General features: G+C 42.4%; 1 protein-coding gene across 1 annotated transcript; it reads left to right on the top strand.

The window, feature by feature from the left end:
• Positions 1 to 54,193: 54,193 nt before the first annotated feature.
• Positions 54,194 to 65,363, top strand: DCK (deoxycytidine kinase). Its single transcript, XM_044068931.1, has 7 exons — positions 54,194 to 54,418; positions 56,066 to 56,181; positions 59,028 to 59,221; positions 61,313 to 61,460; positions 62,662 to 62,777; positions 63,981 to 64,080; positions 64,722 to 65,363. Exons 1-7 carry the CDS (start codon positions 54,325 to 54,327, stop codon positions 64,746 to 64,748), a joined length of 795 nt encoding a protein of 264 aa, XP_043924866.1. The 5' UTR covers positions 54,194 to 54,324; the 3' UTR covers positions 64,749 to 65,363.
• The last annotated feature ends 6,726 nt before the right edge of the window (positions 65,364 to 72,089 follow it).

Below are 72,089 nucleotides of genomic sequence, written 5' to 3'. Positions count from 1 at the left end.
AACCACATGTATCCCTAAGCACCTTCATTCAACCATCTTTACTATGTTCATAGGTAGGTACTAGGCTATCGGCCCTAAGGCCTATACAAGCCTAGCCAAAAAGGTACCCTGGCTTTCGCTACCCAAGAAAATTATTTTCCTGTGCCCCTGTCAAGCAGAACCACAGAAGTGATCCCCGGGGTGAATTTCCTATTACCCATCCAATCATCAAGATTTTTCTTGAAGAGTGCTAATAATAATAATAATGTTATGCTTCTTAATTTTCTAAGGAAGTAGCAGGGCCTCTATCTTCCTCTGGGACAAGCAAAATAACTTCCTGGTAATCTCTTTTAGCCTGTAACTGCCTAGTAGACAATAATCTAAACTACTTCTGCAAATAAAACTCCTTAGACAATGGGAAAACCGTACATCAGTACTCTGATTGGAGAATGAGCATTCTCCAGCAGGGTATTAATGTACAAGTAATGCCCGGTGAGAAGAACGAGTCCGCCACTTCACGGCAGCATATAAAGCCGTCATGGAGCTTGAACTGAAAAAAACTGAACGGCCGCCAGTATTTTACACTCACTAAGCAGCGCTTTTGCTGTTTAGTGAGTATAAAATATAAAAAAGAAGACAACTAAAAAAAAAGGTAGGTAGGTGTGTGTGTGTGTGTGTGTGTGTGTGTGTGTGTGTGTGTGTGTGTGTGTGTGTGTGTGTGCACGCATTTATGTCGGTGTTTGAGAGTATGCGTGCATGTCAGTGAAAGTGAGAGTGAGCGAGCCATTATTTTATACTTGCTAAGCAGCGCTTTTGCTGTTTAGCGAGTGTAAAATAAAAAAATAATAAAATAAACAGTGTGTGTGAGACAGTATGCATGTATGATAGAGAGTGATCGAAACAGAAAAGTGTGTTTGTCTGCATGTGTGAGTGAATTTGTGCATGAAAGCAGAGAGAGAGAGCGAGAGAGAGAGTGTGTGTGTGTGGGGGGGGGGGGGGGCGAGAGTGATGTGAGTGAATGTGTGTATGAAAGAAGAGGAGACCTGTGTGTGTATATGTATGTGTGTGAAAGCAGAAGAGACTGTGTCTGTGTATATGGCAGAGAGAATGGCCGTATGTAAAATAGTTGTGTTTCACTTGCTTTTTTTTTTTTTTTAAGAACGATTATTTTTTTATACATGTTTATATAAAATGCTTCCTCCAACACCATTAACGTATACTACAACAAGTATGAAACATTAGGCACAGAAACTATTTTACATCTAATATTTATTGTCTACGTGCCATAATGCCCTCTAGGGTGTGTGTTAATGTGTAATTAATGCTCTTCCAGGGGTGTAGAGGCCCTGCGCCCCTCACAACACCCCTGGCCGGACATTATTTACACAACGCACACCCTGTCAGGCATTACTGCTTGATTACTCTATTAGGTTCATAGGAGGTTACAAGGCTAATGTCCCTAGGGGGTAGCCATGTTACAAAAATTTTTAAAAATCTTCTATTTGACCATAGTTAGACTGTTGTTGTTAGCACAGCAATTCTATGATCAGCACCGACTACCCCTGTCCATGACGGACATAGGTGCCACCCCTGGGGTGAATTTACAGTCACCCATCCAATATTCAAGGCTGAGCTTAAATAGGGTCATTGACGAGCTCTGCTTCATATGAAGTGGTAGCTTACTTCAGAGGAGCAGCAATCTCTGGGTGATATATCTGTCTCTCTAGAATGTCCTGTTAATGTCACAGGCTAGCTTAAGATCCCTGGAGTGAATTACTCTTAACCCATTTGATTTGCGAATATGTAGCAGTTTCATTAGGGCAGGGTCAGAGACTGCTCTGTAGGCCAGGAACAGGTCAACTCCTAGTAGCCTGTATGATACAGAGTACTATGACAGGGTTTTCAGTCTTTTCATATAAGTCGCATTTTGGAGGCCCTGGATTCTCTTGGTTAAAAACCTTTATAGTCTCTCCAGTTGCTGCAGATGTCTAGTGAGGCATATACAGAAGGAAACATTGTACTCAATTAATGGTCTGATAAGTGTTGAGTACAATGGAGTTATAACCTCCCCAGTTTTGGATATGATGCTCTTATTTATGAGATATGCAGTGTAGAATGCTTTCCTTACTACTATGGATACATGCTGATTGAAGTTTAGATTGCTATTAACCTGTGTTCCCAAGTCTTGCACCACTGAGTTTGAGCTAAGATGGGTGCTATCATAATTATCAGGGGCTACTTCTTTGCCAAAGGGGACAATGAGGCATTTTTGCGTTATGTTTTAGCCCATGACTTTGGCACCTATCATTTATCAGCATTCAGCCCTTTCTATAATATGTTTACATCATTGGGGGACTCAAAGACTGCACTCAGTTTGGAGTCCTCTGCAAACTTGGTAAGCCACAGGTCATCTGTTTTCATCTGGACCTCAGTGAATTAGATTCCAAACAGTAGAGGGTCCAGCACAGATCCTTTGTTTACCCCACTGGTAACTGGTCTACTGATGGAGGTGGACTCTCGACTTTCACAGTGTGTGTTCTGGCAGTGAGCCAGGTGGCTATTGTCTAGCCTATTTTTTAACTTCTCCAAGTCTTTTGTGTTTCTAATACCATGACGGGAATGGAACCCATTCCTACGTCAAAGAAGTTTATTAAATTAGTATTGTTTCAATTCTTGATGTTAGCCAAAAGTGCTCTTCACAGCTCCTGCAATGTGCCCAGTAATGACTCCTTCTGCAATTCATATGTAGTTACATGTATTGATAACATATCCAAGTATGATTGTAAATTCTTTATAAGACCTGTTGCCCCTAACTACTACTGGAGCTGTCTGGGTATCCTTCTTCCACACTGCCCTCTTTTCCACCTGCAAATCCTAGTATTTAAGACTTTGTGTCTTTCTGTACCCAAGACACTGTAATCACTGGATGTAGCAATTTCAATAATCAATGCTACTTTTTTCTTCTTTTCATGGAGTACTATATCTGGTTTTCTTGCATCTGTCTTTTGAACTTTTGGTAGTGGGTGATCCAATGTGATATAGACATCATAATTTTCTATGATGCTTTGTGGCTCATGTTTCCAATGCTTTTCAGACATTTCAGTACCATAATGTTTGCACAAGCTCCAATGCAACAATTTTGCCACATTATTATGCCTTTCAGTATACAATCTTTCTGCCATTAGTATATCACAACCAACAGCAAGGTGTGCGACAGTTTCCAATTCTGTTTTACAAAACCTACAATTGTCTGTTTCTCCCACATGTTCAATGGACTTGGTGAACCAATGTGTACGTAGCCCACTATCTTGGGACACCCATATCCCCAGCTGAGAGAGTTTCCCAATGATTCCTAGATGAGAGATTGTATCAAAAGCCTTGGCTAAATCAAGATAGGTGGTGTGTACTGCTTTGCCCTCATCCAGGGCTTTGGTGACATTCTCAAAGAAGTCCACCAGGTTTAATAAGCAAGATCTACCTTGACAAAACCAAGCATGTTCTCTTAACGTCACAGGCTAAGTTAAGATGCCTGGAGCCAAAACTGGGTCAGGTCAAGAGCCTGAAGGTTGCCTGTGCCGTCATTGATAGGGTCCATTATGATTCTTTCCATGGCCTTGCAGACAAGGCTGGTTAAGCTTATGGGTCGATAGTTTCCTGGGTTGCTGTTCTCCACTCTGCCAGAACAAAGCCACTGCTCAGGCTATGGTTAGAGAGAGTGCCAAGTGGTTCTGCTAGGTTTTGTTTTAGATTGTTTAGTAAGCAACCTGGGATGTTATCTGGTCCCACAGAGGCCATGTTTTTAGCCTTGGAGAGCACTTGTATAACCTGTTCTTTGGAGATACTCAGTAGAGGATTGGTGTCAGGAATGCTTTGGGTATGGCTGGTGGGCACTGGGGGGGGGGGGGGTGGCCATTATTACCAAATCTATAAGCTAGCAGGTTAGCAATTTCCTTAGGTTCAGTATGAGTGGTACCATCCACTATAGGTTCGTCACACAGTTGGGCATTCCCTTTTAGGTTTCGGACACAGCTAAAGAATGCCTTATGATTGTCTTTCTAAATCTCATAACTAGCCTTAAAAAAACATTACAAGATTTCTGATTTACTTGTTCAAGCTGTGGAGAGTATTCTTCTGCCTAGTAAGTTCCCTCCCTCCCACTTCCTTGCACAACCAGCTTTCACTCAAGTCTCCTGAATTGTTTTTCTTCCTTTTATTACCATTATCAAACTACCACATTATCTATACCGTTATCAAACTACCACATTATCTATACCGTTATCAAACTACCACATTATCTATACCACTTCACACCCCATTGATGCAATCTTACCGCACCAAACCCAGCTTTTTCTTCCCCTAACTATATTCTACTACCTCCTTGACAGTGGTCGGAGGTTATCTCTATCCCCTTTCCATCCCTTGCATAACCAGGAGCTCCACCTCCATCTGTCAAGCCCTATCATCCCCTACCACTTGAGCTTCACAAGCCCTAAAGTCACCAAACTATACCTTAATTAGTACTATCCACTTGGTCCACATCTGTCATGTTTACCAAAAATTATTCACCAGTTTTCATTGCTAATAAAAACTTTCACATTACCTACTACACCCTCCATATAACAACCAATCCATTTCTTTCTCTTCCAAATCCACCCTTTTAAAGGCAAACTCCTTTGAGACAGAACTGAACCAGTGACTTCAGGATGACTTTGGAAATCACTACAGTCCTCCACTCTACAAGTTGAACTATCGAAAGACCCTTCCATTTTTGTTTTATCGTGGACCATGTTTGCCCTGTTTTTGAGCATGTTATCTTAAGTCCTTGCTTTATTGCTGCTCCCTGCAGTATTTAGTTGTCAGCATTGCAGATTACTTCATGACTTCCTTTGATGTAATGAATGGAGAGGCTCATTGATACCCCCCACCTTTCCTCCAGCAACCTTGCATACTTAGTAATGAGTCATTTAAACATGTCACTTATGACCACAATCCCTTCATGGACAGATATACATACTGTGACATCAGTTAAGGTTTGCCTCATTTCAAATGGGTCCCCATCATAAGTAAAGCCAAAGCACTGAGCTTTACACCAGTCATTTGCAGAACTCCATGATGTGAAGTACCCATCTTCACACATTCCCCAACAGGCAAATCTTCCAGAAATGTTACAATGTGTGCTAGTGGTCAAGGGCTCACCTCAGTTCCTTACTTTCCTGCTTTCTGCAATCTGTTTGCCCCCAGATCATTGCTTTCTATGTGGAGAATGGCACACAGTCCATGTTGCTATTCAATGATACCCGGCTTATGACTCTTACTCCAGTGGGTGAAGACACTAGACATGCACCTCACTTCCCTGTCTCACTACTCTAGTCATCCCTCAAGTATGCTCTTCTTCTGTAAGTAGAACCCCCAGTTATAGTTTCCTTCCCTATCCTGTGGAACCAAAGGCGCCTTCTTATTCTCACTGTGAAGAATCCTGCTAAGCTTCTTCAAAGAGGCACTTATCTGAGCCAGGATTTCAAAAGAATTGTGCAGAGGTACATTCTGATGGGTATACATCTGAGCCACCACCTTCAAACACCCATTGTGGTCTCTCTCTTCATCACCTTATGCAACCTGTGAATTAATGGATTCCGCAAAGCTACGTAAGCTGACTGATATGGAACAGCAATACTCTAGATGCAGGAGGGAGTGTGCCCATGCAGCATAGGATTTTATAATGAATTCTGTAAACCAATGACAAGCAGTACAAGTTACACAATGCAGGATTATATACACAGTAGGATTTATACCAACAAGAACAGGACAGGTAGCAGTATTCACTGCCTGCAGGCACCCCAAGTAACCTGTGACAAGAAAAAGATAAAGGGCACTACAGTACCCCAAGCACAGAGACCAATGCATGCACACTCTTCCCAAGGTCATCAGGTGTGATCATGTGTTTTACCTGTGTGATAGTCCTGAGATGATAAAAGGGCGACTTAATATCCAATAGCTGTTCCATATGTAACACCCAGTCCATAAGTGTCAGACAATCATTCTTCTGAGAATACATTAAACTAAATTAACGGCCCACCTGCCTCAACTGATGGTAGCTCTGGTGGATGTGAACAATCCCATGTCACATACCAAAAAGGACAGTGGACAAATCACCGTTATTCATATAAATACCATCTTGGGTCTCCCCTGAAAATCAGACTATGCCTACTGCCACTAACCTCGTCAAAAGAAATATATACATAACGGCCAAAGTACACACCAGAAGCACACATTTCAACTTATTAATCCAAAAAGTAAGTCAAAAACTGCTACCCAAATGTGAAAACTCCTGCATAAAAATACGAAGACAATAATACAAAAAAAACAGGAGTACAAGGCGACAGAACAATATCCTCATAGACTGATCTCCATACTGAACCAAAATGCTCAGCAAGCAGTATACACTTCACCAGGCTGAGCCAAAGCACAGAATAGGCAGTTTTCACTTCACCTATTAACAAATACAGTCTCATATAAATAGGCACAAGGCAATCCTCATACGATGCAAAAAATGTAGATTTGTTCAATAGATGAATAAAATGGCAAGCGCTTTCACCCGACTGGGCTTCTTCAAGCCACTATAAAACAACACTTTTAAAACAAACTATTTATACTGTAAAAAGTTGACATCATTTCCTATTCCCAAACAATTAGTCAACAATTAAAAATTAAAGAGCAAGTAGTTCCTTTTCATTGCATACTCATTATTAAACATCATAGACTTTATAAAACTAATCCAATGTCTCTAAAAATATATTTAAAAACATAACTAAACTAAAAATGCATAACAATATTATAGATAATGCAAACCTGCCATAAACAAAATAAATAACATATTATATACTAAGACTAAATCCTAATTCGCCTGCCTTTTAGCATAGGTCTAACAGGTACTCTGTCGTTCAAACCTGGCTCCTTATCTGCCCTCAACCTAACAGTCTATTTAGCCTCACACTGTTCAGTAAAATTGATCACATCACCCCTTCTTAGTGAGGGTGGATTCACTTATATAACAAGAAACTTAAAGACATGCTGTTCAGATGTCTCTATAACATGCTTAGCAAGGGCATTCTTATCAGATTTAATACGAATATTATATACATGCTCTCTAACCCGGTTTCGAAGCCTTCTATCTGTCTTGCTGACATAAAAAGCTGGGCAAGTCGTACAGCGAGCTAAATAAACTATTATTAATCCAAAAACACGAGGAAAGACAAAGCAGCAGAGGACCTATAGGTGACATAAATAGTCAGAGCTTCGTCTTACTTGAATTAAACATTAACTGGCTATTTATTATTGACCCCATGTGTGAAAATGAGAAAAAAGGGGAGTGTGGATGAAATAAATGGTTATTTCATCAACAGTTAAGAATAGAATCCAGTCTGTCTTCTAGGAATGGCGGGGCCAATGTATGTTTCTAAAGGACATTTATTTATTTTATTTTATTTTACATTTGTTAACCGGGGGTGTCTGACTGAGCCGAAAAGGCCCTTTTTCAGCAGAGGCCCGGGGAGAAAAGCTCCACAAAGAAAAATTACAGATACATTTAGATATTTAGACATGATCAGTATACACACAAATTACAAAAGACATGTTTTTACAGTGGTATGCGGCACATCAACAGTTACAGTGGAGAGAACAAACAAAAAAATATTAATTTAAAAATAAAGGTAATTAATAGATTTGTGGTGTACAGCTGAAATTTGGAACATAGGTAGAATACATACATAGTACACAGGTATACATTGTATACAGTATACATTGTAGATTAGCCAGTGTTTGTGAGTAAGATTGAAAACTATTATCAAGTGCTCTAGATTTAGTATGTATATGTTATCCGCTTTCACTAGCCTGGGGAGCAATCATGGCACTGCCAACTTTGCTTGAAATGTTGCCTGATTAGGTCTTTAAAGGAGGCTTTGGACAATGTCACTGCCACTGAACTGCTATATAGTGCATCTCCAAAGCTACTGTAGTTGTTGGTGACTTCTAGTAGTAGTTTGCTTGATGATCTAAGAGGCCTTTTGGCTGAGTGATGTTGTACTAGGTTTTTGAGGGCAGGACACTTATAGGGGAGCTAATAGATAGAATGACAGAGACAGAGCTAATTGTAGGTTAGGAGGTTGGGCAGTTCAAGCCAGTGGAGCTGTCTCAAAGCAGTACAGTGATGAGTTCTATATATGCAATTTGGAGCAAAGCGGACAATTCTGTTATAGCAGGCTTCCATTTTGAGATTAGTCAGAATGGGAGATGCATAGAGTAGGCATAGAGTAGGTTGGATAGAAGTTGGGAGTGAGCAATGGCTGATCTTGTGTTGTTGATAAGAAATGGTTTGATATGGTAGAGTGATCCCAGTTTGGCATGTACTTTTTTAATAGTTAAGTTGAGATGACTATCAAATTTTAGATGGGAGTCTATGGTTATTCCCAGTAGCTTAGCCTGTGCCACTGGAGCGATTGGAGTAGCATTTGTGGAGTAGACAGTGAATTGACTGTTATCAGTGTTTTTGTTAGAACTGGTTATAATCATAAGCCGAGTTTTCTTTGGATTGAGGATAAATTGGGCTTTGGTAAGGTAGTTTTCAATGTCAGAGAATGCTAGTTGAGTTGTTTGCAGGAGGGTGGGAATGTTTTGTGCAGCACAGATTAAGGTAGTGTCATCTGCATACTGAATGATAGATGCATGCTGTGTGGAGGTATGGAGGTCATTTGTGAAGACTGTAAATAGTAGTGGTCCTAAGATAGAACCCTGTGGGACTCTTATAGTTATGGGCAACTGAGGAGAGAGAGAATTTTCCCATTTCAAGCTTGGTACCTGTCATAGGTTCATAGTTTGATACTAGGCTATCTGCCCTAGGGCATTTATAAGCCTAACCAGAGTGTGTTTGGCTTTCGCCACCCTTTTAGATTAGTCGACTGTGCCTGTGTATAGTAGGTCACAGACGATAGCCCTTTTAAGGTTAGTTTACTGTGCCTCTGTCTAGTAGGGACACAGAAGAGATCCAAGGGGTAAACCTACGATCTCCCATCCACTCGTCAAGATTTCTCTTGAAGAGGGTCATTGAGGGGCTCTGCCTAACATGGATTGGGATTTTGTTCCAGAGTGAGGGGAGCCTCTGGGATATGAATCTGTCCCTCCAGCATGTCCTACTTATTTCTGTGCTGAGGTTTAAGTCCCTGGAGCATGTAGCTCTAAGGGATTTGGATTTCCTGAGGTGAAGCATGTCCATTAATTCTGGTTTGGACATGGCTTTATACGTCAGACACAGATCGCCTCTGAGTAGGCGGTACGCAACTGAGTAGAGCTGGAGTTTCTTTAGCCGAACTGCGTAGGGCATCTGTTTGAGTCCCTTGATCCTCTTGGTGAGGTACTTTTGGGGTCTTTCCAGTTGCTGCAGGTGTCGGGTAAGGTACATCCCAAATGGGCACTGTATTCAATTATAGGCCTGATGAGTGATGGGTAGAGGGGCACAATGACCTCTCTTGATCTAAATGTGAACCCTTTTGTGATAAGGTGGGCTATATAGAAGGTCTTTCTAACCACATTGGCAACGTAATTGTCAAAGGAGAGATTGCTATCTACTTGGGTCCCCAAATCCCTAATTACTTCTTCCGTACTTAATGGATTACCACCTATGTGGTAATTTGTGGGCACTTTGTTTTTCCCAAAGGGGATGACTATGCACTTTTTGGCATTTAGCTTTAGGCCATGGCACTGGCACCAGTTATCCGTCTCTGTGAGACCCTTTTGGAGAATGCTTGTGTCAGTCGGCGAGTCGATTATGGCACCCAGTTTGCAGTCATCTGCGAACTTGGTCAACCATAGTCCTCCCATGTTAGCCTGTACTTCAAAGAAATATATACCGAATAAGAGAGGCCCCAGGACTGAGCCTTCTGGGATGCCACTTGTAACTGGTTTAGAGTCTGACATGGCACCTGCAATTCTGACAATGTGGGTTCTATCCCTGAGCCAGTTTGCAACCCATCTTGTGACACAGGGGTTGATATTTAAGCTGGTGAGCTTATTTATGATGCCCGAGTGGGGTATTGTGTAGAAGGCTTTTGCGAGGTCCAGGTAGGCTGTGTGGACTACCTTCCCTTCATCTAGGGCCTTGGTGACTGTTTCAAAGAAGTTGACCAGGTTCAAGAGACACGATCTGCCCTTAACAAAGCCAAATTGGGTAGGATTTAGTGTTTGGAGGTTCCCAATGTAGAGTTCCATGATGATACGCTCCATAGCTTTGCAGACCAGGCTAGTCAGGCTTATAGGGCGATAGTTTCCGGGGTCCGTTGTGGCACCACCTTTGTGGAGTGGGACCACTGTTGCTGTACGCCATTCCTTGGGTACATATCCTGTAGTAAGGCTGAGATTGAACAGTGACTTTATGTGAGGGTTCAGTTCTTCTTGGAGCTCGTGTAAGATGCAGCCCGGGACACCATCGGTCCCATTGATGCTGTGTTTTTTGCTTTGGAAAGGGCAGCTCTCACCTGTGCATCTGTGATGTCAGGGAGGCTACACTCTGTTGGGATAGACATTTGCTCTTTTAGGGGGGAGAGGTTTGCTCTGAACCTGTCTGCCAGGATGTTGGCAATGTCTGTGGGTTCAGTGTATTTTTTGTCATTTTGCACTAACTCAGAGCATATCTGGGAGTTGCCACCCAGGTTCCTGACATAACTAAAGAAGGCCTTGTGATTATCTTTAGCGTCTTGTGCAATTTTTCTTTTGAAGCTGGCCTTAGATGATTTTATGAGGGATCGTAGTTTCTTGCTAGTACTGATCAGAGATGCCTTCCCTTTTTGGGATTTTGCTCTATCATGTAGTAGCTTCCTCCTTCTGTTGTATAGCTTATTTATGGCTGGGGTTCACCAGACAGGACTCCTGCCTTTGGGTGAGTGAGTCTTGGTTTTATTTGGGATAGCACGATCCATGCATTCCTGTAGGTGTCCATAGAATGCGTTTGTAAAAGATTCTGCGGTTTGGGCCGTATTTTCCACTGGCCCGGGGGCTTTGAAGGATTCCACCTCAGTTTTGAGAAGTGTGAAGTTTGCTTTTGAGAAGTTCTTCACCGTGGTTTCCTTGGCTGGGGGTGGGGACGGGATATGGATGTCCAGTGAGATTAATTTATGGTCATATCTTACCAATGAGGGGTATACCTCTGGTATGGAACATAGAGTCCCCATGTTGGTGATGATCAGGTCCAATATGTTTTCCCCTCTTGTGGGAGTGGTGACCAGTTGTTCCACAGCATTTGAGTTTATAAATTCTAGGAACCGTTGGGTGAGGGTGTTGGGGCTTGAGTAGTGCTCCCAGTCTATGTTTGGGTAGTTCAAGTCACCCAATATAATGGTGTTTGGAGTGACCTTCATATTCTCCAGTGTTCTCAGGAAAGCCGAGTGGGGTTCCTGGGTTTGGGAGGGTGGTCTGTAGCAGGATACAAACTGAAAGGCAGTTTTGCCCACTGTTAGTTGCACATGGATGGTCTCCGATGCTTCGTGCGGTGCCACTAACCTGGAGGTGTGGGTATCGTTGATTAATATGGATACTCCCCCTCCTTTTATGTTTCGGTCTGAAAAACATGGTATGAGGTATAACCTGGTAGTGCTGGGGTGCTCTCGGGAGCCTTGAACCAGGTTTCTGTTACTATACAGATATCGATATTCTTCATACTGAGGAGAGCCTCGAGTGCATGCATCTTGAGGTTTACACTTCTGGCGGTGAGCAACATTACCCTTAGTTTCTTTTTCCTTGTATTGTCTATGGAGGTGGGTTTGTCTTTTGAGCTTTGCCTAAAAAAGGCACTATGGAGGTGGCAAGAGCCTTCGCCAGTACTCGAAAGCCCAGGGGTGACAGGTGCAAGCCGTCCCTAGCGAAGCAACATGGCTTGTCGAGCATGTCATCCCAGGCTGACAGACACTGGATCCCCTTTGAATGACACCAATACTTTAGCCAATTGTTAAAATTGATCATTTTGTCTTTATACTGTGGCATCATTCTTGGTGAGGGTAAGATGCTACTCAAGGTCAGGGTCATACCGGCCTGGGCTACATGATCAGAGAGCTCCTCTATATCTCTTTTCATGTAGTCCAGGGAGGTACGTCTCAGGTCATTCACAACAGCATGGACAATGACGGAATCATATTTGTACTTGCTTTGGAACCAGGTAAGGGTGGAATTTGATAGGTGATATTAGTTTAGTTTGTTTAGCATGATTTGGTGTGAGATTGTGTCAAATGCTTTGGACATATCCAAAAAAAGAGTTGACACCTGTAGGCCTTCATTTTTTAGACGGTTTACTGTGTCTATGAAGCAAAGGAGGGCTGTAATGGTACTATGGGCAGGTCTGAAACCATGCTGAGTAGGTGACAGGATGTTGCAGTCTAGGAGATAGTTTAGCATCTGGGTATGGATGCATTAGTAAAGCAATGGGTCTGTAGTTATTAAGTTCAGTGGAGGTCCCGCATTTATGTATGGGTGTAACATAGGATATTTTCCAGAGTTTGGGCACATAGTTTTCAACAATTGATCTGTTTATGAGAGTGGAGACTGGGATAGCAATAGCATCTGCTGTGAGTTTCAAGAAATAGCTGGGGAGTAGGTCAGCTGCTGTTGATGAGGTTTTAGTTTGGAGAGCATGCTTTTGATTGAAGTGGTGGAAACTGTTTTGAGGGTAAAGCTTGTATTAGTGTTATTTGTGTTGGGGGGGTAGTGAGGAAGGAACTGTCCTGTGATACTAAGGATAGAACTGAGTTCACAAAGTGGGAGTTGAATTGTGTTTCAATGGGAACTTTAGTGTCAGGGGTGGTTGGTTTGGGGGTAGCCTTTTGGGTGGATTTTAGTAGCTGGTTTACATTTTTCCAAAATTTTTGGGGGTTGTGTTGGTATTTAGTTTGTAATGTTGTGTAGTAGGATTTTTAATCCTGCCTAATGCATTTTTTTGCACGGTTGCACAGTTCTTGGTACTTACTTGGGCTTTGTGTTTCTTTGTTTTTTTTTTTTTTTTGATAGTAAAGCCAGGCAGTGTCTCTGGACTTGAGGATTTGTTTGGTTTCTTTACTGAGCCAAGGGTTTGTAGAGGTTCTAACCTTGATTTTGTGCAATGGAGCGACAGTGTCTAGGTGTTGTAGAAATGTTTTGTTGAAATATTCTACAGCCTGGTCAAGTGGGAGGGTTTTTAGGGGGGGTCCAGTCACAGTTACAGAGTAAAGTGTTGAGAAGCTCAAGAGAGAATTTTGTTTGTGTTTCTAGTGGATATATAGTTAGCAGTTTTGCATATGATTGTTCTACTATGTATAATGTATATTATGTTGTGGTTACTTAAGGTGTCTGGGAGACTGCCTGTGTGATGGTACAAGGTGGGGCTGTTAGTTAGGACCCAGTCGAGGATGGATTCCCTTTTAGTTTTTTTTTATCACATCTAGTTGGAATTTGGACTAGCTGCTGGTAGCCATGGAGATTTATTAGATTACTTGGTGGTTCTGATATACAGGTGAACCAATAAGGGTTTCTTGTGAGTATGTGGAAGAACACCAGGATAAGAAGTCTTCAAGGCTAGCAGGTGTATTACCAGGTGGAATATAGATCACAATTGTGGTGATGACCTTTAGAGGGTGAAGTTGAAGTTGTGAGATAAGTATGTCCCAATTATTGGGGGAGGGGTAGGAGTTTGGTAATTGACAGACAGTTAAGTTGGACTTGTACAGTAAGGCAGTTTCACCCCCTTTACGAAGTGGTCTGTCTTGTCTAATGATATTGTAGCCGGTAGGGAGAACTTCCGAGTTAGCTATGTTTTTATTTAGCCAGGTTTCTGTTAAAGCAACTATGTGTGGGGAGTATTGTGCTATTGTGTCCTGGAGTTCAGGTATTTTATTTCTGATACTTCTAATATTAATATTTAACATTAAAAGATGGTTGGTTTTGCTGCTGTTGTTGATTTGCCCAGGGATGAAGAAAGTGGGGTGTTATGTTCTGACATTTGTGTTGGAGCAGTTTGTGTTGGTCAGGATGGATTTGGGCCTGGGTTGGGGTGGATATCCCCACTTATGGTGAGCCTGGTGTTAAAACCGTGATACAGATGTTGGAGTTTGGTGAGGAGTGTGAGAAAGTATTGTGTTTTTTTTGGAGTAGGAATGAGAGCATATGTGTTTAGTTCTGAATTGGTCCGTTATGTAGTTCTTGAACAATTGTGGGCAGATATTATTAGAATGTGTGATGTCTGTATATGAGAGTGCATAATGTAGTGTTGTGCTACTAAGTTTATGGATATTGCTAGAGTGATAACCTGTGGTGTTGTAAAGAATTATGAGAAGACAGACTAGACTTAGTTGTGTGATAGTCATGGTTATAAAGTTTAGGTGGGGGGTCTGAATAGGAATTACAGGGTTGCACTGTATGTGGATGGGGAAGTAGTGTGGATGATGCAAATAATGCATAGTGAGAATGAGAGTGGTTGGGAGTATTTTGTGGTGGAACAAGTTGGTGTGGTGTAACGTGATCTGACTTGAGGAGCTGTGATTGGTGGAGGTGATGTGAGGGTGAGCTGTGGGTGTGGCTGTGATTACTATAAATGTAGAGGTAGTGGGAGCGGGAGGGAATAGGGGGCAGGGAAGGGGAGTGAAGAGCCCGGCGTAGGGCAACGGAGCGGGGCAGAGCCCACCAAGACAAGAAAAAAAAGTAAGTATAGAAATAAATGTGAGTATCAGCTGTGTAGCAGTAACAAAGTGAACTCTTCCATCATTATTTACTTATTTATTTTACATTTCTTGACTAGGAGTAGTCTGAATGAACTACAAAATAGCCCTTTTTCAGAAGAGGCCCAGGGAGAAAAGCTCCCTAAAAATTATACAATACAAGTAAAAACAATTACAGAGGCAATTGCAATTTTTTCTGGTATTTGCAGCATTATACAAGTTATTAATTATTTATAAGTAATCATCAATGTTTGTCTTTTCGGTTTTTCCCGGTTAGGGGTCACCACAGCGAAACTTCGGTCCGCTAATGATTAGCAGCAGATTTTTCTGGTGCCGAGTTGCCAACCCAACGCCCAACCTTCAATGAAGGCACGCCCATTCACGCATGTCTTTTGAACGCCACTCAACCACGGGGAGGACATGTAGGCTCCACACAAAAGGCCCTCCAGCCGAGAATCGAACAGGAGAATCATCAATAATGTAGGTAATGGGAGAAAACAGACATATTCATACAGCCATAGAGTATTAGTTCAATATGAATATTAGTTACTTACAGGAAGAAGAACAGGGAACGTATTGTAGGAATTAAGCTGAATTACTTCAACAGATGGAAGCATACACACGCACCAAACTATAAAGGAATGAGAATGCAACCCCGAAGAGCTGTACACCGCAAAGGAGAGCTTGAAAACAAATTAATTTCACAGATTGTCCTGTATGTGGGTCCCAAAAGGTAAAATGTAAAGTAAACCGGTCAAGAAAAACTACTGTGCATCCTTACAGGCTTCAAAAGAATATGTTGTTAATTGTATTAAAAGCTGCTGATACAGAACGAGAGAGAAACTACTGTGCATCCTTACAGGGTTCAAAAAAATACGTTGTTAATTGTATTAAAAGCTGCCGATACAGAAAGGAGATTTAATGTTGAACAGAAATGCTGATCTCGCACACAGAAGTCATTTACAACTGAAATCAGACAGAAAAGATCCAAGGACATCAGGAGAGACCAAATGTGATTCAAGGCACAACCACCTTGTAAATAGCCTTGCCACTAAAAGGAAAAAATAAAGTTACAGATGAGTCACAGGTTGATGGATACATGCTTGAATTTTAAAATATCTTCTTCTTCTTTCGGCTTTTTCCCGGTTAGGGGTCGCCACAGCGGATCACCTGTCCGCTCATGATTGGCAGTGGAGTTTTACAGTGTCAAGTTGCCAGCCCAGCGCCCAACCTTCCACAGAAGGCACACACTCACACCTAGGGCCAATTTAGAGTGTCCAATCCACCTACAGCATGTCTTTGGGATGTGGAAGAAAACCGGAGTACCCGGAGGAAACCCACGCAACCACAGGGAGGACATGCAGACTCCGCACAGAAGGCACCCCAGCCGAGAATCGAACCAGAGAACCTTTTGCTGTGAGGCAGCAATGCTAAATGCTGCACCACCGTGGCCTCCCTTGAATTTTGCATTACTAAATTTACACCAAAAAATGCCACAGAAAGTCACAGAAGATCTCTACTTAGAAGGGTTGGGAGGGTGGCCTAATGGTTAAGGTGTTTGCCTTACAAACACAAGTTGCAGGGTTCGAGTCTCACAAGGGATAATTGGCTAAGCTTAAAATGGCTCGCAAGGGCAGTTAGCTTAGTACTAACCTATGAACCTATAAGGAAAGTCTGATGGGTTTCCTACCTCCATTCTGTCTGAAACATAAAATAGTGAGTATTTTTCTTTTATCCAAAAGCATAACACTTCCTATTAATCAATCAATACCTTCCTGTTAATTAGAAAGGATATACAAAATATCTGTCAAATGGGGCAGTGTAGTGGTTAACATTGTCACCTCACAGCAAGAGGTTATCTGGTTCGATTCTTGTCTGGGGTGCCTTCTGTGTAGTCTGTATGTCTTCCATGCATTTGTGTGGGTTTCCTCACACATTCCAAAAGACATGCGTCTGGAGCTCTTCTCTCCGGGCCTCTGCTGAAAATGAGCTCTGTCTCGGTCAGACTTTCATGGTAAACAAATGTTAAATATATAAATAATACTGAAGACCAGAGTCAGAGTCAATCACTTTGATGTGACATCTCCCAGAAAAACAGCAGTCCCTTGTTATGACAGATTTCTGCATGACATAGCAGTTAACACTCTTCTCACCTGAACTTGTCCTGCCAAAAGCAGCAGTACTTTCATCAGTGCTACATCCTGTACCTGTTACACGTCATGGATTCATGTTTATGGTCATATCATGGCTCACAGGTCCTGGGTGACACTAGAAGATGACAGACTCTGGGACAAAGTGATCGATTAAGTGTCTCAGTGATGGCCTCACTTTAGGTTTCCATTAATTCATCAGGCTTGCTCACAAAACATCCTTCCAAGAGTTGATCTAGTAAAGAGGTTACGTCATCTGTGAGGTTGTGTAAATTGCAAAATCAGACCTATTCACAATTAAGTGTAATGGGCTCCTTAGTAAACTATCAAGACTGGTGATAGTCAGCCGTGAAGTGTCTCCAACCCCCCCCCCCCAAAAAAAAAGACCAAAAACACAGGAGAACAGTGAATACAGAAATCACTTTTCTCCTTTAAAGGAGTTTCACCCCCCCCCCCAATGTGGTGGGACAAGCTGCCCTCACAACCCAGACTTAAACATGCCAACTCCAAGATTGCCATACATCAGAGAAAAGGAATTATTCCAAGAACAGCAATCTCAGACTTAGTATATGTGCATATATAACTCCACATTTTCAGTCTTCCGTCTTTGTATTCCAGGACTGGTAAGCAACAAATCTTGACATTTCAAATGCTTACAGATTTAATGAGAAGAGCTACATGAGAAAGTGGACCGAGGACTATGTAGTGATCAAGCTGGAATTGTTCTACCACCAAGACTGAGGTCATCACACCCAGCTAAAATATCAGGTGGACACAATGACCATTATTATAAGTAGAGGTGATACCAACCACAGCAAGCCCTAGATCCATCATAACCAAATATAGTCCCCTCTAAGAGCTTCAAACTTGTCAATGACCCAAATGTTGAACTCACCAAAAATTAGCTAACATGGGTGTTTCAACACTGAGTAAATTGGTGCTCTTCTGCAAAATAAGGGCTTCATGTCACCAGGTGATCAGTATATAGGAGGATAGATCTGCTGCAGCTTACTGTGCATGGGGCATATTCAAAGTAAATGGTAGCTGTACCAGAAAAACAGCCCAAAAAATGTGTGCGTCTGAAACAAAGTTACTCTGTCACCTTATGCCTGGGGCACTGAATCATAGCTAAACCCAATGTAATAACCATTAACTGAGGCTCACAACCAGATTTCAGTCACATCTCCATTACAAATCCAAGGTCAGCTTCATACAGCAGATCAAATATTTTTGCAGATACACCTTTGCATTCACATACAGTATTCTATACAGAATTTCTCTCTATGGTCTTCTGAACGGAAATAGGTTCCCTAGGTATCTGATGGAGTCAAGGAGCATCCCATAGATTATTAGATTTCACCCTACATAGGATGGCACTAAAAAAATAAGAATTATCCCATCAGCTCACAGGCTATAGCCAAAGAAAAGTAATAGACAATCCCTGCAATATGTCTCTGCAAGATGCCTAACCTCTGACAGATATTAAATGCAGTACTCAGATTAGGGGTTGAACAAAAATAAATAAATAAATAAAGATACTGTAACAGGCCACTATTATAATGCATGCTCATAATTTTTAATACTCCACTGTTGACATTTGTTTTATATTACACCACACATTACACTATAATTCCATCGCCCATTTCTACCTCACAGTCTATTTTCCTGAATGTTTGAGTCTTAAATCCATCCAAATGGATCAGTATTCCATCCCATCAACAATTTAAACAAACAGTAAGCCAAATTTAAAATGCTGTGTACAAAATAATGTTAAATCTAGAACAACAATGAGAGTGTTACACTTTAAAACCACAAGTTCTACAATTTTAGAATGATAACTGCAAAGATATTAGTTCAGACACGAAAAAACGTAGTCTTGAAGCCTAGCATACTTGAACATTTCAAGAGGATGCCATGGCTATAGAAAAAGGTATAATAGTGACAGTAACTTTACCACTCCTTATCTTAATGGAGTCCCAGTCTAGATTAGAGGATCTTGCTGTGACAAAGGGATTAACAAATGCCATTAACCAAAGTAGCTTGCAAAGAAAGTGTAACATGAATAATTCCCATTTACCTTATCTGATCTGTAAATTGCTCTACATCAATACATGAAAAGATCTTTGGTGTGAAAGAAATCAAATATTCAGATACTGAATGGGCTTGGGTCAGAATAAACACCACTAATGCCATAGCATTAGAATTGCAAAGGCTGATGATTTCAGCAGTAAAGTGAAGGTGTAAATATAAATGCATAATACATTACTCATGGTCTGCAATACAAAAGGAGTGCAACATGTGTTAAAGTCAGTGTTTATGTGAAAATTGACATCAATCCATTATATTTAAAAAAACATTTGCCTGCCTACCCCTGCAAAATCCACACTCCACTCTGACCTACAAAATCCTACTTGCACACTCCTGTCCATCTCTGAAATGTAAACCGTAAAAAAAAAAAAAAAAAAAAAAAGCAATCACCCTACTCACTACGTAGTCACAGTAATGACACTCTTATCCTAGTTAGACCCCTTATGAATCCTGCTCTTGGAGAAAGAAGTTTCAGTAAAATTGTAGCTTCACATTGGAACCATATACCACAAGACATTATGCAAATCACAAGTATTTAAATAACAGTTGTATGAGCAATTAGGAGAGCCTTAAAAATACTCGTGTAACATAGAAATCCTTCAGGCCTACCCAGTAGTAGATCAACACCACCATAGGTTCATAGGTAGGTACTAGGCTATCGGCCCAAGGGCCTACGTAAGCCTAGCCAACAAGGTTCCCTGGCTTACGCCACCCAAGAAAGTTATTTTCCTGTGCCACTGTCGAGCAGAGACACAGAAATGATCTCCGGGGTGTATTTTCTATTTCCCATCCACTCATCATGATTTTTCTTGAAGAGTGCTAATGAAGAACTTTGCTTGACATAGATGGGTAGCCTTTTCCAAAGTATGGGAAGTCTCTGGGACGGGAATCTATCCCTCCAGCATGTCTTGTTTATTGTGGTGACAAGGTTTAGGTCCCTAGAGCGTGTAGCTCAGAGGGATTGGGATTTCTTTAGGTATAGCATGTCCAACAGCTCTGGGTTTGACATATGTTAGGCAGAGATCACCTCGGAGTAGGCAATATTCTACGGAGTAAAGCTGGAGTTTTTTGAGGCGGTCAGTGTAGGGCATTTGTTTGAGGCCAGTAATCCTCTTTGTGAGGTACTTCTGTGGCCTTTGCAGCTGCTGCAGATATCTTGTGAGGTACATTCCAAAAGGGGCGTTGTACTCTATAATGGGTCTAAGGAGTGTCGAGTAGAGGGGAACAATGACCTCTTTTTTCCTGGATGAGAACCCTTTTATGATGGGGTGTGTCACGTAGAAGGGCTTCCTGACTACTGTGGCGATGTGACTATCAAAGGAGAGACTACTGTCCACCTGGGTCCCGAGGTCTCTTATCACACATTCGGTGTTAAGTAGATTGCTGCCTATGTGGTAGTTCATGGGTACAGAGTTTTTACCAAAGGGGATGACACTGCACTTTTTGGCATTGAACTTGAGGCCATGGCTCTGACACCAGGCATCTGTCTCAGCGAGGCCCTTCTGTAGGATGTCCACATCATTTGGGGACTTGACTATGGCTCCTAGTTTGCAGTCATCTGTGAACTTCATTAGCCAGAGGCCTTCTATGTTAGCCTGTACTTCAGAGAAGTAGATCCCAAACAGGAGATGTCCCAGGACGGAACCCTGTGGTACTCCACTTGTCACTGCTTTGAGGTCAGATTTGGAGTCTGCAACATTTACAGTGTGGGTTTTGTCAGTGAGCCAGTTGGCAACCCATCTTGTGACATAGGGATTTATACCTAGTTTAGTGAGTTTAGCTATAATTACAGAATGGGGGATGGTGTTGAAAGCCTTGACGAGGTCAACATAGGCTGTGTGAACCACCTTATCCTCATCTACGGCTTTGGTAACTGCCTCAAAGAAGTCGATCAGGTTCAGGAGGCATGATCTGCCTTTCACAAACCCGAACTGGGTGGGATCCAGAGTTTGGAGGTTACCAATGTCTTTGTTTATGAGTTCCATGATGATAAGTTCCATGGCCTTGTAGACCAGGCTCGTCAGGCTAATAGGTCGATAGTTCCCGGGATCAGTGGTGGCTCCCCCTTTGTGGAGTGGGATAACTGTTGCTGTGCGCCATTCAGTGGGCACAAAGCCTGATGCGAGGCTATTACTGAACATGGTGCTTAAGTGGGGGGCCAGTTCATTCTGAAGTGTGTGTAAAACACAGCCTGGGACGTTGTCCGGTCCCATGGATGCTATGTTTTTGGCTTTAGAGTGCAGCTTTTACCTGCATAGTTGTGATTACAGGGACTCTGCATTCTTCCTGTATAGATATGGGCCCTTTAGCGGGTGGGGGGGTAAAGTTAGCACTGAACCTATCTGCTAGGATGTTTGCAATATCAGTTGGTTCTGTAATTTTTGTGCCATTGTGCTGTAACTCAGAGCAGATCTGGGTGTTGCCATCGATATTCTTGACAAAGCTATAGAATGCTTTATGGTTGTCCTTGGAATTAGTGGTTATTTTGTTTTCATAGCTAGCTTTGGAGGATCTTACTGTTACTGAGGCTGACCAGGGAGCTCATCCACTCATGGGATTTTACTCTCTTTTGCAACAGTTTCTTCCTTCTGTTGTAGTTTGTTTATGCCAGGGGATCACCAGATTGGCTTCCTTTTTTTGGAGGATTGTGTCTTGGTTCTGTTTGGGATAGCATGATCCATGCACTCGTGTAAGTGCTTAGAGTGCATTTGTGTACGATTCAGCAGTTGTAACTGTATGGTCCATCCGCATGGGTGCCATGAAGCTCACCACTTCTGTCTTAAGAAGCATGAAGTTGGCTTTGGAGAAATTTTTTACCGTGGTTTCCTTAATGGGAGGTGGGAGTGGGATGTGGATATCAAGGGTGATTAGCTTATGGTCGGATCTCATGTAGTCGAATGCCACAAACCATTTTTAGTTTCCACCTTTGTTCTTTGTTGCTGTCTCGATATCCTAATGCTATATTTTACATTTAATATTTTACAAAGTTGTTTATTCAACTCAGTGCGATTAGTTTGCCCCTTCAATTTCTTCTACTATGTTTATTGTTTCCTTAATAATTAGTATAAAGACTATAATGTGCTTACAACATATGATCTATTATGTTGTGTTTATTGTATTGTCAAATGTACGGCCAGTTGTGGACTGTTTATATGGGGATTAAAAACTTTGCTTTCCTGCATCTAGATGTTTCAGCTTCTGGTACAACATAAAATTATTTAAGTATTGCCCTGTTCCAATATTTTACTATATTTTCAAGTTTATTGCTAATTCGTTTTCCCTTTCTAACCACCCTTAGTGGCCAGGTTTCCTTACCGCTGTTTTCTTCAGTTTTCAATCTCCTTCTCAAATCCGTAGATCTTTACATACATTTTAGAAACCTCAAGCATCAGAGATCTAGTCTTGGAATGCACTGGTCATACGTCCATCTGCCTTTGGCTCAAGCATAAAGTAATTAATTCTTCGGGCTCATTAGTTGCTCCAAGATCAACACATTAGCTTCATGGTGGCTTTCCAAAAACTTGTATAAGCAGTCACATCATAGCAGAAGCACATCTCAGAACAAAGATTCTAAAGCAGACAGAGAACATGGCCCAACTATTGTTTTATTTATTTAATAAGGTGGAAGTCTTCCATATCTATCAGATTATTCCCCAGCAAATGACGTGAAGTTGAAGATTACTTAAGGAACTGTACAAGAAGTCACTGTGAAGGACTCAACCTCTCAAGGAGTCTGTTCTAGTCACCTGACACCCTTTCTGCAAAATAATATATTCTTCTATCTCCTCTAAGCCACCTGGACTGTATCCTCATGGTGGTCTGTATAGTTTGTCCCAAAGCACCACAGCTTACACCTTACAGCTGCGGCTCCCAGTTTTTCAGTAAAAGATTCATAGGTGAGTACAAGGCTATCTGCCCTTATAAAACATTTTAAGCCCACCCATTTATCCAAATTGGTATTAAAATTACCAGGTCCTTTCCCCAAGAACTATATTTATACACCACACATAAGACTTCTAGTCTTGTGTCATAGAAAATTAATGGGGATTCTTCTGTGGGATAGATCATTTAGGTGCTGCCTCCATCCATTAGTGGCACAGGGGACAGCCCTGGGGTAAGTTTCCTATTTCCCATCCACAGATCCAAGTTGCACTTGAACAGGGACACTGAAGAGCTATGTTTTTCATGGAGGGGGAGTCTGTTCCAGAATAGAGGCATCTTCTGAGAAATGTACTTGTCCATCCAAAATGTTGATGTTGCAGAAAAAATGTAGGTCCCTGGATTGAGTATTGCTGGTACCATGTGACTTGAAGTTCTGGTGTAGATCCATCAGTATTCAATCAGAGGACAATAAAAAAGAACTTCCAGAAGTCTTCCCAGAGCACACTTTATTTGGTTAAGTAGTTTGGCACTTTCATCCCTTTTTTCAAAACTAGTATCCAACCATAATACAATGCTTTTAAAGATAAACTGTTTGCCTTATGACAACAGTCAACCAATGAAAACAAAACAAAAATAAAATGTATTAAAACCTAAAAATTAGAAACAATAATACTTTTCAATAAAATTAATCTTCCTCGTACACAATTTGACTTGATTCTTAAAACTGGTAGCTTTCAACAATGTGTGGTTGATGCCTGGAAATTCTGATGCATTTAACTTAACTCGCCAAGCTAATTCTTTACAATTAAGTTTGTCTTTCCAGGGACCACTCCTTTCTGTTACATGAATTTTGAACAGCACAAAAGAGACAAACTTTTTAAAATTAGAACAAATAAGTGAGTGTTTATATAAGGTGTTGATAGAATTTCTCTTTCTAACTTCGAAACAATACTCTTACATTCTTTTCCTAAGAGAATGCTCAGTGTTCTGACATAAAATGCTTCACAGGAGATGCATTATACTAGGGAAACTACTGTGTTAAAATTGAAAAATAAATTTCATCAGACATTTAAGCACTCTGTTATAGTTCACATCCAGAATGAATCAGCACTGACTGCACCTACAACACTTAAAACAAACAGTTTCCCTTGTTGGACAATGGAATCATCTATTTTAATTTGGCATTTGATTACCAGAAAAGTCCGCCTGGACCATAATTACCCATTTGCAGTGGAGGCCCAGGAAGAAAAACTCCAAATGCACTAAAATATACAGTTTGCATTTGTATTAACAATTTATACAATATTCTACATGGTAAAACAAGGGTGAGCATTCACGTGACACTCATTCTAAAATTTTCTATATTAGCTCTTCTCCTAAAAGCAAAATTATGAGTGTTTCTTAACAATACTGCAAACAGAGCAACTATAACTTTCTGACAATTATGTATGATAATTCCACAAATGTCTTACCTGTCCACATTATCTGTAGTAATAAAAGCATTCCAATTTTTCATATGACAAGTGCAGTGTTGTGCCAGATGAAAATCAGCATCCTCCAGAATAGGCTTGTACAACAACTTTCTGCCATTCATAACCGTATTTGACATCTGGTCTAAGAAATCAACACTGTAACCTCTGTTAGACATGTACTTAAGAAAAATCAATTCTTCAAAAACAGTACCAACTGAAATAATTATTGACAGGCATATCATTTCACTGTTAACTACTTCCTGCTTCTAATGTGATGGATTTAATCTAAATAAATGTAAGTATGTGTTTAAAAAAGCAGGTTTACGAAAGATTGCAGATTAATAATACCCTTTGCAGTATTTCCACTCTTTCACATCCAAATAGCTGATCTCAAAATTAGACACAGAATGTGTGAAATTCACAGGTAAGTACTAGGCTAGCTGCTCTTGTAGGCTATTTTAAGCCCATCCAGTTTCCTCAAAGGTGAGAATCAAACCCTGTACTTTGTGAGGTAAACACCTTAACCATCATGTCAACTACCAACCAATTCAAAATGTCAGTAGTAGTACCAAGAAAATAAAAAAAATTGGTAGAAATGCGTTTGAGACTCTTTCCAAAGCATGAAAATGTCGTCTTGATATCGCAAATAAAGTACAGTTAGTGTGCGACCCTATTACTAAAAACACATTTACCACCCTACTGGATGAGAACTAAGGTAAAGCAGACTGGTACAGCAGCTGTCCCTATTACTACCTCAGCGCAACAGCAGCTGTTGCTATTATTATGTCTATGTACTGTCTACAGTACTCACCTTCAAAGTACATAAAGTTATTACACAAAACAAGATCCGTAGGACATTCATTAAGTCTAAGATCATTACCAGAAATACTACCACAGTTAATAAACAATTGCATAAACCAGTTCATTCCCTTATCATGCAGGATGTCTTTATACAGACTCTTAATATCTGCTGCAACAACTAAAGCTGAATCTATTCTGTTTTGGCTAATACATTTACAAAATGCCGCAAGTCTTTCAACAACTATGAATAGAAAAAAAGTAACATTTTTTTCAACTTGCAGTCGGCATACAAAGATTAGTTTTGTAATTGAACCTCTTGCTGAAACAATGGGCCGAAGAGGAGGCTGTAAAATGGCTGAATGAATTTTAGGAATTCCAAAAATGACTGGCACTGCTGGGTGGGGACATTCAAAACACAAACTTGTTCTGGAGAAATAAATGGCTGTTTCAACAAATCTTGTAAAACCAATTTGAAACTTGGAATAACCACCTATGTTACCCTCTGGATTGCCAACTGACTCATAGAGAGGATGCAGGAAATTGTATTGTATAACTGTTGCAGTCCTCCTCTCTCTCGGCTTGTACAGATGTAGGCTTGTACAGACATATGACTGTTGCAGTCTTCCTCCATCTTGGCTTGTACAGACATATGACTGTTGCAGTCTTCCTCCATCTTGGCTTGTACAGACATATGACTGTTGCAGTCTTCCTCCATCTTGGCTTGTACAGACATATGACTGTTGCAGTCCTCCTCTCTCTTGGATTATACAGACATATGACTGTTGCAGTCCTCCTCTCTCTCAGCTTGTACAGATGTAGGCTTGTACAGACATATGACTGTTGCAGTCCTCTTCTCTCTTGGCTTGTACAGACATATGACTGCTGCAGTCCTCTTCTCTCTTGGCTTGTACAGACATATGACTGTTGCAGTCTTCCTCCATCTTGGCTTGTACAGACATATGACTGTTGCAGCCCTCCTCTTTCTTGGCTTGTACAGACATATGACTGTTGCAGCCCTCCTCTCTCTTGGCTTGTACAGACATATGACTGTTGCAGCCCTCCTCTCTCTTGGCTTGTACAGACATATGACTGTTGCAGCCCTCCTCTCGTTCGGCTTGTACAGACATATGGCTATTGCAGTCCTCCTATCTCTTGGCTTGTACAGACATATGACTGTTGCAGTCTTCCTCTCGCTTGGCTTGTACAGAAGTATGACTGCTGCAGTCCTCTCTCTCTCGGCTTGTACAGACGTATGACTGTTGCAGTCCTCCTCTCTCTCAGCTTGTACAGACATATGACAGTTGCAGTCCTCCTCTCTCTCGGCTTTTACAGACATAGGCTTGTACAGACATACGACTGTTGCAGTCATCCTCTCTCTCGGCTTGTACAGACATATGACTGTTGCAGTCCTCCTCTCTCTTGGCACACAGCCTGTGCAGCGGCTCAGCTTGAACAGTATTGTTAGGGGCACAGACAGAGCATGCTCCATGCTACTGTGATTCAAAATCCAAATGGGGATATTGTCAGGCCCCACAGATGCAGTATTTTTGCCTTAGACAGAGATTCAGGACTTGGTCTTGCATAATAGATGGGGTATATCAGTTTCCGGTATTTCTTGTAAGATAATAGGTGGTGACAGAAGAGTGAAGTTGGAGTTGAATTTATCATCCTGCAGGTTAGCTATACCTTCCACTTCAGGGTGCGTGGTGTCGCTCACAATCAGTTCAGTGCATTGTTATGCAGAGCTATTGAGATTGCGAATGTAGCTAAAAAAAGACCCCAAGACTGTCCTTTGCTTAGGTGGCTATTTTTGCCTCAAACTCTACTTTAGTTGTTGTAATTAAGCTCTTGAGGTGCTTATTTACTTTAATGACAGGGGTTCTACTATGCTGGATGTTACTCTAATTATTTTCTGCCACAGTTCTCTTGCCTTTGTTGTAAACCTAGTTTATGATGTGCTTCTACCAGGGCAGTTTGTCATTTGCTGGTTTCTACAAGTTACTGCTGCTTCAGTGCAGTTGCTGACATGCTGGTATACGATAGCAGCGTACTCAGCAAACCGTTCTGAGTTTAGGAGGATATGAAATGCTCCAAGGTGTCACTTAAAAGTAGAACATTTGCCCTGGAGAATTTTCTAAAGATGCTAGGGACAGCTGCAGTCTCAATTTTATTTTGATGGATACAGCTTTATGGTCTGACCTGACAGATGACCATGATGATATGTAGGGGAAGGAACAGGATTATCTTGTACTAGTAAAGATGAGCTCCAGGCGGTTTTCCCTAGTGGGTACTCTGACTAGCTGTTCCGGAGCATTTGTATTAACAAAATCCAGGAATCTTTGGGTTGGTGCACTAGTGATGGCACAAGTTTCTCAGTCTATGGTTGAGTAATTAAAGCTGCCCATGAAAATGATAATTATAGGTTTAATTCTGACTGACTGCAGCTCCTGTAAATTGTTGGTATGGCTGTCTTGGGCCAGAGTTATATAGTTAGCAAGAATGTGCTAAGATACCTTTTTGATGTTGAGTTGAACACAAAGACCTCATGCATCATGTTGCTTGATCAGCCTTGATGAGAGTTTCTTCTGGATGAAGTTTGAGACGCCTCCACCTTTTTTCCTATCCCACACTAGTGGTTGGTCTAAATGTGTGGAGGGCATTGTAGCCATGCTCAGCTGGGGTACTCCATCAGTTTAAATCATGTCTTGGTCACTACAAATATCAAGGTGAAGGGGGCTTGTAAGCAGCAGAGCTTCTTGTTTAGACTCCTAGGATTAATCAGTAATCCCTTCATATTCTCCTTTGCTCTTTTTATAATGTTAATAGGTTTATTTGGTTGGCATTGCCTAAAAAGGCACCATGAGGGTGGACATTTTCTTAGACAATATTCGAAAGCCTAGAGGGGATATGTGCAGACCATTCCTGGTGAAGCAGCGTGGTCTGTTATTCATATCCTCCCAGGCTCACAAATATTATACCCCCTTCGAATAGTCTTGATTTTTTAAGTTCAGCAAAAGAACGATGCTGAATTGATTATTTAGACTTGGAGTTTAGTCTGCTTCAATTTCATTTTAGTGCTTTTCACAGGGTACCATTAAGAATGCAAAAAACACAATATACATTAAATACAGCCAACAGCAAACACAAATGAATTAAAAGTAAATAAAAGCAAAATGTTTCTATAACAAATGCAAAATATACACCTGCTAATACACATATGTTAAATTAAAACGACAGAGTACAAAGGATTAGTCCAGATAAAATCACTTTAGCTAGCAAATCTAGGAGACTCTCGCTCTCTGACACCCTCCCTGTGAGCAGAATAAAGGCACCTTGTTGAAGTATCAATGAGTTTATTCAGTTAAGTATTCCTATCCCCTCTAGGCGTTTGAATAGTGATAACACTCATCCATCTACCTACTTAACTGAATAAAGCACTTGAAACTTCAACAGGGTGTCTTGATTCCTCCCACAGGGGTTGTATTAGAAAGAGAGAGTCTCCTAGCTCTGGTAGCTTAAGTGATTTTTATCTGGACTTTTCCGTTGTACTCTGTTTTTTGTTAGTTCTGTTATCCTCTGAGTCACACGTGAGATAACAAGTCTGACCCGAGCTTTCTGGATTACCTCTGTGATATGTTACATTAAGAAATACAGAGAGAAAATTAGGTGTGGCATGAAACAGGCTAAATACAATACTGCATATTTTGGTTGGCTAGTTTGTTTTGTTTTTAAGATTCACTTGTTTTGCTCTATTCTACCCACTTCGGAAGCCCATTTTATTTGCGCACCACCTGTCAGTAATGCTGACCCCGGTCTTCAACTTCAGCACAGTTCCTGTTCACAGGCCAACTGAGCCATGAGGCTATCTCCACCTTGTTAGTAGCCCCATCTATCTTCAGTGACCCCCAGGCCAGTTATACCAAGGGTGAATTTATAATCAGCCATCCAGATGACCAGCTCCTTTTCAAATGCAGGCAGTGTGTCACACTGCGTAACTAGGGAGTTTGTTCCAGAAAAGAGGCAGGCCCAGACAAATCTATCCCTCCTCCTTGTCTTATTTATTTGTTGGAGTAGATTCAGATCACTGACCCAAATACTAGCTTGAGCATTTGATTTATTGAGGTATTATTGTTCTTGGACTGCTGGATCCCTTACAGCCCTATAAGCAAGGCCAGGTCTCTCCTAAGGACTCTGTATAAAGCTGACTCGAAGGATAAAGACTCCATTTTTTTTTCTTGCAGTTTGGATTTTTTAGGCCCTTGATCTTTTTAGTTATAAGCCTCTGGGGTATTTCTGATTGCTTGGTTTATTTAGGTACATTACAGGGGGGGGGGGTTATTGTACTCAGTGATGGATATAATCAAACTAGAGTACAAGAAGGTGAGGACTTCTTTTGATCTCTACAAAATGCTTTTTGCTATGAGCCAGGCAAGATTAAAAGATTTCCTAACCACTGTTGCAACATGATGGTCAAACGTTAAGACAGCTGTCAACCTCTTCATTTTGAAGTGGTGTGTTATCTATACTACAAGCAGGGGCTAGAGGGTATTTACCGAATGCTACAATGCTGCACTTTTGTCATTGAGTATGAACACATTTTCAGCAGGACATATATTAAGTACAAGCTCATGCTGGAGTGCACGCATGTCAGAAGGGGACTTGACAACTCCCAGCTTACAATCAACTGTGGGCTTTGCTAACCAAAGATTTTAATTTGATAAGTGGAGATCTGAGAAGCAGATGTCAAACAGCTATGGTTCCAGCACTCTTACTGTGAGAGTTTTGTCTATAAGCCAGTTCAATATTCACCTAACCACGTACGGGTCAATTTGGAGTTCCTTCAACTGGATTATTATAGTTGTACGAGATAGGGTATTTATCGTATTGAAGATTATTATAGTTTAAGCGATAGGGTATTTATCATATTGAAGATTATTATAGTTGTACGCGATAGGGTATTTATCATACTAAAGATTATTATAGTTGTACACGATATAAAATTTATCGTATTGAATATTATTATAGTTGTACGCAATAGGGTATTTATCGTATTGAAGATTATTACAGTTGTACTCAATAGGGTATTTATTGTACTGAAGATTATAGTTGTACGCGATAGGGTATTTATCATACTGAAGATTATTATAGTTGTACACGATAGGGTATTTATCATATTGAATGGCTTGGCAAGGTCAAGATGCGCTGTGTAGACAGCTTATCCACATTCTACAGGCTGAATAACCCTCTCAGAGAAGTTTATAAGATTCATTAGACAAGATCTAGTGGCCATGGTCTATGCCCCATCCCCTCTGTTTCATTTTCTAGCTATGGTTCCCAAAAATTATATGCAACATTTCAGTTTATCTGCACGCCAGTGACCCAGAGAATTGTCTCCTCATCTCTGGAATCTATTCTAGAGGAGTTGTAGCCCAATATCTTGCAGGGTTTCATTACTGTATTTCACTTTGCTGTTGGTGGTTACACACAAACCCAAGTCTTTTTTGTGTTCTGCTGGTCTACTCTGCACCTTCTAGCTTGTATACCATGACAGGGTTGTTGGTTCCTAATTGCTGCATTTTACATTTCTCAGAATTGAAACCCAGCTGACATCCATCAGCCCATGTGGTCCAAGACTCAACTGCTCCACCCATTAATACTGACCCTATTTTTTATGACATTCACAATGATTCGGATCCCATTTTTAAACCTTTGCATGATGTTGGTGTTAAGCACAGTGAATAGCATGGGTCACACAACTGACGTTACAACCCACTGCTTTTGTCCTCCTGACACTACCTCTCTTACTACCACCCTCCGTATCCTGCCATCTTGCCACTTTTCTACCCACTTAACTATTTTTCTCTCTTACACCCACCACTTTGGTCTTCCCTGACAGTTGTTATGCAGTACCAAATGTTACTGTACTGCTCTTAGGTCATTTTAAAGCTGTTCTGAGTTTGCCAAAGTTCTCCTGAGTCTGCCAAAATATTTCTAAGTTATGCAAAGTTTTTATGTGTTGTTAACATTTCTCAGGGTTAGTGAACTTATTTCCAATGATTCCTGATACTGCAGGAATTCTTACTTCTGTTCTAAAGCATTTGATACTGCACTTGAGCTCAAAGCCAGTTTGTTTTACATTGGGAGGGTTCTTTTGCACTCTCATGGGAGCAGAGAGCTAAATTCAACCCATCAAAGGTGGAAACTACTGGTTGATAGTTTATTGTGCTTTTATCTGATTGGCCTGAGAGTTTAACTTTATAAAAGTCTTTCTTCCTGCTGGTATAAAAGCCTTACGACTGCACATCATACAAAAGCGGTTCCCCAAACTGGAGGCTGAGCTCTCTCAACATAGGACTGGTAAGACCAGACAGGAGGAGAAGGTAACCTCACACACCACAAACCCAGTCTCACATAGTACTATCACAACTTCAAATCATACACATAAATACACAAAGACATATTCGGAGGCTCTGATCAAAAATCGACCAAAACAGCAGAGGCCACCAAAGCAGACACCCAAACAACTGCCACCTCAGGACACAACACATAGACCACATAGTCAGTGTGCAGTCACAGCCCTTAAGGCCAAACACAATGCCAGACACACTCGTCATTGGTGACTCCATAGTCAGACACACTGACGTCCCGCTCACCAGATTGAACAAGGAAAAGGTCACAGTAAGCTGCCTGTCGGGCGCTAGAATCCGCCACATAACGCAAGCACTCAGGTCTCTCAACAGCAGGTACAAGTATGACTCTGTCATTGTCCACGCTGGTGTGAACGACCTGAGACGTACCTCCTTGGACTACATGAAAAGAGACAGAGGAGCTCTCTGATTATGTAGCCCAGGCAGGTATGACCCTGACCTTGAGCAGTATCCTACCTTCACCAAGAATGATGCCACAATACAGAGACAAGATGATCAGCTTTAATAATTGGCTTAAACTCTGGTGTCATTCAAAGGGGATCCAATGTCTGTCTGCCTGGGATGACATGCTGGACAAGCCACACTGCTACGCAAGGGACAGCTTGCACCTGTCACCCCTGGGCTTCCGGATATTGGCAAAGGCTCTTGCCACCCCCATAGTGCCTTTTTTAGACAAGGCTCAAATTCTAAACTTACCACCCTAGAACACAAAAAAGGAAGAAAACTAAGGGTAATGCTGCTCAATGCCAGAAGTCTCAACCTCAAGATGCACGCACTCGAGGCCCTTCTCAGTATGGAAAACATCGATGTCTGTGCTGTGACTGAAACCTGGTTCAAGGCTCCCGAGAGCACCCCAGCACTATCAGGATTTACCTCATATCATGCGTTCCGGCCCCAAAATCCGGAAAACACCAAGAAAGGAGGGGGGGTGTCTATATTCATCAAGAACACCCACACCTCAAGGTTGGTGGCAACGCACGATGCATCGGAGACCATCCAGGTGCAATTAACCATAGGCAAGACTGCTCTGCAATTTGTAGCATGTTACAGGCCACCCTCTCAATCTCAGGAACCTCACATAGCTTTCCTGAAAACACTGGAGGGGATAAATGTATCTCCAAACACCATCATACTAGGTGATTCAACTACCCGAATATAGACAGGGATCACTACTCAATCCCCAACACTCTAGCCCAAAGATTCCTAGAGTTCATAAACTCAAATGCCATGGAACAACTAGTCACCATCCCCCACAAGAGGAGATAACATACTAGATCTCATCATCACGAACATGGGGTCACAATGTTCAACACCGGAGGTATACCCTTCACTGGTGAGATCAGACCATAAACTAATCTCACTGGAAGTCCACATCCCGCCCCCACCTGAGATAAAAAAAGACCACAGTGAAGAACTTCTCAAAAGCCGACTTCACACTTCTAAAGGCTAGTGTGGTCTCTTTTAAGGCCCCGAGACTGCGGAAACCATTACTCAAGCCGCTGAATCACTTACAAATGCCTTCTACCAGCACCTACAGGACTGCATGTATCAGGCAATCCCAAACAAAACAAAGACTCTTTGTACCAAAGGCAAGCGTCCAGTTTGGTGGACCCCAGCCATAAACAAGCTCTACAACAAAAGGAGGAAGCTACTACAAGATAGAGCAAAATCCTTAAAAGGGAAAACACCCTTGATCATTATAAGTAAAAAACTAAGATCTCTCAAAATCATCCAAGGCAAATTTTGAGAGAAAAGTCACTAAGGACTCAAAGGACAATCATAAGGCCTTCTTTAGCTATGTTAGAAACCTGGGAGGAAATTCCCAGATATTCTCAGAATTAGTTCAAAATGATGTAAAAATTACTGAATCTACAGACATTGCCAACATACTGGCTGACAGGTTCAGTGCAAACTTCTCCCCCCCTCCCCCCCAAAAGGTGAGATATCTATACCAGAGAATTATAGCCCCCCAAACATCTCTAATGCTCAGGTGAGAACTGCTCTCCCCAAGGCAAAAAACACAGCATCCATGGGACCAGATGGTGTCCCCGGATGTGTGCTCCACGAACTCAATGAGGAATTAAACCCGCAGTTAGGGCAGCTGTTTAACCTTAGCCTCACCTCTGGATACGTGCCTAAGGAGTGGCGTACGGCAACTGTGGTCCCACTTCAAAAGGCGGTGCCTCCACCGACCCGGGAAATTACCGTCCCATCAGCTTGACAAGCTTGATCTGCAAAGCTATGGAGAGGATCATAATGGAACTCATAAATAAAGACATAGGAGACTTGCAGACTTTGGATCCAACCCAGTTCGGCTTTGTCAAGGGCAGATCATGCCTTTTAAACCTGGTTGACTTTTTCGAAACAGTCACCAAGGCCAGTGATGAGGGAAAGGCAGTCCACACAGCCTACCTCGACTTGGCAAAGGCTTTCGACACAATACCCCACTCAGGTATCATTGAAAAACTCATCAGCTTAAATGTAAACCCATACGTCACAAGATGGGTTGCAAATTGGCTAAGTGACAGAACCCACAGGGTCCGAGTTGCTGGCGCCATGTCAGACTCAAAGCCTGTCACAAGTGGTGTCCCACAGGGCTCAGTCCTGGGCCCTCTCCTGTTCGGCATCTACTTTTCGGAAGTACAAGCAAACACAGGAGGATTATGGCTGACAAAATTTGCAGATGACTGCAAACTGTGCGCCATAGTTGAGAACACATCTGACACAGATATCCTTCAGAAAGGTCTTATAGAAACGGAAAACTGGTGCCAGAGCCATGGCCTAAAGTTAAACGCCAAAAAATGCATAGTCATACCCTTCGGGAAAAACAAGGTTACCCCCTAGCTACCATATAGGCGGCAACCCACTAAACACAGAAGAGGTAATCAGGGATCTGGGTACCCAGGTTGACAGTAACCTTTCATTTGACACTCACGTTGCCAAAGTAGTTAGGAAGACCTTCTACATTGCCCACCTGATCATGAAGGGATTCACATCTAGATCAAGGGAAGTCATCGTCCCCCCGTACTCATCACTCATCAGACCAATGATTGAGTACAATGCCCCATTCGGAATGTATCTGACACGACACCTGCAGCAACTGGAAAGGCCCCAAAAGTTCCTCACCAAAAGGATAAAGGGTCTCAAAAATATGTCCTATGCTGCCGGACTGAAGGAACTTCAGCTCTACTCAGTCGCTTACCGTCTGCTCAGAGGTGACCTGTGCCTGACATACAAGGCCATGTCCAACCCAGAACTGATGAACATGCTTCACCTCAAAAAATCTAGATCCCTCAGAACTACAAGGGCGGGAGACTTAAACCTTGACACGGTTATTAATAGGACGTGCTGGAGGGACAGATTCATCACCCAGAGACTCCCTATGCTGTGGAACAAAATCTCGATACATGTGAGGCAGAGCACCTCGCTGACTTTGTTCAAGAGAAATCTTGACCAATGGATGGGAGATCGAAGATATACCCCAGGGATTATCTCAGTGTCACTGCTTGACAGAGGCACAGCAAAATAATGGGTATAGTATCCTCCAAACTAAAGGGGTAGCGAAAGCCACAAAACTCTGGGCTAGGCTTATAAATGCCCTTGGGCAGATAGCCTAGTATGAACCTATGAAACTATATAAGCAAACCTCTCCATTTTAAAATCCTGTATAGGAAACGCTCTCCACAGTCTCCCACTGTTCACAGCTGCTTGAAGAGCTGCCAGTTTGTACAGAGGGTGGTACCACTGGAAGTCATGTAATAGTATACTACTAAACACTCTCACTTTGACCTTTAAGTGACTCTCCATTACTCCTTCCTATCCAGAAATTGTGTTACCTTGCCTTCCTTATATAGCATTGGTTAGATTCAGACCTGCTGAATCTAGACTGATTGGTATCACTGTGCTCTTAAGCCAGCCATCTTACATTAAGAAGGCCTGTCTGCTCCCTTGTGGCATAAGTGTGTAGCTCAAGACCCATCTGAGTTGAGGATTGCTGGGAAAGGCTCAGTCTGGGGCTTTGCCATTGGTAGTTGTGTTAAAGCTGTTTAAATCTGTATGTATACAAGTCTTGCATTTGCATGAGTTTGTTCTCAGTTTACAGGAGCTGCTCAATGTTTGGCAAGTTTAGCCAGAGGTCTGGAGTGCACTTGCACTGAAATCCAAAGCATCCACTATAAAAAAAACTGTAAAAATAAGTATATTTTAAGCCAGCACTGCACTTTGAATTATTGCTTCATTTTTTGTGTTTCTGGAAGGGTAGCTTCCCATGATTTCTCCTGCCAGCTTGATTGAGATGGGAATCTTGAGATGAAGCAATTGCTTCATGTATACTGACACCCATTTACTCCTAAAGCAAACTAACACCCTATGTGAGAGATGCAAATACATTGTGGAATTGAAATCAATTCTTTCACGTAAAAACAAACCAGACATCAAACAGGTTATCAGGATACATGCCTCACTTCTCACCCAAACCTCACCTCTCACAATAAAGTCATGACACATAAACCCACATACATGGAGGTACTCACTAAAAGCCTATCAAAAGAACAGAGACTTCCCAAATGTACACCACCTACACTCACCACTGAGCAAAAAGAAACCACTACATATAGCAACACACACACACACACACACGTCTCAACAAATAAGCCCCTAAGGCAAAACATATTAAATGTTTTGGTCGTGCGACACACAGATGTCCCCCTCACCAGACTGGACAAGGTCAGCTGCCTATCAGATGCCAGAATTTAACAAATCACACATGCACTCAAGTCACTCATCAAGTACCTTTATGACTCTGTCATAGTCCCATGTTGGAGTGAATGACTTGAGACGTACCTATCTGGGCTATATGAAGAGAGACATGATGGAACTCTCTGATTATGTGTTCCAGACAGGTATGTCCCTAGCCCTAAGCAGTATCCTACCCTCACCCAGGATGATGCCATGATATAAACAAACAATTATTGACTTCAACAATTCACTCAGCTTCAGTCCAGGGTGATTCAGTATCTGTCAGCCTGGGAGGATATGGTAGAGTGACCTTGCTGCTTTGCTAGAGATGGTCTGCACCTGTCCGCCACAGGCTTTCAGATAATGGCAAAGACCTTTGTCTCCCCCATAGTCACTTTTTAGGTAATATCAAAACAACAAATTTTCCAACGTAACAAAATCTAAATGAGACAAACTCAGGGTTGTGCTGCTTAATGCTAGGAGTTTAAACACAAAACTGCACTCCCTGTAAGCACTCCTCATCTTGGAAAATGCAGTTACTGAGACATGGTTCAAGGCCACTGAGAGCACCCTGGCCGTGCAAGGCTACAATGCCTTCTGCACGTTCAGACCTCAAAATGAGCATGAAGGAACCAAAGGTGGAGTTGTATCCATCTTCATTAAAACCAAATACACACTGGTCAAACAGCATGACTCTCTCAAACTACTCCATGTCCAATTATCTATTTGGAAAGTATCATACCACAGCATTGCTAACTATAGATCCCCCCACCATGAACAAGGATAAGCACATCGCCTACCTCGATTTACTGGAATCCCTCACCATACAGCCGAACACCTTAGTCCTGGGAGATTTCAACTATCTTTTCATAGAGTGGGGGACATACATGAGCAAATACACACTTGCCCTGAGGTTCCTGGACTATGTTAACACAAATGCTCTGGAATAGATGGTCTGCACCCCCACTAGGGTCTCTATTGTTCTGGGCTCACCAACGTTCGGGGGGGGGGGGATCACTGTACTTAACTATGCATGATGCCCTCTGGTTAGGTTAGAACATAAATCAATCCCGTTTGAAGTAACTACTGGAATTGACACACTCACAGGAACAAAAATTATAAAAACCTTTACCAAAGCTAACCACAGCCTACTAAGCAATGGAATAAAAACTTTATACCACCTGCAATCGCAGACATGAATGGTCTCTATGCAGAAGTGTATGCAAATGCCCTGTACAAACACTTAAGCAACTGCATAAACTCTGCTGTACCTAACCGGATCAAAACCAGGTCTTCCTGTAAAAAGCCACCACGGTGGACTTTAAGTATAAACAGATGATATAACAAGAGGAAGAAACTGTTGTCCAAAAACAAAATGGATATCACTCTGCAGAGGAAGAGTTCCTTCCCAAGCCTGAACAAGAAAAACAGAAATCGTGTAAAGTCTTTTCAAGCAAATTACGAAACTAAAATTGCATCCCTAGCCAAGGATAACCATAAGGCATTATTTAACTACATCTGAAGTCTAATAGAGAATGCCCAGCTATGTGCCGAACTGGTTGCAGGTGGGATCATTCCTACTAGACTGGAAAATATTGCCAGCCTGCTAGCTGACAGATTCAGCACAAACCTCACCCCCCCCACCCCCACCTACAATATCCCAAAGCATACCAGACACCAGCCTTCTGCCTAGTCTGTATAGAGAACAAGTCATCTCTGTGTTCGCCATGGCCAAAAACACACAACCTCAATGGGACCAGATAATATCACAGGGTGTTTACTAAACAAACTAAATATGACCTAGTGGATACACTTAGCATTCTTTAATCATAGCTTGAGAACTGGCTATGCTCCTGCAGAATGGAGAACAGAAACAGTAATCCCCTGCACAAAGGCAGGCCATCAACTGACCCAGGAAACTGCAGACCCACAAGTCTAAACAGCCTCATCTGCAAGGCCACGGAAAGAATTACCATGGACCTTATCAACAAGGACATAGGTGACCTCCAAACGCTGAACCCAACCCAGTTTGGCTTCATTAAGGGTAGATCATGCTTATTAAACCTGGTGGACTTCTTAGAAAATGTCACCAAGGCCATGGACGAAGGTAAGACAGTGCACACAGCCTATCTCAACCTTGCCAAGGCTTTCAATACAATTCCCCACTCTGGCATCGAGAAACTCTCCCAGATGGGGATTAACCATTATGTTACTAGATGGGTAGCTAATTGGCTCACAAACAGAACACAAAATTGGTGACAACACCTCCACCAGTAGACCTCTCACCAGTGGAGTACCACAGAGGTCTGTTCTGGGCACCTTACTGTTTGGCATCTATTTCTGAGAAGCCTAGGCCAAAGAAGATGGCCTTTGGCTCACTAAGTTCGCTGATGATTGCAAACTGGGAGCAATCACCGAGTCCCCCAACGATATCAACATGTTATAAGAAGGGCTAACAAATTATTGGTACCAAAACCATGGTCTAAAACTAAATGCAAAAAAAAAGTACAATGCATCCCTTTTACATGTACCTCACCAGATACCTACAGTAGCTGGAGAGACCTCAAGAGGTTTCTCACTAAGAAAATACAGGGACTCCAAACCATGACCTATGTGAATAGGCTGAAAGCAGTGTCACTTTTATTTGTATCTTATAGGCTGCTGAGAGGCGACCTTGCCTATAGGGCAATCTCCGACCTGCCCTAATGGAAATGCTGCACATCCACAAGTCAAATGGCACAAGAGTCACTCGCTCTAGGGATCTCAACCTAGCTTGTGACATTAACAGAACATGCTGGAGAGAAAGATATGTTTCCCAGAGATTGCCAATTATATGGACTAGACTTCCTATTCACCTAAAACAGAGCTCCACACTGACCCTATTCAAATGCAACCTAAATAATTGGGTGGGAGACCGCAAATTCACCCCTGGGGTGACACCCATGTCCATCATGGATAGCTGGTGTTGATCACAGACCCGGTCTGTTCATAAAATCATTCTGTGAACTTCCCAGAAAGAGCAAATGAGATGCTTGTAAAGGCTCTACGGCCACTAGCCTATTAACCTACGAACCTATAAATCAAAAGCCTTGCCGAACTCCAAATCCTCAGCCTCAGAATGAGACCCACTGCAGCTCATTATATCACCCTGAGATACTTACACATTTCAGGGTGTTTTTCCTTGACTCTTTTGTTACCACGGAGAACACTGGACTTTGACAGTGCATTTGTGTAGCTGTCAGAATGTTACACTGGTAAAGTACTTGGAAAATGCCGTCATAATATTCTGACAGTTTCTGGAGACTGGAGGAGCTGGAAAATGCTGTCATAATATTCTGACAGTTTCTTTAGACTGGAGGAGCAGCATTTTTTTAAAGGGGACTGTCACCCCTTAATCCTCCTGCCTCAATCTTTAAAAAAGTCATTGTAGTTGTAGATGGAGTAAAGGAGGTATAAGCCCCTTTTCCATTACAAATAAAGAAATAAAAATAAAGAAACAATCCATCTATCTACTTTTATATTGGGTGGCGCAGTGGTTAGCATTATCACCTCACAGCAAGAGGTTCTTTGGTTCGATTCTCGGCTGGGGTGCCTTCTGTGCAGAGTCTGCATGTCCTCCTTGCATTAGCGTGGGTCTCCTCCGGGTGCTCCAGTTTCCTCCCACCATTCCAAAGACATGCATCTGGGCCTCTGTTGAAAATGGGCTCTGTCCCAGTCTGACTTTCCCAGTTAACAAATGCAAAATAAATAAATATGCATATCTTTACATTATCCATCTATCAATCTATTTAAACAAAAATAATTGCGTTCCAAGCAGGGGAAATGTCTTCCTAGTTATCTATATGACACCAAGATGTTTATTTATCAACGAATTATCCTGAATGGGGGTCACTCTGATGCCATACGGGGATAAAGCCATGAATATGGCCCAGCAGACCCGGGTTCAATTAGCGGCTGGGGAGACTGACTGAGCATCAGGGCGGTATGACCAAGCCTGTTCCAGGAAGAAGGGCAGCTGTTGATGAAGCCCCCTTAGGGGATTCATAGTCTAAAGAGGGGAGCTGCCTTGGACATAGTGAGTGTGGGAGGCAGGGCAGAGCATGACTAGGGCATATAAAGAACCCTCCAGGATGGATGCAAAGATGGCTGAGCCCCCAGGGACACCCTTAAGATCTACAACCGGCCTTTGCAATACAAGAGCAACTTTGGGGGGTAGAAGATAAGCTCTTAGACCTGGCATGGGAGTGCGGTACTAGGGGTCGAGCAGGTTAAATGATGTCCCAAGGGGGACCAAAAAAAAAGATCCCTGCTGAACTGCCTGGGTGAAGTAATGAAATGCAGTTACCAATCAATAGTCCAGATTGTCATCTTGTGCAGCTACTGAGGAGAAAACAAAAATAATGTGGAGGGACAATAGACCAAACTGGGGATTTTTTTAAATATCACTTGAAAAAAGTCAACAGAACAGATTTTACATCAGTATTTTCTGAACAATACGAAGTATGACAGCAAAATGTCCAGCTTTACCGAATGACTGTGACCGCAATAATTCACCAGAAAATCATGCAACGAAGTATGACAGCAAAATGTCCAGCTTTACCGAATGACTGCGACCACAATAATTCACCAGAAAATCATGCAACGAAGTATGACAGCAAAATGTCCAGCTTTACCGAATGACTGCGACCACAATAATTCACCAGAAAATCATGCAACGAAGTATGACAGCAAAATGTCCAGCTTTACCGAATGACTACAACCCGCAATAATTCACCAGAAAATCATGCAACGAAGTATGACAGCAAAATGTCCAGCTTTACCGAATGACTACAACCGCAATAATTCACCAGAAAATCATGCAATGAAGTATGACAGCAAAATGTCCAGCTTTACCGAATGACTGCGACCCACAATAATTCACCAGAAAATCATGCATTTTTAAAACACCAGCCACAGCTACACATAGTAACACCATATCCAGTGCCTACACTGCTAAGCTCTTAAGGCAAACCAGCACGCAGCCATACTTCCTAGTCGTTGGTGATTCTATAGTGAGGCACCTTCACGACCCACTCATTGCTGATTCTGTAGTGAGGCACCTTGACGACCCACTCAATGGTGATTCTTTAGTGAGGCACCTTGACGACCCACTCATTGGTGATTCTATAGTGAGGCACCTTGACGACCCACTCATTGGTGATTCTATAGTGAGGCACCTTGACGACCCACACATTGGTGATTCTATAGTGAGGCACCTTGACGATCCACACATTGGTGATTCTATAGTGAGGCACCTTGATGACCCACTCATTGCTGATTCTATAGTGAGGCACCTTGACGACCCACTCATTAGTGATTCTATAGTGAGGCACCTTGACGACCCACTCATCAGACTAAGAGTGTCATGGTTACCTGCCTTTCTGGGTCTAGGATCCGTCAAGTCAAGCAGGCACTCAAGTCACTGAACCATAGGTACCAGTATGCCTCAGTCAGTCTACGTGGGTATTAATGAAATTAGACATGCCTCCCTTGACTATATGAAGTAAGACACGATTGAGCCTGCTGATTATCTATCTCAGGAAGGCATGAGCCCAGCACTGAGAAGCACTATGAAGTGAGACATGATCGAGCCTGCTGATTATCTATCTCAGGAAGGCATGAGCCCAGCACTGAGAAGCACTATGAAGTGAGACATGATCGAGCCTGCTGATTATCTATCTCAGGCAGGCATGAGCCTAGCACTGAGAAGCATACAACCTTCTCCAAGGATGATGTCTTGTTACCAGAAGAAAATTATTATTTTTAACAATTGGTTTAGCTTCTGGCATCAATCCAGGGGTGTGCAACATTTGACGGCCTGAAGGACATAGTTGATAGACCATGCTGCTTTGCCAAGGATGGTCTGCACTTACCCCCTCTGGGCTTTTGGATATTGGCAAAAACCTTTTCCACACCCATAGGGCTTGTTTAATGCAATGCCAAACTGATAAACCTACCTACTTAACTGAACCCATAAAGAAATATCTGAAGGTGTGCTACTCAATACTAGAAGTCTTCTCAAGAAACTTCACTCCCTGCAAGTCTTCCTTTCCCTGGAGAGTGTAGATATCTGTATAGTAATGGAGACATGATTTAATTTAGTTGAGAGTACCCCAGCAATGTAAGGTTAGAATGCTTTTGACATCTTTAGACCACCTACTGCAAAGGGGGGAACTAAAGGTAGAGGAGTGTCAGTCTATATTAAGACCAATTTCGCCTCCAGACAAGTTAAAGTGTATCACCCCACTGGAACTCACACATGTGTAACTCACCATAAACAGTCGTACCATATCCTTACAACATATAGGTCCCCATCCATGCCCCAGGAAACCCATACTACCTATCTCAGTTTACTAGAGTCCCTCACCTTTCAACCCAATATGATTTTCATGGGGGATCTCACTACCCCTCTATAGATTGGGAATCCTACAAATGCACAAGCCCAGCAATTCCTAAACTTTGTTAATGCCAACATCCTGGAACAATTAGTCTATTCTCCCACGAGGGGTACAAACATCCCTGAACTTGCGCTCACAATCATGGGGGAGGGGAAAATGTTCCTCACCCAATGTAATATCTATGCTCGTCAGAGCAGACCATAATACAGTATTACTTGAAATAAAAATTAAATCTGGGGATCCAACGAAACCAAAAGCCTTCAGGAACTATTCCAAGGCTAACCTGTCTCTACTAAGCAACAACTTGGCTAAATTCCAAGCACCCCCAAACCCAGTAAACACCCTAGAATACAATGAGTTATTTACAAAATCTCTGTACAGCCATACTTGTAGCTGCATAGGGTGAGCTGTACCCACTCATATTAAGAACAAGACAAACTCAAAAGACAAGCCACCTGGTGGAATCACAATATCAAACAGTTATACAACAAAAGAAAAACTATTGGCCAAGACAGAAGGAACAAAGCCACACATACTAAAAGCCTCCTGACCAATCTAAACAGGCAACCAAGAGAGGTAATTAACACTTCAAAGGCTAAATTTGAAGAAAAAAAAACTTCTCTGGCAAAGGACAACCACAGAGCTTTCTACAGCTATGTTCGTAACCTCACAGGAAATATAGAACAATGTACATAAATTATTGTAAATGGCATCATCCACAATGAAACTGAGGCCATTGCCAAGCTTTTGGCTGACAGGTTCAGCTCAAATTTCTCCCCCACCTGAAAGACCAAAGGAAATATCACATAATACAATCCATCCAACCATTAAACCATTACTAGGGAACAGGTCATCAATGCACTTTCCAAGGCCAAAAACACTGCATTGATGGGGCCCTGATAAAATCAAGATATGTTTAATAAATAGCATAAAACATGACCTCTCTTGTCCACTTGAATCACTTTTCAACTGGAGCCTTCAGTCAGGTTTTGTGCACAATGAATGGAAGATGGCTACAGTCAATCCCGTGCACAAAGGGGGTCCAACCACTGATCTGGGTAACTGCAGGCCCATAGGTCTTACCAGCCCCATACTTAAGGCCATGGAAAGAATCCTCATGGACATGATAAATGAAGACATAATTAACCTGCAAATGCTGGAACCATCACAGTTCAGCTTTGTTAAAGGAAGGTCATGCCTATTATATCTGTAGACTTTTTTGAGAGGGTCACGAAATCAATGGAGGAAGACAAGAGTGTGCACAGTGCTTACCTCAACCTGGACAAGACTTTTGATATAATACCCCACTCGGGCATTATTACAAGCTCACTAACTTAGATATAAACCTATTTATCACCCAGTGGATGGCCGTGTGGCTCACTGATAGACCCAGGAGGTCACAACAGGTGAGGCCACCACCACCAAGAGGCCGGGCACTAGCGGTGTCCCCCAGGGCTCAGTATTGGGCCAGCTCCTTTTTGGCATCTATTTCTCTGAAATGGAAGCAAATGCTGAAAGTTTATGGCTGACTAAGTTTAAAGATGATTGCATGCTAAGGGTTAGCATCGATTCCCCTGCAGACACTAGCATTCTTCAAGAAGGTCTACCTCTGACTGACAAATGGTGCCAAAGCCATGGTCTTAAACTCAGTACTAAGAAATGCATAACGTATCCTTTGGGAAGTCAACCATCCTAGCTAATTACAATGTTGATAATACACCCCTAAGAGTTGAACCAGTGGTCAGGGATCTGGGCATGCACATAGACAGTAGGTTTACCTTCAACCACCACATGTCCACACTGGTGAGGAAATAATTTTATGCTGCACAACTTATAAGCAAGGGCAAAGCATCTGGGTCCAAAGAGGTCATTATCCCACTGTACTCCAACCTTATCAGACCAATCATAGACTACAATGCTCCCTTTGGTATGTACCTGACCAGGCATATGAAGTAACTACAGTGACCTCAGAGGTTCCTTACAAAAAGAATACAAGGCATAACAAACTTGTCTTATGCAGAGCGCCTTAAAGCCCTTTTCCTCTACTCAGTCTCCTATAGATTATTGAAGGGTTTTCTATGCCTGGCTTATAAGGCATCTGCAAAACCCACACTTAACAAATCTCCTTCATATTAACAAGTCAAAGAAAACCAGAAATACAAGGTCTATGGACCTTAATTTTTCCCATGACTTGAACAGAACATGCTAAAAAACAGATGTGTCCCAAAGACAGCCCTTCCTATGGAACAGGCTTCCCATCCATGTGAAGTTGAGGTCATCTATTACAAAGTTTAAGCACAATCTAGACCAGTGGATCGGGAACAGGACATTTACATTGAGCCTGGCAACCAGGTCCTTTATGGACAGTGGTAGCTTATAAATGAATGGCCCTCAATGTCCTATTTGAATGCAGGACATCATTATTCATTCAGGAAAACTTGGCCAGGCTTAGAAAGCCCCCCCCCCCCCCGTCATTAGACTAGTAACAGTCTATGAATCTATGTATCTATGACACAACAAAAATGTAAGTCAGAATCCGACATGTTCTGAAAAATTCTGGATAGCTGAAAAGGTATGCTAGGGCGTAGTGATGAACAGAACACTAAGCAAAATTAGAGGAGGGATTTTGGCAGGACTGCTAATCTGAGGGAAGAAAAGTTAAAAACAAAACTTACAGGACGTGGTAATGGACAGCACTGACCTTGAGTATCACGTCACTCACTATTCTGGATCTGCACGTAAGCAAGGTTGAATATCCTCCATTATTATCACATTTTCTCTTAAGGATTATAAATACTGAATTCTAAAGTTCTCATTATATAGGTTCATATGTTGGTACTAGGCTATCGGCCCTAGGGTCTATGCAAGCCTAGCCATAACAATTCCCTGAATATTTCTTCCCACAATATTTACTTCTCTGGACCCCTGTCTAGCAGGGCGACTAACATGATCCCTGAGTGAATTTCCTATATCCCATCCAATCATCAAGGTTCCTTTTGAAGAGGGCCAAGGAGGCACTCTGCTTGACATGTATGGGCAGTCTATTCCAGAGTATGGGGAGTCTCTGGGTCAGGAACCTATCCCTCCAGCATGTTTTGTTCATTGTGATGACAAGGTTTAGATCCCTGGAGCGTGTGGCTCTGAGGGATTGGGATTTCTTTAAGTGGAGCATGTCCAACAGCTCAGGGTTTGACATGGCCTTGTATGTTAAGCAGAGATCACCTCTGAGTAGACGATATGCCACAGAGTATAGCTGGAGTTTTTTTTTAGACGGTCAGCATATGGCATCTGCTTTAGGCCTGTGATTCTTTTAGTGAGGTATTTCTGTGGCCTTTCTAGTGGTTGCAGATGTCTTGTGAGGTACATACCAAACGTGGCATTATACTCTATAATGGGTCTAATGAGGGATGAGTACAGTGGGACAATGACCTCCATTTTTCTGGATGAAAAGCCCTTAGTGATGAGGTGTGCCACATAGGACTTCCTGACTGTTGTGGCGATGTGGTTATCGAAAGTGAGACCACTGTCCACCTGTGTCCCTAAGTCTCTCATCACACTTTCGATGTTTGGTGTCCTGTCACCTATGTGGTAATTCATGGGTACATGTTTTTTTTCCAAAGGGGATAACTATACATTTCTTGGCATTAAGCTTGAGCCCATGGCTCTGGCACCAGGCATCTGTTTCTGTAAGGCCCTTTTATAGAATATCCACATCATTTGGGGATTCAGTAATGGCTCCCAGTTTGCAGTCATCTGCGAACTTTGTTAGCCAGAGTCCCTTAGTGCTGGCCTGTACTTCAAAGAAGTAGATGCCAAACAAGAGTGGTATCAGGACTGAACCATGAGGTACTCCACTTGTCTGGAGATGGATTTGGAGTCGGCTACTTTTACTGTCTGGGTTCTGTCAGTAAGCCAGTTGGCAACCCATCGAGTATTGCAGGGATTTATGCCCAGCTTAGTAAGTTTATCTATGATTCCAGAGTGGGGGATGGTGTTGAAGGCCTTGGTGAGGTCTAGAGAGGCTGTGTGGACCGCCTTACCCTCGTCCACAGCTCTGGAGACTGATTCGAAGAAGTCAATCAGATTCAGGAGACAAGATCGGCCCTTCACAAACCCAAACTGGGTGGAGTCCAGTGTTTGAAAGTTGCCAGTGTCTTTGTTTACAAGTTCCATGGTAATGCGTTCCATGCCCTTGCAGATCAGGCTTGTCAGACTGATGGGACAGTAGTTCCCGGGATCCAAGGCAGATCCTCCCTTGTGGAGCGGGATAACTGTAGCTGTGCGCCACTCAGTGGGCACAAAGCCTGAGGTGAGGCTATGATTAAACATGACACTTAGGTGAGGTGCCAGTTCATTTTGTAATTCATGTAGTACACAGCCTGGGATGTCATCTGGTCCCATGGATGTTGTATTCTTAGCTTTGGAGAGTGCGGTTTCTACCTGTGTGGCCGTGATTATCGGAATTTGGCAATCTTTTTGTATTGAGATGGGCCCTTTAGGGGGTGAAGTTGGAACTAAATTGATCTGCCAGGAAATTGGCAATATCCTTGGGATCAGTATATTTAATTCCATTGTGTTGTAGCTCAGAGCAGATCTGAGCATTACCATTTAGATTCTTGACATAACTATAGAATGCCTTGTGGTTGTCTTTGAAATCTTTGGCAATTTTATTTTCGTAACTAGCTTTTGAGGATTTTATGAGGGATCTCAGCTTCTTACTGAGGCTGGTGAGGGAGTTTTTTTTGCATCCTGGGATTTTCCTCTTTTCTGCAACAGATTCTTCCTTCTGTTGTATAGTTTGTTTATAGCAGGGGACCACCAGATTGGCTTCCTTTTTTTTGGAGAAGAGCATCTTGGTTCTATTTGGGATGGCACGATTCATGCACGAGTGGATGTGCTCGTACATTGCCTTAGTGTAGGATTCTGCAGTCAAACTTCCAGATCCCATCTGTTTGGGTGTAGTGAAGTTTGTCACTTCTGACTTCAGTAGCATGAAGTTGGCTTTGGAGAAGTTTTTTAAGGAGATTTCCTTACTGGGGGGGTGGGGGTGGGATGTGGATGTCAAAGGTGATTTGCTTATGGTCAGACCTGATCAATGAGGGGGTGACCACTGGTGTGGAGCATCTATCTCCCATGTTGGTAATGACCAGGTCTAGGATATTGGAGCTCCTGGTGGGGCAATGGATTAGTTGATCCAGGGTGTTGGAATTTATAAATTCCAAGAACCGTTGGGAAAAGGAGTTGGTACCCGAGTAGTTTTCCCAATTAATGGCAGGGTAGCTGAAATCACCCGGTATTAGGGTGTTTGGTTATAACTTAATATTTTCCAGTATGTTTAGAAAGGTGTAGTGAGAATATTGGGGTATGGTGGGGGATCTGTAGCAAGCTACAATATGGATTGTAGTCTTACCTAGTGTTAGCTGTACCTGGAGAATTTCAGATGCATTGGGTTGGGCAACTAGCCTGGAGGTGTGAATATGGACACTCCTCCACCTTTAGTGTTTTGGTCTTGGTTTTGTGGCTGAAACGTGTGGTAAGAACTGTAGCCTGGTTTTGCAGGGGTGCTCTCTGGAGCCTTGAACCAGGTCTCAGTTACTGCACAGATATCGATGTTTACCATTTTTAGGAGTGCCTCGAGAGAGTGCATTTTGAGGTTTATACTTCTAGTATTGAGTAGCATTACCTTCAGATTTTGCATGCTTGTATCTGTTACGGTGGTGGTTTTATCCTTTGAACCTTGCCTAAAAAAGGCACTACAGGGGTGTCAAGAGCTTTAGCCAATAACCTGAATCCCAGGGGTGACAGGTGCGGACCATCTCTGGCAAAGCACCGTGGTTTGTCAATCATGTCTTCCCAGGCAGACAAATACTGGATCCCCTTTGAATGACACCAGAATCTTAGCCAATTGTTGAAGTCAATCATTTTGTCCTTGTACTGTGGTATCATTCTGGGCGAAGGCAGGATGCTACTCAGGGTTAGGGTCATACCTGCCTGGGTTATATGATCCAACCCTCTTCCATGTCTCTTTTCATGTAGTCCAGGGAGGTAAGTCTCAAGTCATTCACTCCAGCATGGACAATGACAGAGTCATATTTGTACTTGTTGTGGAGTGACTTGAGTGCATGCGTTATGTGGCGGATCCTGGCACCCGACAGGCAGCTGACTGTAATTTTCTCCTTGTTCAGCCTGGTGAGTGGAACATCAGTGTGCCTGACTATAGAGTCACCCATGACTAAAGTGTTGGGTACATTGTCTTGCCTTAGGGGCTGTTGTTGGGTGGCACACTGGTGTTGTGAGCTATGTGTCACTTTGGTTGTGACTGGTGTTTGTTTGCATTTCGGCTTCAAAGGTCCTTGCTGCTTGGACAGGTCACTGTTAAGGGCCTCCGCATATGTGGGTTTAGTGTTGCTATGTGTTGGTGTTGATAGTGTGGGTCTTGAAGGGCTATGAGTTGCTTGAGGTGTAATGCAGGTGTTAACCTTCTCCTCTTGACTGTCTAGCACAATCTTGGCCAGAGAGCTTTGCTTCCAGTTTGGCTATGTAAGTGCATCTTTCGCAGGTTGTAGTGTTGGGTGGTCGGAGGAGAGGATTGTCTGTGTACATGAGGCAGTTGCCGCACTGCCCCAGCATGCCCAGATTCATCAGGTGGACAGGAGAAATCACCGGAAGCTGACCCTTGGACATGCCTGTTTAGGTGCTTTTTGTAAAGTTTAAGAGCCGTTTTCCCTTACCTTTGCAAGGTACTTTGCAATTATAGGCTGTTTAGTGCCTATGATTAATTTCTCCTTATTGACAAGGAAAGCTGAGTGCTTGAATCAGTTTCAGGCTTCCTAGTGCTTTCCAGCAGGTACTAGAGCAAGTGCTAGTCACAGGGGTTCAGATTTTAGTGCCACTACTGAGAAACCAGCTAGTTCTAAGGGAAAATTTGAAGAGCAGACTTTCTGGCACCTGGAATACTTTAACTGTAGCCTTGCAGTGCTGTACAATGTGAAAAAACACATTTTTTTAAGCCAGAAAGTTGAAAGGGTTCTAAAGCAGATTGTTTACCATTTCTCTTGCGGTCCTCAGATTTGTTTTTATTCTATCATTACACTGATTGTGGTTCCAGAACCTGTTCAGGGTACTTTAGATAGTGGCCAAGTTTTACAGTCATGGTCCACAATCAAGCAGGCCAGATGCTTGGGACCAACCACATACCAGAGCTCTGTGACCCATGTACAGTAAACAGCAATCATAACTGCATACTTGAAGGAATCCAAGTATACACTTGGTATGCAAGCGGGATTCTTCAGCAAAGACCTCAACTAACAAACATGAAAATCATGAACTACACTGCAGAGCATGGGCTTCAATTTACATGCATCCAGTTGCATTTGTAAGGTACAAAACTCAGTCTGACATCCAGTAACCAAATAATGGTAATGTGCTACTCAGCATAATACAGCTGTGCAGCTACATCACCATTCTCTGGGCTTAAAGCATGTCCAAAAAAAGTGTTTTGTAAAATGGATGAGACAGCACATCCCAGAGCGTAGTGCAGTGCACACAAACGTACTCCGTCAACCACACCAGCCTAAGGGGGAATGCATACAACAGCACTCTGCAGCTAGCAAGAGCTAAGTAACAAACAATTGAACTTTGATGCGTCTTGTGCAGTCTGCTTGAAATCCCTTCCAAACAAGAGACACACTGCACTGTGTAGATTGCAACCATACTTCTCAACTGTCCAAATTTTTACCTCGTACTCTTGGCCTTTTCCTCAAAATCTGCAGTCTGGCCAATCACTGACGACTGGTGTCACTAAATAATGACAGGCATTTGAGTTTCAGACAGCATGCCCTTCAAATAAATGCATGCTAATGCAAAACATATTAATCTAGCAACTTTCTAAATTTATAAAAGCTATATTTAAAAGTTGTCCCTGTTTTAGGTGATTGGCCCCCACCCCATTATTTTAGGCGTTGTCCAGATTTCTTGCACCAAGTGGTTGAGAGATATGACTAACTACTGTTTGCTGAACATAAATACAATCTACAGACACAAATACAACAGCATCCCTGACAGTCGTGCAACACAGTCATAGCCAGCCTTAGCATAGGCAGGAGCGGCCCAAGGTCAACTGGTGTTCTAGGCAAAAGGGCTCCACGGCGCCCCCACCACATCACCTGTTCTATCTACAGCAAATAAATACTGGAAAAGCCAGTTAAAGTGGCACCCTAGGCGGCCGCCTAGTTGGCCTATGCCCAAGGCCGGCTATGGGCATAGGCCAACTACGCTGCCACCTAGGGCGCCGCTGTAGCAGGAGCACTTTTCCATTATTTATTTGGTGTAGGCAGACCAGGGTGAGGGTACCTGGGTGGTGTGGGGGGGGGGGGGGGGAGAGACCGTGGACCCTTTTGCCTAGGGCACCAGCTGACCTAAGGCTGCTGAACACAATACTAAGAATGCACCTTCCTCTGCCTCAAATTCAGTTGCAGTTGCTGCTTTCCCAATCTTAAATTTAAGTGAGTGGACAACACGCAGGTACAGTCCCTAATTGCTGACAATGCACAGGAAGTGATCCTGACCTTCTCCCACCGTACAGGGAAGTGGTCCTGACCTTCTCCCACTGTTAAGCCTCTTCAGGCAGCTTCTGCAATAGGACTCAAAAAAGTTACAAAGCACAATCCTTGTGTAAAGACGATGTAATGGCAACTGATTTAAGGGCTCAAATGTGCATTAATTATTTAAAAATTCCAGTCACAAAAAAGGATTCATTATAGCTTTCTTGCTTTTAGCAATACAAACAGAAATAAAATGGTGACTTTGCCTTTAATTCGTAAAGTTCTGTAACTTTAGTCCATTCTCAAAGGATGTAGTTTCAGCCTCAAACTACGTTTACCTTTTTCTTCTTAAGGCTTAAGGGGTTGTGGGGTGGACAGACAGACGGACAGGGCTGACACAAGCCCATCTTTTAAAATGCTCTCGTTCTCGGTTTGGCGCGCGCGGTGTGCGTTCCTGGGCGTGCGTGCGCGCGGCACTTCTGAGCTCCCCCGTTATTCCGGCAACGGTCTAAGCTTTTAAAAACTGTATTTAAAATCTGTCCCTATTTTTGGGCCTTTGTACCCCCATTATTTTAGGCATCATCCAGATTTCTTGTGCTAAGAGATGTGGTGCACACTGACCTTAATAAATGTGCACCACACCGGAAATGAAATATGCACACCCTGTTAGTGGAACAAATGCATGGCATTATCCAACACCGAGCTTTAGAGACAAAACTAGAAACGTCCAGCAGCTGGACACGGCCCACTCCCACCTCTCCGTCTGGGAGGATATCGCCGCTGTTTTACGGATGCCTTGCTGGCCGCCGCTTTTCAAGGGAGCCCCGAAGCTGTATTTGTACTGCTATGGAGTTTGGCCAGGGCATCAAAGCTGTCAACTAATCAGGGCCCGATCTCAATAGCATCAGTGACACATTCAGAAACAACCAGGGACACTTTTAAAATATTAACACTGTTACCCTCACACACTGACAGAATAACAATGCGAAACGATATACACTTCCTGAAGTAAAAGAAGTCTATAACTCTTAATTATTGTCATTGTATATCACGTTATTTACCGCCTTTTATCCAAATGGCACCAGTTTTTAGGAGGGATTAAGAGGAACAGAGCTAAAATTTGAGTCAAAATCACGGACGTCTCTGAAAAAAATGGACAGTTGAGAAGAATGCAGGGCACTGGTGAACTTATACTTTTAGATATATATTGTAGGATCTTTTACATCCGTCTGAACTAAAACCAGCTCAAATTGCTGGGACTTTCGTTTAACGTCTCACCTGAAGGACGGTACACTCAAGAGCTCAGCACTCTCCTTATGTTGCAATGCTCTGTCAGCAACCCACCTACCTGGTGTGGGAATAGAACCACAACCTTCTGCATCAAATCAAGTTCGCAGGTGTGTACTAGGCTAATGGCCCTGCAACCTTTACAAGCCTAGCCGACAGAAAAAAATGCCACTGAGCGGTAAAAATAAAATGAGACAGTCGTTGTCTAACACGACACCAGCCCACAAACATTTTGTTTTCCACATTTCCTTTTCTGGTGTCACATCGTGTCATACGGAAAATTCTGCCACCTCAGTGTCCCTATTTATTTACAGCACGTCTAAACGCAGTGCACATATAGCTACAGTAGCAGGCGTGACAAGCAGATATTGGGGGGGGGGCTAACAGCACATAAAGTTAATGTACCTAGCATGAGAAGGAGCACAGGGAAAGGGGGGGGTCCTAACATATAGAGCTGTGCACCAGCCAAACAAGGAGTCAAGATGTCACAGCACAAGAAGCTAGTCGCGACACATGCAGATAATGTAGCACACATGGCATACATTTGGGGGGAAGAGTGTCACGGCAAACGTTGCTAGTATAGCAAGCATGGTATAGTAGGTATGGCATGCGGAGGGGGGGGGGGGTGTCACGGCAAACGTAGCTAGTATTGCAAGCATGATATATCACATATAGCTAGTATAGCAGGCATGGCATACAGCGGGATGGGGGGTGTCACGGCACATGTAGATGTAGAGCAGGCATGGTATACAGCCGGGGATGTAACGACACGTAATGTAAGCACACATGGCATACCGTTGGAGAGAGGGTGTCACGGCAAATGTAGGTAGTATAGCAGGCGTGGCATACAGCCAGGGGGATCACGGCACATGTAACTAGTATAGCAGGCATGGTATACAGTCAGGGAGGGCCACTCAAGGCACATGTAGCGAGTATAGCAGGCATGGTACAGCAATGGCAAAGCGAGGAGTGTTACCGTTTTATAAATATGGCGCAGCGTGGATACTTTCCAAGTTCAGCTTTCACAGCCGGGAGTGTTTTGTGTTCAGTATAGTGTTACTCACCGTTTACTAACTAGAACAGCATCGCTGTTTACACATCTCTTCCATTCACAAGTCTCAACCCCGACCCCAAAGGTCAAGGTTACACAGATGGACAGCTCCATGCAACCAATCAAGAACGCAGTTTTCAAAAGTGGGCGGAATTGATGCAGATACCGGGAGAACTTGCAATACTGTAAATAAACGGAGACCGGAAGTCAGGATGGAGACCGTGTGCATTATCTTACCGCTGACTCGCCATAAAGATAAATGTTTCATTTAAATTTAGCGATGTGCTGAAAAACAGAAAACAACAAATGAGAAAAATCATATGCTAGTAATATAAAAAAAAAAGCTGAATGTCGCATCGTCAGTATAAACAGAGGACCGAAGGGTAACGAACTGTATTTAAAATCACCGCAACCCGGCCGCAAGTGTGTCAAATTCGTTAGCTGGGTTACAATAACCGGCTAAATTCCCGCCGATAACCTCTTGCCCCGTTTGACAGCTGTCTTTTCATTCTGCCGACTGAAGATGGGTCGGGGCGTGAATTACAAAGGCACGCGGAGGCGTGGGCTTGTTTCTGCGCTCCGATTGGCTGTGCTCAAACCCGTCTAATAGTAGGTTTGAACACACTGAAGGACGAAAAGGCGCGTTAGTTCAAATCTGAGAAGGGCAAGGAGTAGTGTGTGTTCTTCTGTCAGCTCTGATTTGGTTGTTTAGGCTCTTAAGTTGTTTCTGGTAATATCTCATCATGTGTACTCCACCCAAAAGAATGTGTATTAGTCCATCATTTGACAGTAGTTTTGAAAAACGTTTAAAGAAGGTCTCTATCGAAGGAAATATTGGTAAGTTGTGTGCATACATGTTTTTGTTTTCTATAAAAAATAAATTAACTACAAGCAAATGTGTAAAAAAAAATGTCTTACTGTTTTTCTGTATTATGAGGTTGTTTGATCTTTCTTTGTACAAGCTAGTGCGTCGTAGACGACAACTACTTGATCAGATTGGGGGTGTTGCTTCATGGGTTGTCTTGTGTTTTCATTTTAAGTATTTGTTTTGTATACCACTTTTAACTCTCATAGGTGATATAAGTAACATTTTTTTGATTGGAGCCATGTAAAACTTTATTGGATGCTGTATTTTGTTACGAATTCTTCTTTGTGGGACCCCATCACACTCTCTGCTATAACTTTTTATAAATTCACGTCATAGCTCCCTTTTTTGAGAGTATTTTCTCCCTTTGTTATTATTAATCTGTGATGATTTTCTGACCGGGAAGGTCACTTAAGTTGCACTGAGTGAAGCTGGTGGGATAGTTGTCTGTTTGGGTCTCTTGGCGCCAAAACATAAATGGCGCCGGATTTGAAAGGGTTAACTTGTATGTACATATAGGTTTATGTAGCGTGATGTCTTTAATGTTAAACTAACACAACCGTAGTTAAACGTTTCAATAACGCCTCTGTCACAAACTATATATAAGTACACACAGAGAGGATGGCATTGTAAAGAGTTTGCTTCAGCTCCTTGTTGGCTATGAATAGTATCCTTTCTACCTGTTTGGCGGGATGCTGCTGTGTGGTCTCCTGACAGGGCTATATGTCACCAGAGGGATGTTACTAAATGGGATTTCCTGGCAGGTGTATAAATCAGCAGCTGTAGCTCACAAGTTTAAAGGTCAAAGGTCCAGTCAAGGAAGTAATCCATAACCTGACTGATAAGGGAATAACGTTTCCTGAGCAAAGTGTGAGTAACAAGTGTGTTACAGGGCTTGTTGGTGTGTGTGGTGCTTTGTGTCCCAAAATGGTTTTTTTTTGGGGGGGGGGTGCTTCTATGCATCTCCTGACTATTCTGTTATTGCATCCTGACTATTCTGTTCTTGCATCGGCTGTCTAGTCTTTAACAGTGGCCTTTTTTCTGTTAATGTCCAGTATTTAGATATACCTGTTGTTGGTTATTTTGCATCGGCTGTCAGACTCCTGACTATTTTGTTCTTGCATCGGCTGTCTAGTCTTTAACAGTGGCCTTTTCTGTTAATGTCCAGTATTTAGATATACCTGTTGGTTATTTTGCATCGGCTGTCAGACTCCTGACTATTTTGTTCTTGCATCGGCTGTCTAGTCTATCTCCTGACTATTCTGTTCTTGCATCGGCTGTCTAGTCTTTAACAGTGGCCTTTTCTGTTAATGTCCAGTATTTAGATATACCAAAGTGTTAAGTAATATGCCAGTTCTTTTATGGGGGTCTTGTTTCTTTTTGTTAGTGATAGAAAAGTTGTGTTTATAGTATGCAGTTTAAGGCACTTTTTTGATAAATTACATTAAAAAATGCAGGGATATGGCAGGGGTTCCTGAATACATTGAGTTTATATAAGAGGTATGCTAGTAACAAGTGTTTGTTCATAATCTGTTCTCTTGTATAATCCAATTGAAGTTTGATTGGACAGGGTCTCTTAGCTACCGCACAGTTTATAATCTGTACTTTTTTCCCCCCAGCTGCAGGAAAATCTACTTTTGTCCAACTTCTTGAAAAAGCCTGTGATGAGTGGGAAGTTGTTCCAGAACCAATTGCTCGATGGTGTAATGTGCAGACAACTGAAAATGAATGTGAAGTGAGTGAATGCTTTTAAAAAAAATGTAACTAGGACTTTTTCCTCTTAACCCTTTGCAATGGGTGGGGGATTTGACATGCCATCTAATTTTCCAAATAGTGTATCTCTACGCTTTTTTTTTTTTTTTTTTTTTTTTTTTTAATTCTACACTGCACACTTTTTCTACTAGCTTAATTTATCTAATGTGATTTCTATGCAGATGTATCGGAGCCTATTTACAAATGGTAGTGTGACCACATGTGCTTTATCATTCCATATGCTATACACCCCATTAATACCAAGCCACATGACTTGTTCAAAGCAAGGAATAGAACATTCTGTCGTAACTGGTGTGTTAGTGTAGTTGTCACAGTCCATGTGTAGTCTGTTCCACTGATCAAGCTGCCCCCCCCCCCCCCCCCCCCCCCCCCGGAATGTGCCAGTTAGCCTGCTATTCTATCCTGGCCACATTTGCATTTATCATAGCTGAGTTGTGGCGGGAAAGGGTCCAAGAAGGACCAGATAGTGTAGCTGGTTACAACATATGTATTCTGTTCTCACTGACCACTAATTCATCTATTGCCATAGAAAGAGCTGCTGCATTGAGGGGGACTAGACTTTTACTTTTTGCTTTCATTCACTCTTTGGACTTTGTAGATGACCCCCTCCCTCCCTCTGGCAGCATTCATCTCTTGCTTTTTTAAAAAAAAAAAAAACATGAGTATGATGAGGGCTGCATACCTTTTCCCCTGAAAGGGTATTTTGTTCTGGCAAATTAAAGTTCTTTTGGGACTGACCAGTCGAACCAGGTGAAGGATCCAAACATATGTGCATAACACTTTTTTTTACAATGTAGTTGCACAACACTGACTGTCCAGGGAAGAAGCTAGTTAAAGCTGATCCGGTGACCTTCATGTATGTTGCAAGCTGTATTTTGACAGTATTGTCATATTTACAGGGGAATCCTGCCTGGGCAGCATCGTGTTTTTACTCTGTCTATACTGATCACCCCAATTTGCTCTCTGACCTAGAAAGGGGGAACCTCTGAAAATAGGTTTTCTGTTTTTCTACTTTTAACAGCTAATTGGGAATGCCAAGTGCCATTTTGCAAGGTCTAACTTTATATGGATTTGCTGCTTTACCCTGTCCATCACAGGGTGGAGACAGCAATCTGAGATGCTGTAAAATGGCATAAAGGTAGCAATCTGAGATGCTGTAAAATGGCATAAAGGTATTGTACTAGGCTCAGAGGTGATGGGCTAAAGTCCCTCAGTCCATGGAACATGTCTACCCTACCCTCCAACCCATTATGGATAGCACTTCATCTGCTACCTTAGACTTTCTCCTTTTATGTAAAATTTGTTGCGGGGCTTAGTGTTTTTTAAAACCATTGCTGGAGGTGGGTTAATTGCGCCAGTTGGTTCTTTGGAATGCACTTGTGGGCATATTTTAGAGTATTTGGTAAACGCTTGCTGCTTAGGATTGTTCATCTGAAACTTTGCTTGGAAACATGGCTTCTGATAAAATCTGCAGCTGGTCAACTAAATTTCCAAAGGGAATTTATTTATTTATTTTATTTTACATTTGTTAACCGGGAGAGTCCGACTGGATACATGTCCATTTTCAGCGGAGGCCCGGGGAGAAAAGCTCCACGTATCAGCAAATAAGAATACACTATGTTGATATAATACAGTATGTTCACTTAAGTATTTTACACAAGAATAGGAGACATTTTAGAATATTTCTACTCATTGCTCAAGACATGTAAAGAAAAAAAAAATATTCAAAAAAAAACACAAACTCATAGTATAACAGACTTTTTCCTTTTAGGTAGACCTTTCGGATAGTAGTAGCAGGAATTAAATAGGATAATAAGACTAGGGAATTATATAGAAAAGGGGAATGGTAGTGGTACCATCATTGGTCCTAAAGGGAGGAGGAAAAATCTTGTTTAGTTGAAGTCAGACTGGGCTTATTTCCAGAATAAAATTCTCATCTGGTGATTCCTCTCAGGATATCCTGACATCAGTGGGAAGCATTTCCTACAACAGTAAAAAAGCCCCCCCCCAATAGATTTAATTTTGGGCTGTAAAGCTACTACCAGAAGACCTCTAGTTTAACATAGGGCTGAACTGAAGTTGACAGGCTTGACTAACCATTTGTATATGGTTGGTGGCAGAACCTTTGGACTAAATCCCCCCCCCCCCCCCCCCAATAGTTGCACCTACTCCCTTCTCTTTCTGTTCTGTTGTTGTTTCAGTGAAGTGGCATTAGATTTGGGTACTTGTTTAAACCCCCACCGTGCTGAGACTTTTTCAGCTTTGAGAGAACGCTACCCCCCTTTCTTGGAAGGGAGAGTTCTCAGTTGGCTATTCTACATTAGCAAAGTGGTTTTGGTAACTTTTACCTTGATGTCTTGAAACGTGTACTTTGTGGGGTGTGACATGCATGTTTCCCAAACTGGGGGAGCTGGCACTTCATAGGCAAATACAATCAGCAATACAGCCTGATTACTTTTCCCTGTTCTACATTCTGGGTGGTGGCACTTGTAATGATTTAGGGCTACAATATGGGGTCAGAAGTCACACTAGTGGGTGGTGCTGTGACCTCATCTTACAACAGCCCTTCACTCAATGTAGTATTGTTTTGGATTGTGTTTAAATAAGATATAGAAACAATAGGAGTGTAGCTGTGGTTAGAGTACTAATCCTTTGTGGAAACGGAGAGTTATGCTGGTTGTGGGAGGGTTGGGGTGAAGTATGCATGGACCTGATGACACTGATCTTCAGCTTGTCTGAATGTAGCTGTTTTAACTGTGATTGCATATAATGTTACAGCAACTAATTTTTTCCCCCTAATTATTTTAGGAGCTCTCAACATCACAGAAAAGTGGTGGGAATCTACTCCAAATGTTGTACGACAAACCTGGGCGATGGGCTTATACATTCCAGACATACGCTTGCTTAAGCAGAGTGAGGGCACAGCTGAAACCAGTTTCAGCAAAACTGTGTGAAGCTGAGCGCCCTGTTCAGTTTTTTGAACGATCTGTCTATAGCGACAGGTGAGTACTTGACTTCAATCTATTGCTTGCTCTTATTTTAATTTTTCTCAAATGAACAAACCTATGGACTTCACCTGCCCCTTTCAGAGACTCTTGCTGTCAGCAAGTGCTGCTATATTATAAGCTTGTATCATGCCATACACTGTATCCTTAAGAAGTGGTCTTATTGCAAATCTAAGCCTGGGGTGGCAATGTGGGTAAGAATAAGGGAATCTGCATCCAGTGCTGTTAGCTTAAGCTGAGCTGTACTCTGTTTTGCAGTGTTGTACTGTAATGCTTCCTAAGGGCCACACAAGTTAAATCTTATTCCAGTGTGTCCCACTGTTAGAGCCCAGCCGTAACTAGCCTATGGGTGATCTTGGTGAGTGCAGATGGGAGCCTACCTTTAGCTGCTCAGCCATATCTGGCCTCCCACTTAGATTGGTGCTGGTATGTATGTGGTACTGTGCCTCTGAAATGTGGGCTAGCCTAACATTACAGTATACGTTCACCTTAAGCGATTGCTGTAGCTTTCTAAATGAGAGTATTGTGCTGTGTATATAGAATAGGTTTGGAGATAAACCTCGGTATTTTCAAAACTTTCTTTTGATTTAAAAGAAAGTACTGTAGAAAATTTGCGTAGTATGAACTTAATGTGACCCAAAGCTGCTACCATTTTATCTTATTGGCGGGCGTCAGTTGTAAGTTTGCTGTAGTGGTTCTGCAAGGAACTGAATAATGCCAGTGAAACATTTCAGGTTGACGTGTTCCTGTATTTTTGGGGGGGGGGGTTTGGGAGGGTGGCTAAATGGCTAAGGTGTTTGCCTTACAAACACAAGGTGCAGCAGGGTTTGAGTATCTCACAAGAGACAATTGGCTAGGCTTAAAATGGCTCGCAAGGGCAATTAGCTTGGTACTAACCTATGTAGATGGTATAGACATGGGTCCACACTACTGACCAACTGCTGTGGACATGTGCACACTGATGGTTCCTGATCACTTCTTCTTGGGCTTGGTTTAGCCAAATGTCCAGTTTTGTGCATTTGTTTTCAGCCGGCCTAACTGTTTCATTTTTGTCTGTGGTAAAATGTTAAAATGCTGTCTGAACACTGCCTTAAAGGAAGACTTCGGAGCTCATAATTTTTGATTGTAAAGGCCGTGCTGTTGTAGAGGCTAGTTCTCATCCTTTCTGGGTTATTTAATTGTGGCCAGGTTCTTCTCAATCATAAATGGTGGCTGGGATTTTTGAATGACTACAGTACACACATCCCCATCCCAAAATGCCCAACATACAATGCTAACTGTGTACTCCTGAAGTCTGTCCAACTGCAAACCCTTTCCCCAGTTTTAGGAGCAGGATTTCACCCCATATTTTCTTCCAGGGTTTTGGTGGGGTAAAAACTTGTTCTTGGGCTCACTAATCCTATCCAGACTTGAAGTCCTTTGGAAGGATCCTCTTAAAAGGAAAATGCAGCAGATATGTGGACTTGGCTAATGCATGTTTTCCCTGGTACCATAGAAATTTAGATGCTGGCTGGTTTGTTTTATTTATTATAAATGTTTAGCTTTAAATCTGGGTAGTGTCTCGATGGCCAAGAATTCTGCTATGTGGTACTGTGGTGTAATCTACTAATTGTTGCTCTGCATGATGCAGAGGAGGTGAAGGTTGTGAATTCCTAACGTGCATCAATACTTCCTCGCTATGGTCCCGTTTTACGGTTGAGCCACAAGTGGACACTTCCACGGCAGTAAACTATTGAAATAATTGTGTTGCTAGTGCACACTTCTGAATAGGGATTTTTACATGTGGATTCTGCTTGTATTTCCTCAGTATATTACATTATGTAAGTGACTTATGATCTAGAAAATTGGCCTGTGCACGCATGTCTCCTTATAAGGGGACATCAATTAAGATTCTGCCTGCAAACATTCCTGTGTCCCATTATCCTGGTTGGGATAAAGCGGGTATTAGAAACTGAATGTTCTACATACTTGGGGCTTTAAGTAACCTGTGTGTTTTTGAGAAATCTGAATATTTCTATATTACTATACTAATCTGTTTTGATAAAATTCAAGGAGTTCATGGTTCCCAATTAAACTCTTTTTATGCAGGTATATCTTTGCATCTAGTTTGTTTGAGTCTGGAGACATTAATGAAACGGAGTGGGCTATTTACCAGGACTGGCATGCATGGCTTCTTGAACAGTTCGAATCACGGATTGAGTTAGATGGTATGATATACCTGCGAGCAACACCAGAGGTATGAACTAGGAGAGCTCTTCTGTACAAGCCTATCTGCTTTAAGATGTTTATCTGTTTAATGTCATGGGTGTGGCAAGCCTACTGGGTGGTATTTTTAAAGCATTCACATCGCTCAATTCCTGTTTTAGTTTGTGGAATTGGATAACAAACCTGCATAGCTACCCTAATAAAATGCAGGTAGTGTCTTTAGCTGCATTTCTTCCATTTTGTACATTTTGGTGTCAAGAATGTGTGTTGGTGTGAAAAGCAATGAACTTGCTTTTGCATGAGTAGCTTGACTCTAATTTTCTGCATTTGTCAATCCCTCTCCTCCCTTGTATTGTAGTGCATAGTTTTTTTGAGGCTGCCTGCTTTTACTGAAAGCAATTCCAGTCAAAATAGAGTTAAAGACCTCAGAATGTTTGGTCAAACTGAGTTGTTGGTTCTGCTCTTCAGCGAATCCTTGCAGTAGGAGCACTAGGCAAGGTGCACAGTGAGAAATGCTCGCCATTTATCATAATGCGGGGGCGGGCAAGAAAACTTGTAATTTGCCTTCATTTCTGTAGGGTTACATTCGGTTTGATGTCCCATACATGTTGTCTTGCTTCCTACTATAGAAAGTGAATCAATTCTGTGATATTATCCTTTGTAACCCATTACATGGATGTCTTAATCAGACTGTACATCTGCAGTGAACTGACATTTTCATGGATATTAATTCTTGTACTGATCAGGTTCAGTCTAGTTTCCCCCTGACAAATGTAATGTCTTAGCTTTATGCTCGGCCGGTGGTGTACCAGCCATTGTTTTAGCCAGCAGTGTCCTGGAATATGCAGCTCCCGTGAAGTTGAGGTAATACCCCAGGAGATGATGATGGTATACTGATAACTAAGCCTTAAGCTACAGGGAAGGAAATAGCCAATGATTGTTTGGAAGCTGCTATGTTTTTACACTGTGTAGGGGAAGCCTGTTTGGGTGAGGAACAGTTTTCACTTATCCAAGTGTAAGATGTTGGTATCTTTCTCTTTGGAGAGTTGCTTGCCAAATGGAACACTACCATAATGAGGACAGAGAAATTGGAATGGGCTGGAATTGGAACAAAAGGACGTTTACATGAAAGTGATGGAAGGATTTTAGTGATACTGAAGATGTACATGTGCATTAAGACATCTTGCAGTTAATTAGTGCTAGAAATAAGTAATGTCTGTCTTCTGTCCTAGAAATGTAAGGAAAGGCTCCATTTGCGAGGTCGGGAGGAAGAACAGGGCATTGAAATGGACTACTTGGAAAAACTCCACTACAAACATGAAACCTGGCTTTATCAACGAACAATGAAGTGAGTATCTAATGTTTTGGGTAGTGTGTTGCCCAGGGCTTGGTATAAGCCATTTGAATGCTGTCACGTTGCCTATTTTTGTGACAACTGCTTGGTGTGCATTACCTAATATCTAAAGTTTGCAATGCTGCTAAAATTGGTGGCATTTGGGAGTGGCTGGTGTCAAACAAGACTATGCCGTCAATGTGGAATATTGGGGAGACTGTTAATAAGTAGACTGAAACAAAATGTATTTTATTGTGGTCGGTGCTGTGTAAGATGCTTAAAGTGCATGCTTTTAACAAAACTGCTTGTAGATTACGTCCTGAGTAGCCTTGCCTGTGACCCTTGGGTGGGGGTGCCCATATTCTCTGGACTTTGCTTTTATGATTTGATCAGATGAGAAGGTGCAGGTTTGTTTTAGACCCATAGACTAATGGCAAGGGCAAGGATTGCTGTACTGTTAGTCTCAGCATACGTACCATAACAATACACTCCCACCTGTAAATTTGTCTGCAAATTGTAATAAACACTTAGTTTTTAGGATGAGCTTAGACTCTCGCCTACCTCTGTAGCGGTATGTCTTAAAAACTAGTTGAGATGAAATATTGCTCTATATTATATGAAAAGTAGCGTTGTCACCTCACAGTAAGACACTGTTCGGTTCGATTCTCAGCTAGAGCGTCTTCTGCGTGGAGATGGGCATACCATTGTTGAAGGTTGTCAGGGATGGTAACTCGACACGTAAAAATCAACTACCAGTCATTAGCATTAGAGTTCTGCTGTGGCAACCCCTAACTGGGAAAAGCCGAAAGACAAACAATTGTATGAAAAGTTCATATAAGAAATTCTGTACCCCCGGACATGGGGGGGGGGGGGGTTGTGTGATCGCAGTACAGTGAAGATTGGAGTGTTGCCCTCACTGTAGTGCGATCTCTGAGTTGGAATATATATCTAGTGGGAGCACAGCCCCCCCCCCCCCCCAATATTTTTCAATGTCTGGGATTTTCACTCATTGAACGTTCGCTTATATGAACTTTCATTAATATAATCTAGACCTAAAACATTGCACCTTGGATTCTGGAGCTACATAGTTTAGTAAAAGTAACCTAATGTTTGAACATATTGAATGTTTCCTCTGAAATGAACATCACACTAGCTGTAAATTTGAGCTGCATTTTTTTTTTTAATTTTTTAATTTTTTTAATTTTATTTCTTTTTTAGAGTTGATTTTGAGTATCTGAAGGATATTCCTATCTTGGTGCTGGATGTTAATGAAGATTTCAAAAATGATAAAATAAAGCAGGAAGATGTCGTCGACAAGGTATGTTTAACTTGTCTTAATATAGAAAACTAAAGCAGTACAGGTGTGGGAGGTGCACACTTGATATTTGCCCTTTCCTCTGCAACAAATCACAATTTTTCTCTAGTTGCTTGTTCAAATGGTTTGTCCTTTAGGACAGTTATGAATCCCATGCCGAATTCCAATGCAATACGAGTTAACTCTGGATTTAAAAATTTAGGCACAGACAGCTGTATATTGTATGAAGAGTCCACTGCCTTGCAGCCCAGGACGTGATAGCTGAAAACAATCTGTTTGGTAGCCCTCCTGTGCTTGAAATTTTTTAAGCTTCAGTGTTGACACTCGGGGGGGGGGGGGGTATATCTGTGCTCCAGTGGTGCTTGAGTAGTGAAGCCTCCTATAGATAGTGGTTTTGGGACCTGAAAATGTTACCCAGGCACAGTACTGTATGTAGTTTGCCTTTTTCTCCTTAAGTAATCTGATTGCCTCTGCATTGCAGTTTTGATAACTGCATTTTATTTTTAATGGACCTCTGCAGGAATGTAACTTTTTATGCTGGGTTTCTTGTGGTATCCTGCCCCTGCTTGAGAGGAAGAAAATTACCTTTAATGTTTTTTTGTCCTAAGTGATGTCTTTTATATCTAACTTTCTTTTTATTGCAGGTCAAATCGTTTTTGGACACTTTGTAGACTGACTGCAGCTGGATTTTATTCTGGGAATGATTGACACTGGGGTACAGCACGTGCTTGAGCCCTAAAGAGTTGGTTTTGCACTCCTTCGTATAAACTTTTAGACAACCGCTATATCACGTGAGGGAATGTAAATACATGAGAGGTTATTTTTAGTGACTGGACATTTTGCATGCACTCCAATTAGGAAACCTTTTCTTGCACCTGAATTGGGCTGTTTGCTACTTGAGCAGATGTGCTTCTTCCCGACCATGTTGAATGAAGACAATGTCAGTTTTGCTAATGCTTTAATTTTCTGAAATTAAGGCATACTGCTGCATTATATGGTGTGACCTTATATGTTCAGCAGTCTTGACGCCACGTTTATATCTGTAAGATGTTTATAAGAGCAACTTTTTTAACTGGTTTTATAAAATTGCTTTTAAAGCTTGGCTTGAATCAATCTGAAGTTTGTAATGTCACTTTTACTCCAAGAACATTTGGATGCATTACCAAAATTATCATTAATTTATTTGACGTCATTGCATTGATGAAATGGCTTTGTAACCTGACTTGGCAATGTATCATTTTGTATATACTGGTATGTAAATAAATTTTCCATTTGTTTACAGTGAAGTCACTCCTGTGGCTCTTTGTTCTCCTTTGAGTGAGGACATTGGTGGTGTTGGTTGTAGTTAAGCTGAAGCAAACTGGGCAAGTATTCAGGTTTAGTCTAGTTTGTCTAGCAGATGGTAACATGTTTGTGGTATTGCCAACTACCTATTGTAGTTCAGTCATGTTACAACAGTAATGGTCTTCTGGAAAGCTACCTGTTCAGCTGTGCATCACACTGCCATCATGCAACAATTTCCACGTGGTCTCCTTGCATGGGGGGTTTGTCGGTGAGTTAAGTCTACTGTTACTGCAGAAGCTACAATGTGAAGTTCTGTCTCGCTGTTCATTCTTACTGATTGAGTTCAGAGCCGATCCATCTGCTCAGTCTGCCCACTGCAAAGCTCCATCTTCAAATAGCTTGCGAACAAGTCCCTATCCCATGATGCACCTAGTTAACCCAGATCTAGTTTGCCATTGGAACAGATTGGAGGTTCCCCACTAGCTCAGGCCAGTAAAACCTTACTTTTTTTCAAAATTCTTTATTGTATTCATAATTATGATTTAGTAATGGCTTGAAGATAGCTTTATAAGCTTACAGCTTCCTTTCCCTTGGTGTGTGTTAGTAATTTCTAGTTGGCCTAGTTTAAAAGGCTGCTTATTCAGTGGCTTTTTTGTCACTAGCTTAGAATATTTAGTGTGCGCTTAGTGACTTTGTCACTCTTAGGATATAAGTTAGTGGTGTTTAGCAGGAAACATCTGCTTGGCATCTATGCCGTGTGCTGTTTAGACCGTTTTGTCAGTTTAATTTATCTGTCTTTATAAATATTGTGAGACTTTTTGGGGGTGGGGGGGCTTTGTGTACTGTTCAAATTTCAAAATATTTTACTTTGACAGTAATTTTGCTTGATACCGTTTGTGGTAAAATAAGACTGACCAGGACAAACATCTTAAGCCTGGATTTCAAAAGTACCCCGAATGTGGCCAAAGGATGTCAGTCATGTTAATTGTGTGTACTGTTTAGGAGCTTTACATTTACAGGATAGCTGCTCCATGTGCCATTCTTTCTCCTCCAGAGTCCTTCAGGAGAGAGAGATGAAGTTGATAAGAGAGAATTTTGTTAAAACCCTCTTTCCAAGAAGCTTTGAGCGAACAAGATGGATCCAGCAAGTCCTCAAGTCTTCTAAATTTGCTGGAACAAAAATCTTGACATCTTTGGCTCCACAGACATCTGAGCCAACAGCCTTATCTTTTCGGAGACGGTCCCCTAGTCCTGGAACCGGCATCCGAAATACCAAAGTCTCTTAATCTGGACTACCTTTTGTCCATTCATCTCGGTCCTTCTGATCTGGATGTGGCTCGTGTGGGTCAGAAGCTTGCAGGCACCGGCCTTTATCAGATCTGACCAAAGTGGCTTCAGATTCAAAGACCCTTATGCCAGCTACAACTCTTCCTCCTCTGAGCCATACTGGTGGAGTCTGACTTGTTGATTTTTGTGGAACCTTCGAAGCGGACACCTGCTCCAGTGTCTGGCTCTGTTCACTTTGATGTCCTCTGTGCCAATCAAGAACTCTAGAAGCAAACACTCTGGGCAGGATAGTCGGAACTTGTCAGTTCCGAGACTGCCTCTTGGGGCTTCGGCTCTGAGCTCTGCTCCTACTTCGGGCTTGGATGGTCCCCCTCTGAGGCGATTTTCATTTGTAGAGGTACTTTGATAGCCTTGGGTAGAGGGGTGACTGGCAGTCCACAAATGCTACTGAAGACTAGTTGCTTCTCCTGATGGCGTTTGGGTCTCGGCCCTTCACCGCTTACGTGTCTCCATCCTTCGATGAGCTTATGCAGCTGGTCTCGCGAAGGGCGTGGGGGTCTCCAGACACCATGGAGCCATGGTGTCCTAATAAGTTCATATCTGCCCCACAAGATGAATCCTTCTTGACCAGAGGTGTGCCAGTTGATAGCAGCCACCAAAAACGAAATGTCAGAAATTTCCTCTTCTATCCATTCTACTAACAGATTCCAGGATTATGTATAGATATGGGAAGCGAATGTTTAGTTCAACTTTTGCACTGTGTTTAACTACTTAACCCATTTTACAAGACTACAAAGATCTCCTTAAAGAGCTGGGAGATGCTCTTCAGGGTACAGTAGCTGCAGGAGCTACATACAAAATGCAGAAGCTTTGTCCTGATTCCTGCTCCAATTCCCATCATAGCCAGGTTCCAGAGCCTTTCCTATGAGATTAAGCAAATTCTCTTCTCCATAAATCCTCTACGAGGAAGCTTTACCTTAGCAAATATGGGCCTCTAAAGATATTGACTCGATAAAGGAGCTGCAGCAGCCACAGTCAAGTGTCCAACTTGCTGCCATTTCTAATTATCTCTGATTCGAAGAAATCAGTCACACAAATCCAAAACCTTCTCAAATTGACCTTTCATGGGAGATCACCTGTGAAATCTCCCTATTCCCCGTGGAATCTAAATTTTATGCTTTCCCGACCAAATTATTGATCTACCAGTTTTCTTCCCCAATCACTCTTAACAGTCTAGAATACACACTGCACAAACTTTATGTTCACAGACAGCTCAGATTTTTCTTTGGGTAGAACAAAAGATTTCAGGAAATCGGATCGGCTTTTTGTTTCCTTTTCAGACTCCAGGAAAGGTATGCCAGTGGCTAAAACAACTCATCTTTGTTTATTCAGCTGCCAAGATGCCCCTAGAGTATAAGATTAAAGGTCACTCAACCAGAGCAGTTTCTACATATTCTGCTTTTTCTGCCAGATTTCCAAAACCACATAGGTTATCTGCCCTAGGGCATTTATAAGTCTAGCCAGTGTGTGCCACCCTTTTAGATTAGTTGACTGCCTCTGTATAGTAGGTCACAGAATATAGCCCTTTTAAGGTTGGTTTACTGTGCCTCTGTCTAGTAGGGACACGAGATCCCAGGGGTAAACCTACAATCTCCTATCCACTCGTCAAGATTTCTCTTGAGGGTCATTGAGGGGTCTGCCTAACATGGATTGGGATTTTGTTCCAGAGTGAGGGGAGCCTCTGGGATATGAATCTGTCCCTCCAGCATGTTTTATTTCTGTGCTGAGGTTCAAGTCCCTGGAGCATGTAGCTCTAAGGGATTTGGATTTCCTGAGGTGGAGCATGTCCATTAATTCTGGTTTGGACATGGCTTTATACGTCAGACACAGATCGCCTCTGAGTAGGCGGTAAGCAACTGGGTAGAGCTGGTGTTTCTTTAGCCTAACTGCGTAGGGCATCTGAGTCCCTTGATCCTCTTGGTGAGGTACTTTTTGGGGTCTTTACAGTTGCTGCAGGTGTCTGGTAAGTTACATCCCAAATGGGGAATTGTATTCAATTATGGGCCTGATGAGTGGTGAGTAGAGGGGCACAATGACATCTCTCAATCTAGATGTGAACCCTTTCGTGATGAGGTGGGCTATATAGAAGGTCTTTCTAACCACTTTGGCAACGTGATTGTCAAAGGAGAGATTGCCGTCTACTTGGGTCCCCAAATCCCTAATTACTACTTCCGTACTTAATGGATTACTGCACTTTTTGACATTTAGCTTTAGGCCATGGCTCTGGCACCAGTTGTCAATCTCTGTGAGACCCTTTTGGAGGATGCTTGTGTCAGTCAGCGAGTCTATTATGGCACCCAGTTTGCAGTAGTCTACGAACTTAGTCAGCCATAGTCCTCCCTTGTTCACAGGAAAGCTGAGTGGGGTTCCTGAGTTTGGGAGGGTGGTCTGTAGCAGACAGTTTTGCCCACTGTTAGTTGCACATGGATGGTCTCTGATGCTTCGTGCAGTGCCACTAACCTGGTGGTGTGGATATCTTTGAATATGGATACTCCCCTTCCTTTTGTGGTTCGGTCTGTTTTGGGGCCGAAAAGCATGGTATGAGGTATAACCTGGTAGTGCTGGGGTGCTCTTGGGAGCCTTGAACCAGGTTTCTGTTACTGCACAGATATAGATATTCTCCATACTGAGGAGAGCCTCGAGTGTGTGCATCTTGAGGTTTAGACTGCTGGCGTTGAGCAGCATTACCCTTGGTTTCTTTTTCCTTGTGTTGTCTATGGAGGTGGGTTTGTCTTTTGAGCCTTGCCTCAAAAAGGCACTGGGGGTGGCAAGAGCCTTAGCCAATATTCTGAAGCCCAGGGGTGACGGGTGCAAGCCGTCCCTAGCAAAGCAATGTGGCATCGAGCATGTCGTTCCAGGTTGACACTGGATCCCCTACTTTAGCCAATTGTTAAAATTGATTTTGTCTTTATACTGTGGCAGGGTCATACCGGCCTGGGCTACATGATCAGAGAGCTCCTCTGTCTCTCTTCATGTAGTCCAGGGAGGTATGTCTCGGGTCATTCACACCAGCATGGACAATGACTGAGTCATATTTGTACTTGCTTTGGAGTGACCAGAGTGCCTGTGTTATGTGGTGGATCCTGGCACCCGACAGGCAGCTTACAGTGACCTTGTTCAGCCTGGTGAGTGGGACGTCGGTGTGTCTGACAATAGTCGCCTATTACGAGTGTATTTGGTGTGTTTAGCCTTAAGGGCTGTGACTGTGTGGCACTGACTTTGTGAAATGTGATACGTGGGTATTGTGGGGTAGCAGTTGCTTGGATGTCTGCTTTGGAGGTCTCTGCTGCTTGGGAAGATTTTTATTTACAGCCTCAGAGTATGTTTTGTTTGGTTTGCTGTTGTGATAGGTCTATGTGAGACTGGATTTGGTGTGTGTGTGTGTGTGTGTGTGTGTGTGTGTGGTTACCTTCTCCACCTGACTGTGCCAGTACTGGGTTGAGAGAGCTCCGCTTCCAGTTTGGCTATATAGTTGCATCTCTCATATATTTGAGCTTGTGGGGAGGCGGAGAGGGTGGTCTGTGTACATAAGGCAGTTGTAACTGCCTCAAAGATTCCCAGATTCACCAGCTGGACTGGAGAGTAAACCCGAAACTTGACTTTTGGACATGCCAGAATAGTATAAGGAACTACTTTTTGACTGATCAAAAAGCTCCAATACGGAGCCAAGTACTTTGAGGGAGTATAAGAGGGTGTAGTGCTTTAGTTTATTAGTGCTTATACAGTTACTTGTACTTTATCACTCCTTACAAAGTTGACAGGGCCTCCAGGGATAGAGCCTCCTCTTGATCCACTGTTCTGAAAAATAAACTCCCGTGAGCCACATGAGATTAATGGTGCTTGGGATGCTACCCATCAGTAAGGATGAACGGTGAGAGAACTTCACGTAAAGAAGTTATGTACTTACCATAACGTTCAATGAGTCATCTCGCCTTCATTCTTGCATCCCCTCCTGGGCTTTTAGATGACAGCGATGCTGGATCCATCCTGGTTGCTCAATCCTTCTATACCTTCTCTTGGGAATGATACAATGACTTGGTATTGTTATACGCAGCAAACAAGATCTGAGGTAACTCTAGGTGCATCATGGGATAGGGACTTGGCCTCGAGCTATTTGAAGACCTCAAGCTTTGTAGTAGGCTGACTTTGAGCTAAAGGATCATCTCCGAACCCATCAGTAAGAATGAATGCGAGATGAACAACTCTCATGGAACGTGTTTTGCTATATCTGCAGAAATAAGTCTAAATCGAGCTTGAGGTCTTACTTTTTTCTCTCTGTCTGTCTCTCTCTCTCTCTGTCTCTCTCCTGATTGCATGCGGGTCACCTTTTTCACAACCTGGCACGTTTCCACCCCTCTGCCAACATTAAGTCCAGGATTCGCACACACTTGCATATGTCTTGTTTGTCCCCTTGCCTGGACACTTTTTTTTTTTTTTTTTTTTTTTGTCTGGAAAAGCCCATCCCTTCAGGTAGCCATGAGACTGCTTTATTATCCTTGCTGGCTCCCCCAACCTCAGAATTTAAGACGTTACCGACATGTACTGTTTCTCATGTCCAATGTGCTTTTTGACTTCTAGCAGAGCAGGGATCCGTCTTGTGTGAAGAGTTCAGTTTCACAGGCTGTTACTGAAAACTAGGCTACTTGCCCCTGGAGGGCCATTTTAAGCCTGGCTAACAACCTATGGTCAGAACTGTACCTTGTGTCTGTGAGGTGAAGATCTTAACCATTATACCGTGCCATCTGGTATGAAGGTGACATGCCATGGATGCTGCCCTTCAGGACGACTTGTGGTGGCACCTTCTGCCTCACTTCCTCTTTGAACAGTGTAGGGTGGTAACGTTATGGATGCACCATTTTAAATTAGTAGATGGGGAAGAATGAAGTGTTCATACTAGTATTTCATAGATTCCAAGACTGCTGCTCGTGCATGCCACTTTGACAGAATTTGAAGGGCTGCTGTGGATTTACTCTTCAGGTATATTTAATCAGATGGACCTAAATATTACTGACTGTCTTAAGTGTTTGCCAAATTAACTCATTGTGTGAAATGTAACTCGCACGTCTTTCTATGCTGTGCTGCACCTAGTCTGTTACATAACCAAACCTCTCTCTAACAATGGGGAGTACTGAATCGTTAATCAAAATAAATACAAAACACTGGACTTGGTTTTCCATGTTCATGAAATTGTTGAGCAACGCCGGACACACCTAGAGGTTTACGTTGTATAGCTGAAGAGCACAGTTTATAAATACTGGCTTCAGCAATTCAGATGCACCTGGTAAAAATGGCACCAAGTCATTGGACTGGCAGTGATTGTATCTTGGACAAATTCCTGGAAGGAGATAGTAGTGCTAAAAGGGATATATAACATTGAAACT

This window comes from Protopterus annectens, chromosome 4.part0 (genome assembly GCF_019279795.1).
Source record: "Protopterus annectens isolate FY-2018-M chromosome 4.part0, PAN1.0, whole genome shotgun sequence".
Classification (NCBI taxonomy): Eukaryota; Metazoa; Chordata; order Ceratodontiformes; family Protopteridae; genus Protopterus; species Protopterus annectens.
This window is presented reverse-complemented; position numbering and strand designations above follow the sequence as displayed.

What these genes read in the sequence shown, in the direction of transcription:
- DCK (XM_044068931.1), top strand. Translation starts at nt 54,325, where the DNA reads ATGTGTACTCCACCCAAAAGAATGTGTATTAGTCCATCATTTGACAGT. An exon ending in CTCTATCGAAGGAAATATTG is followed by an intron (nt 54,419 to 56,065) that starts GTAAGTTGTGTG and finishes TTTTCCCCCCAG; the next exon opens with CTGCAGGAAAATCTACTTTT. An exon ending in CAACTGAAAATGAATGTGAA is followed by an intron (nt 56,182 to 59,027) that starts GTGAGTGAATGC and finishes TAATTATTTTAG; the next exon opens with GAGCTCTCAACATCACAGAA.